The sequence below is a fragment of the Akebia trifoliata genome, chromosome 8, assembly GCF_017979445.1.
Source record: "Akebia trifoliata isolate Shusen 1 chromosome 8, ASM1797944v1, whole genome shotgun sequence".
NCBI lineage: Eukaryota > Viridiplantae > Streptophyta > Magnoliopsida > Ranunculales > Lardizabalaceae > Akebia > Akebia trifoliata.
Genome location: NC_141382.1, coordinates 42,163,338 through 42,235,426, shown reverse-complemented (window position 1 = coordinate 42,235,426; position 72,089 = coordinate 42,163,338). Strand labels below are relative to the sequence as shown.

The 72,089-nt window shown below is 33.5% G+C and overlaps 4 protein-coding genes, 1 long non-coding RNA gene and 1 pseudogene across 6 annotated transcripts; 1 reads left to right on the top strand and 5 right to left on the bottom strand.

The window, feature by feature from the left end:
• Positions 1 to 9,419: 9,419 nt before the first annotated feature.
• LOC147396919 (zeatin O-glucosyltransferase-like) lies at positions 9,420 to 11,393 on the top strand. Its single transcript, XM_086451133.1, has one exon. It carries the CDS (start codon positions 9,504 to 9,506, stop codon positions 10,914 to 10,916), a length of 1,413 nt encoding a protein of 470 aa, XP_086307259.1. The 5' UTR covers positions 9,420 to 9,503; the 3' UTR covers positions 10,917 to 11,393.
• An 8,677-nt stretch (positions 11,394 to 20,070) lies between these two features.
• On the bottom strand, positions 20,071 to 21,925 carry LOC147396918 (zeatin O-glucosyltransferase pseudogene; annotated as a pseudogene).
• A 9,834-nt stretch (positions 21,926 to 31,759) lies between these two features.
• On the bottom strand, positions 31,760 to 35,446 carry LOC147396917 (uncharacterized). The gene is made up of 3 exons (XR_015180275.1): positions 35,193 to 35,446; positions 34,325 to 35,023; positions 31,760 to 32,873 (listed from the first exon to the last, which is right to left on the bottom strand). It is a non-coding gene; the product is annotated as an uncharacterized LOC147396917 (long non-coding RNA).
• A 746-nt stretch (positions 35,447 to 36,192) lies between these two features.
• Positions 36,193 to 43,704, bottom strand: LOC147396916 (UDP-glycosyltransferase 87A1-like). Its single transcript, XM_086452220.1, has 5 exons — positions 43,693 to 43,704; positions 43,440 to 43,559; positions 40,565 to 40,698; positions 38,646 to 39,141; positions 36,193 to 37,369 (listed from the first exon to the last, which is right to left on the bottom strand). The coding sequence occupies exons 4-5, from the start codon at positions 39,136 to 39,138 to the stop codon at positions 36,477 to 36,479; spliced, it is 1,386 nt and encodes a 461-aa protein (XP_086308346.1). The 5' UTR covers positions 39,139 to 39,141; positions 40,565 to 40,698; positions 43,440 to 43,559; positions 43,693 to 43,704; the 3' UTR covers positions 36,193 to 36,476.
• A 4,009-nt stretch (positions 43,705 to 47,713) lies between these two features.
• LOC147396915 (uncharacterized) lies at positions 47,714 to 53,173 on the bottom strand. 2 transcript variants are annotated; one of them, XM_086452218.1, is made up of 10 exons: positions 52,225 to 53,173; positions 51,560 to 51,684; positions 51,410 to 51,472; positions 51,191 to 51,280; positions 50,890 to 51,055; positions 50,499 to 50,688; positions 49,278 to 50,116; positions 48,518 to 49,108; positions 48,372 to 48,437; positions 47,714 to 48,066 (listed from the first exon to the last, which is right to left on the bottom strand). In XM_086452218.1, exons 1-10 carry the CDS (start codon positions 52,825 to 52,827, stop codon positions 47,959 to 47,961), a joined length of 2,841 nt encoding a protein of 946 aa, XP_086308344.1. In that variant the 5' UTR covers positions 52,828 to 53,173; the 3' UTR covers positions 47,714 to 47,958. The 2 variants fall into 2 exon arrangements, with proteins under 2 accessions (XP_086308344.1, XP_086308345.1); XM_086452219.1 differs by having other exon boundaries at positions 51,410 to 51,485; positions 52,225 to 52,458.
• A 7,010-nt stretch (positions 53,174 to 60,183) lies between these two features.
• LOC147396914 (kinesin-like protein KIN-14L) lies at positions 60,184 to 68,316 on the bottom strand. Its single transcript, XM_086452217.1, is given in 20 exon segments — positions 60,184 to 60,569; positions 60,704 to 60,882; positions 60,987 to 61,393; positions 61,529 to 61,852; positions 62,044 to 62,207; positions 62,325 to 62,575; positions 62,674 to 62,927; positions 62,930 to 63,115; positions 63,198 to 63,304; positions 63,394 to 63,567; positions 63,802 to 63,897; positions 64,222 to 64,303; positions 65,303 to 65,377; positions 66,476 to 66,574; positions 66,957 to 67,028; positions 67,123 to 67,214; positions 67,307 to 67,565; positions 67,649 to 67,789; positions 67,872 to 68,029; positions 68,105 to 68,316. Coding segments are annotated over 20 exon segments (3,264 nt in total). The 5' UTR covers positions 68,172 to 68,316; the 3' UTR covers positions 60,184 to 60,492.
• Between the last annotated feature and the right edge of the window lie 3,773 nt (positions 68,317 to 72,089).

Genomic DNA, 72,089 nt, shown 5'->3' with positions numbered 1-72,089 from the left:
GGAAGGTGCCCATCACCCCCACACGAGTTGGTTGTTTCAATTCGATGGGCTATTAATCATTAATTGGACCTATTTGTACACTGCTGGGACGAAATAAGATTCATATGGTTGGCAAGTACTCCATTACTTAATTAGGACCAGACACTAATGATAATGATGATACACCCATCAAAGAAGCACATGTGCACTCTTAATAAATAAAAAAAGGTCAAAATTTATTTAAAAAAAGAAAAATCAGTTAGGCGAAACGAGATTCTTTATGGCGAGTCGGTTCTCAATGTTAGGGAGTCCAATCCTTATTGGATTGGTATTAAATCATACTTGATCCATTGACAACCCTACATATAGGAACACAATATCCAAGACCTGATTACCATCTAAAATAATCCAATGGCCGAGAAAGTCTAAAACTCATTTTCTTCTTCTTTTTTTCAAATAAATAATATTTTTGTACATTTGAAAATTAACCAAGGTATTATAGTAGTCTCAGATCGTAATTTTCTTTGTTTTTGATTAAAATGACCTTGATTGTAACAATTTAAATAAAAAATGTGGGGACATTCCCTTTTTTGTAATCAACCTGGGATTGCAATTTTTTAAGTTTTTGAACAAAATGACCCTTGTATTAAATTAAAATGTAAAGGTAGGGCCATTTGTGGGATCTATATTTTGGTGTCGAACCACTTCTACAATTTTGACATGTGCAAGCACATGTATCAAAGGGTTTGTTTGTAATTAAAAATATTAATTAAAAGATTTTTAAAAATATCGTAAAAATGATATTTTGTAATTTTAAAAATTAACTAACGTGATTTTATAGGGCTATGAGTTGGGTTGTCAATGAACGGGTTTGGGCTGAGCTCGGTTGAGGCTTAATATGACCCTATAGAGGCGGGCTTTACCTAAACCAGTCCTATATATTCCTGTTGGCTAAGGCTGGTAATGCGTTGGGTGTGGGTGGATGTAGCTATTTCCATATCCATATCCATATCCTTATCCAATTCTATATCCAGTTTTTCATATCTGACTTTTTACCCACTTATGCTAAGGATATCCACACCGATTATTTATCAACTTTTTTTAAAGGATATTCGTATCCAACTTGTACCCAAATTTTAAGCGAATATGTACATACCTCACTGTGAAGGTTATGAAAAAAACCCTTAATTTTGGGTCATCTCTCTCTCTCTCTCTTTCTATATATATATATATATATATATATATATATATAAATTATGAATTTACCATATTAAACTCATATAAAAATGGATATATAGGATGCATATCCATATTCAACCATAAAAATATTCAGATAAAAGTAATTGAGGATATATTTATCCGAATTCTTGATCAGATAAAAAATTTGTACCCATATATACCCAAATAACTTAGGTAAGTAGATATTATCTGACCTATTTCCAACCCTACTATCGGACCTAAGTTGTCTAAGCCATGGCCCTACACTAATGCGCTCAGGCTTGAGTCAGGTTAGGTCCAATCTGGTGAAATATATTGACAAGAATTCTAATTTTTTTTAATGAAAACACGTGTATTTTTCAAAATAATTTTGTGTGTTTGAAGATTATCCTATCGAATTTGGAATTAATTTCTTATAAACCTAAAATTATGATAAATGAGAGTTAATTAAATTATACAACATATTTTACTTTTATTAAAAAAATATTTATCAAATAAATATTTTATGAATATTTCTAAAGATATAATAGCTGGTTGGGGTCGGACTAAGCTGGGCATTTGCCCAATCCAGATTTGACGGGATGAAAGCTCTGCTCTCAAGGGCTCAATATAGACCCTAACCCTTGTTTTGTCGAGCGGGCTGGGTTGGGCCAGAGGGCTTAATTGATACTCCTAGTCGTGGGATCGCAATTTTCTTGGTTCTTAATTAAAATGACCTGATTATATTAAATTTAAGGGTTATGTTCACATTTACCTTAAGGGCACACATTAAGGTAGGGTTGGCCATGGATCAATTCGGTATTGGATTAGTACCAAACCGTTATCGATCCAAAATATTTGCTATATAATCCAGATCCCATCCGATCATTGAATCTTTGAACAAAATCCGATTCAATCAAGATTTTCTTCAATTTAAAATTGATCCAATTCGGTCCAGGCACTAGATCAACTAGGTGGTTGCAATTAAAAGGAATTCTAATACAATAAGTAATTAAAGAGATAAGGATGGAAGTATTTTTATTATAAAAGATAACAAATATTTACAAGATTTTCATAGAAAAAGTCACTAATTAAATCAAGACTTCTGAAATATATAAATAAGAGGTTTCCACTTAGGCAAATGATTTTTTGACTCAATCTCTCATTGAGTCATTCTTTATTCTTGCTAGCTTGTCGTCAGAGAGTCTTGATCTTGAAAATCCTCCCAGATGTTTGAGACTTTTTGTAGGAATCAAGAGGGTGATCTCCATCAAGGTACAAGTTTGGGGTGAGTTAATTCTTTTTACCTATAGTATTTATCTTTATTTTAACTCAGTTAATATGTTTTTAAATCTATGTATTTGTCGATGTTCTAAAACTTGTTAACTCAGACCCAGTCAACTCGACTCATGGACCTTCAATAGTGGAAGACCAACATATACCATTTTTTTTGTAACCCCTCTCTCTCTCTCGATCACCTATACTCCAAACTCCAAACTCGTCCCCCAACCAACATGCCAGCATGACCATAGATGCCATTGCCATTGCCACGGCTATGACCACCACCATCATGAGGTGTTCCAAACATGGATAAATGAACGACTTAAATACAAGACAAAGAAAATGAGTGAAAATTCCTCAACAATGATTGAATTTTAATGGGTGATTTAAACATGCCCCTCGCATTTTTCTGAATATTAGAGATGGGACCCCCTTATGTTTTGGCATTGATGACATGCATCCTCTGACCTCAATCTTCTACATAGATTAAGTAAAAAATACTCAAATGCCCTCATCTTCAACCTCTAGTAAAAAATCTAGATTTTTCGTCTCAAATCAGTCATCTTCAACCTCTTCGGATAAATTTTTTAATCTTGATCATCTATGTTAAGACTGTTTCGCCTTCAAGTTTCCAAACTTCAAATATGTCAAGGCAAGATACAATTTTTGGGGAAGCATAAAATGACGATATTTTGGGTAAAAGAATATAGGATTTTTTACAAAAGAGGAAATGTAGAAAATGAAGGATAAAGGTAAGGTTGAATAGATAAAAGTTACCTTATTGGTTGAAGAGTTTGAAGATGACTGATTTTGGAAAGAAAAAACAAATAAGATTTTTGAAAAAATTGAAAATGATGAGATTTTGTATAGAAAATCTAAGATTTTATATAAAGAGTTAGTTTTGGTTTGAAAAGGAAAAAATTAAAAATAATAAGATTTTGGGTAGAAAAATCTAAGATTTGAAGATAAAGTTGAGTAGATATACTATAGAGGTTGGAGAGCTTGAATTTTGAGAGAAAAAAAATCTGGGCTTTTGACTAGAGGTTGAATATGACGAGGGCATTTGAGTGTTTTCCTTTTAATGCATTTAAAAGATTGAGGTCAAGGGATGCATGTCATCAGTTTTAAATGAGTGAGGCCTTTTCACCAGAGTAGTTTCCACGAGTAAATGTAAGGAAAGGTAGTAGCTTCAGTTGCATTTGTTGAAAAAGAGCTTGTGATACGAATTTCTTCACTAATTAAGGAGCCATAGAGTTCTCTCATAGTAATTGGTATTTTTTGATGAGAAACAGAGGTGACAAATGGACCATATTCAGGTCCAAGTCTTTCCAAGACATATGTGACAAGATCAAACTCGTCAACTGGTTTGCCAATAATAGCTAGTTTATCAGTAGTAATCTTGAACTTGTGTAGGTAATCTACTGTAGAGGTATTACCCTATTTTAATGTCTATAATTGTCGGTGAAACTGCATCACTTAAGTTTGCGATTGAGATAAAAACATCGTCTCAAGAGTGACCCACACAAATCGTGAGTCACATAGTCCGATAACTTGGTCTAGAATACCTTTTGTCAGCATGACATTGATCCAGCTTAGAAGAAATTGATCTTGCTTTTGCCAAGCAAGATAAGCATCATTGACTTGATGAGATTGCAATCCGCTAACTGCAGTTGTTGAGGTAAATTTTAGAGGAAACGATGTTGTGACATTAATAAAGTCGACAAGATCATTTCTCTTCAAAATCGATAAAAATGGGATTTTCACAAAATATAGTTATTTTGATAAAGTTTTATGCTAATAAGATGAGAGATATTCAACATTTGGAAAAAAGATGAATGATTCTTAGTAGGAGGAGATGTAGTGATGGAAGAAGAGGCATCCATGTGTAGAGTTCTATGATGGATCAAGAAACGTATCAAACGTTTGTTACTCTGATACCACAAAAGGTCTCTATCACTACACTCAAAGTCATTAGAGATAAAACAAATATATAATGATACAAAATAAATTTGTTGCAGATCTGCTATTTATTTACATTGATTTGTCAACTTCTAAAATATTGGTATTCCTGAAATAAAGGAGGAGCAGATCCTTATCCTCTTGGATTGACATCAACTGAAGATTTTCTGTTAGGACTGAGATTTAGAGAACCAATGATCCTAGGATAGGATTCTGTAGTATCCTCAGATGAGACATAAATACAAAAGCGACGTAATTTTTCATTTCACCACAAGAGCGCATTTCTTATCTCAACTCCACACAACAAAAGGACATAATCAGCCCCTTTAGCCACAGAGATGCAGCCAAGCAACTAAGTTATTAATACTTACAATCCACATAAATTGGGAATCCCTCCAACAATGTACTTATCGTTGTTTATTTCCATCAATATCGTGTTTCTTTGTTGATGGAACCCACAAGTTGGTTGTGTCGGCTATTAATATCATTGGATCTATTTACACGGGTCTAAATGACAAAATAAGATTCATCATTCATGAGATTGTATACTCCATTACTTATGTAGACTAGATAATGATCATCCATAAATATTTATCAATAAAGTCCATTTTTCTTCAAAGATACGTACAGGCATAAATCTATAGGGCTGCAACTTGGGCGAGTTGAGCTGGTCAAAGGGTCAATCCAAGTTGTAGAACCCACAACCTGAGTTCAACTCAACTTGACCATTGGATTAGAGCTCATTAACTCAAGTTCAACTTGAGATTGAGCTTTTAAAATTGATTTGAACTTAGGTGAGCCCAAGTGAGATAATTTTGGGCTGGTTGGACTCATTGAATAAGCTTAATTTCATTTTCAAGTTAAGTAATTATGGACGGATTGAACTCAATTTTCTCTCTTCAAAATTTATGTAAAAACGACTCTTCATATTCAAATATCTATAAAATATATACTTAAACATATATAGAAATGAATTTAAATATAGAAACAAAATCAATAAAAATATTTTTTTTCCTTAGTTTTACAAATAAATTTAGGAAGTGAAAACTATTTTTATTTTTTTAAATAAATAAAAATATTTATATATAAATATATAGCATCAGGTTTATTCGGGTTGAGTTGGGTTGCTCGGAGTCTCAACCCGAATTCAATTCGGATTGAGATTTTCTAGTCCAGTCTCTACTCAATTTTCATATGATCCAGCCCGGGCTCGCCCATCAATTGGGTTAAGTTCGGGTTAGCCCGCTCAAGTCATAGTCCTATAAATATATAAATAAAGAAGATCACCATTATAGAAAAACCTTGAATCTGCAAGACAAATCTTAAATTAATTTGAGTAATAAAGAAAATGTCCCTTTACAATAGCATAATAGAAGATAAAATCTAGTTTCACTTCATCACCTTGTAAAACCTTGCTTACTCACAATAGCAAACCTTTCAAAAAGAGGAAAGATCAAGAAATTCGCCCATATAATATATACATGAATAATCCTAAAAATAAAGAAATCTAACAAAATAAAAGTTCCAAAACCATAAAATTTGTGAAAAACACAAATAAAATTAGTTAGTTATAACTTCGCACTGAAAATTGTTCTTCTCAAAACAACATATTTAGAAAATTTATAGAACTAATATCTTAGGCCTTATCATTGGCTCTCTGGATGAGGGGTGCCAATCTTAACACGACCCGTGAATGTGACTTGAAAACGACAAGAAATTAGTTGGTTTAAGTCAAGCTTAAATGGGCTTGGGTCACAATATTGTAAACCTGTCTAACATGATTATTAAATGGGTCGGGTACGAGTAAGGAGCGTCAACCTGCTGTTTTGACATTTTATTTCTTATGTCATTAATGTGTAATTTTAAATATATCAACTATTATTTAAGAATTGTTCAAACTACCCATATTTGATGAGAAAACTTAGTTTATGTTTTGTGAGAGTTTATGTTGATAGATATTGGTCTATGGCTGTGTGACTTTATTTTTAATAATGGTATTTTAGTTTTGGTGGTGGAAATGGAATCTATATTTTTCAAAAAAAGATTAGAATTTTATTAAACAGGTTATAAATAGGTCGGTCATGTATACCTATTTATAAATGAGTTGGGTTTGGATTTAAGTTTTTGACAGAATTATCAAGTGGGTGGATTTGGGTTTGTTAAAATTTCCCAATACCCTTACCCAAACATGATTTGACCCGACCAATTGCCACCCTTACTATGGATTGGATTATAATATCGAGTCTGATAAAAATTAGTAGCATTATGTTTGTCAAAAACTATACTATTGTCTTGCTCTTTCAACCTTGTTTTTGTTGATCATCTAACAAATTTGATTTAATAGTTGTAGTTATATCAATATGACATACAAGAAATTTAATTTAAGCTACATTTAATTAAATAGTTGTGTCATGGATACACACACACTCATAGAAAAAACAAATAAAAACTTTTTCTCTTTGACTTCACACTTGTAAGAACAAATTCTCTAAGCTTGTTAGAATATTGTGGGTGTACCAGTGATCGTGACCATGAGAATTCCGTAGATAATTTTAAAGTTGTTGTTGTAGAAATCTGATTTATTGAGAATTCTTGGATAAATATTACTTGAATCCTGATAGGATATTCATAGGGATTACATCAACCAAGATAAGGAAACTAACCTACATAAATATTTTAATTTATTATAACTTCCTAATGTAGAATATTCTAATTGATATTGCTACATGTATTATTCTCTAGCATTCCCTTCCTTTTGAGATGAGATATATTGATATGATATACTGTATCAAATGTACCATAATATGTTGCATTTGGTTCTCTAACATCTTTCCACAATTGCATTGTCCTTTGAAGAAGGATTATGCAATTGGTTTCTCCGAATAATTTCTTTTGATCTCATTAAGTGACGTGTTATTAGATTGCAAAAAATTTAATTATACTTTTTGGTAGTCGCTACTTGTCTGTGAAGTCCATTATTGTCGCATCTTGCTATTTTTTTTTTTTTTTTTTTGAGTTTGTTGGAACTGATGGTTTACAAAATTAGGTCTGTCATGATCTTTCCCAAGAGCAAAGAAATTATGATTGTGCTATTTAAATGAAAGAACTCTCGTTGGAGAGATTTTTTTTGTAAGGAAAAAAAAAAAGAAATCGTAAGAGATGAATGTATAGATGTCGGGAGATTTGTAGAGAAATAGAAGGAAATGTGATTTTATTGAAGAAAAGTATAATAATAATAAAGTTTAAAAAAAAAAAAAATAGATTTATGTCTGGCAATGGCACATGATGGTGGTGACACCATCACCGAAGAACGACACACTAGAATCGATGTGGTTAGTAGAATTTGAACTCTAATACCATGTAGAAAATTGATTTTATTGAGAATTCTTGAATGAATATTACATGAATCCTAATAAGATATTTATAGGGATTGCCTCAACTAAGATAAGGAAACTAACCTAACATGAATATTTTAATTTATTAAAACTTCCTAATGTAGAATATCCTAATTGATATTACTATATATATTATTTTTCAACATTCCAGTCCTTTTGAGATGAGATACATTAATATGATATAATGTATCTCATGTATCACAATATGTTGCATCTGGTTCTCTATCAGTTGTTTGGGTGAAATATTTCCAATGTTTTGAGATAATTTTCTTGGATGTCATATAAATATAATTACAAGGCAAATTAATTATTTTTACAAGTATTTTGATGATCAAACGGTCCTTAATTGAAGCAATTCGATCCGCTCGATTCTTATTCCTAAAATTAAATTTCCTCAACTTAGCTTCCACACTTGGTAGCCTCTACTCTCCAGAAGATTCTTCAATTACTTCTTTTATTGCAAAATACTAACTGAAAAGGTTGGACAAATAGATCATTTCTAGTAAGAAAAATAGGAGTATATGTAACTGCCTTTTAGCTGTCGCAAATGCCCCCCATCAAATGTACTTTTGTAACGTTGCTCCAAAACTAGTCGACTCAAAGCTAGTCAAAGTTAGGATTGATTTTCGAAGTATTGGTACTAAAATTATAATCTTTAAAACTTATATTTTATTATATTCTAAACACAACATTATATTTAAAACTAGCGATCGGGGTTTGCTCCCTTTGCTTTTGTTTTTGAAATTGGGTGGCTTCCCGACATTATTACATGTTGAGAACATTTTATGGGGTCAAGGCATGCGATCGTAGGGACTAGTCCTATTGCAAAGGGTGCGGGGGATACTTTGCAATATCTAATAAAATAAAATAAAAAATAAAAAAAGGTATGTGAAAGTTGACTCACATACAATATTCTGATCATCAAAACATGAAATCTACTGATCATGATAACATATGCATCCTAAGAATATGTTACATATCTCTACAATATTCCATTGATTAGGATTTATAATTTTACTATTAGGATTAGGTGTTTTTATGTGATTTTACGTTAATCAATAATCCCAACCAATGGGATGATGGAAGACTTAAATAAATATACTTAATTTATTAATTATTAATATTATAAATTAAATTTTATATCTAATTTTGTGTTCCAATGTTAGAGTATTAGGTTATAAAGCAATATGATAAGATACATTATGATAGACTCAATCATATTTAGGATGAGATCAAGTGGAATTGAAAAATCTTTTAATGTGAGTTGGATTTATATAGATAATAAAATTAGTTTAATCAATATCTTATCTTAATCTCTAATTATTTGAATTAATCCAAAGATATGATTATGATTTGAGCGTATCACAATGCACTTTATATATTAGATTGCTTCGTAATCTATTACTCTAAAATTTTATTGACATTTTGAGTTGACAGGATGAGTTAGTCCAAATTAACGAGTTCCAGATTAGGCAAGTCAAAAGTCAAAATCGATCAAATTGAGTGAATTGACTCAGTCAAGTTCTGAGTCCTAGACTATAGTGTTCTTGATAAAACTATATGGACCGGCTGAACAGGGAATGTTAAAATTATCTACATTGAGATAATCGCAGAACCTAAACCAAAACCTTACAAAAACCTAAAAATCCATAGCTTTTAGAAACCAATCAACTTTAACTTGTATCATCAAATATGGATCAATGTGATGGTTCAAGAGAGGTAGCACCAGAGGTGGCGGTGGTGATTGTTCCCCTACCAGCCCAAGGCCACCTTAACCAATTGTTACACTTCTCGAGACTTATAGCAGCACGCAGCATCCCCGTACACTATATCGGTTCAGCCGTGCACAACCGTCAAGCCAGGACCCGTGTGCATGGCTGGGACCCTTGCACTATCTCGAACATCAACTTCCATGACTTCCCAATTCCGCCTTTCGCCACCCCTCCCCCCAACCCTCATGCTTCGAACAAATTCCCCATGCACCTTCAACCCACTTTCAAAGCCTCCATTCACCTTCGTAAACCTCTCTCCACACTTCTTAAATCTCTTTCCTCAACTTCTCGGCGAGTAGCTGTCATCCATGACACAGTTATGGCGTTCGCCGCAGAAGAAGCCAACTCAATTCCTAATGCCAAGGCCTATGTCTTCCATAGTGTCTCTGCTTTTGCTGTCTTATTTTTCAACTGGGAAATACTAGGAAAACCCGAAGGAATTGGAATTCCAAGTCACTTACCTGAACTATCTATCGAAGGATGCTTCACCGAAGAATTCATGGAGTTCATTAATTCTCAGTATCAACCAATGGATTTCACCTCGGGCATTCTTTATAATACATGTAGGCCAATTGAAGGTACATTTATAGACTTATTGAGTCAAGAGGCATTACTTGGAAAGAAGAAGAATTGGGCTGTTGGGCCATTCAACCCAGTAGCAATCGAAAGCAATGAAAGCTCACATCAGCGTCACAAGTGCCTGGAATGGCTAGATACCCAACCATTGAATTCGGTGATATATGTCTCATTCGGAACCATGACATCGATAGATGATGAACAGATCAACAAGCTCGCGCTTGGATTAGAACGAAGCGAAACAAGGTTTATTTGGGTATTAAGAGAGGCTGATAGAGGTGATATATATGCAGGGGAGGAGGAAGTTAGGAGACTTATTCAACTTCCAGATGGTTATGAGGAGAGGATAGAGGGAGTAGGGATGGTTGTGAGGGATTGGGCTCCACAGCTTGAGATCTTGGCCCACCCATCAACTGGTGGGTTCTTGAGTCATTGTGGTTGGAACTCATGCATGGAGAGTTTGAGCATGGGTGTGCCTATCGCGGCTTGGCCCATGCATTCGGACCAGCCTAGGAATACCATGTTGGTGACTGAGGTATTGAAGGTCGGTGTGGTTGTTCGAGAGTGGGCACATAGGGAAGAGAAAGTGTGTTCAGCTGATATTGGAAGTGTTGTGAGGAAATTGATGGCATCAGAAGAAGGGAATGAAATGAGGAGACGAGCCGAGGAATTGGGTTCTTCTGTTCGTCAAGCGGTTTCAAAAGGAGGGACTTCTAGGGTAGAGTTGGATTCCTTCCTCACCCATATCTCTATGTAGGAAATTTCCCTTCCAATTCTTTAAATACTTTTATGGACTTTAAGGGTTTCTCTTTTTTGAAGATTCTATTTTTAGGTGGGTGCATATGTGAAGCATCTCTGTTTTTTTGTTTTGTCCAATATCCTTGATCTCCTTTGTTTTTGAGTTTATATGAATTTTATTGATGAAAGTGTCGTTAAAATTTAAGTTGAAATCTTCTTTCTTCACATCCTGCTGTCGCCAAACACCATCAGATGATTTTTCAATAAGAACAGTGTTTTATATGATTTTTATCACCAACTTCATCACATGAGCAAGCAAGCTGATATTCATCCATTTCTTCGATGGAAAAATTTGCAGTTCCCACTATCAAATTAGTTGCTTCATTCATAAGGTTGTAATAGCCAAACACTATAAACGCGAAGTTTTGCATTTTACGATATTTTACAGCGTACCAAGCTGGTCCTTATGGAAAATTCACTGTTTTGGAGCATTCAAAGTTTCAATTTAGTCTTACATGTTAGCATTTCCAATATATAAAATGTATTTTATCTATTTTCGCATGTTTTATCAGATTGGAGAATATTGCAGCTGATCCAGAACCAATCCAATAAGATATCCGATCAGGTCCTTATTGGATCATACATCTTTCATCGAGACCCTAAGTTATTGAATGTTTGGGATTCAAGTCTGATCAATCATACCCATGGCCATCCTTACTATTTGTATCACATGGGATGATAGCTAAAACTATTAAATTAAATTAGTTAGATGATGAGTAGCATATTCAAGCTCTTGATGATGATGATGCAACTACAACTATTAAATTTAATACAGCTTAAATTTGTTATATTGCTCTTTCAGCTCTTGATGATGAGTTGCATATTAAGGCATCCAACAACTATATTACATCATCCTTTCTATTTGTGTCATGGATGCAAGATAGCTACTTGTTGAGAAGTTGATGAAAGAGATTTAAGCAATGCAGCCAGAGATTTACGAAGGTGAATTGAGGCGTTGAAGGTGCACTGGGAACCAGCTCAAAGAATGAGGGTTGGGGGGAGGAGTGATAAAATTAGGTGGAATTGGGGAATCATGGAAGTTGATGTTCGAGATAGTGCAAGCGTCCCAACTGTGCACAGGGGTTCTAGCTTGACGGTTGTGCACAGCTGAGTTGATGTAGTATACAAGGATGCCGCGTGCTGATATAAGTCTAGAGAAGTGTAACAACTGGTTAAGGTGGCCTTGGGCTGGCAGGAGAACCATCACAACCACCACTGGTAGTACTACCTCTCTTGAACTATCACATTGATCCATATTTGATGATACAAGATAAAGTTGATTGATTTCTAAAAGCTATTGTTTTTCAAATTGATCTTCATCAATGAGTACATCCGATTTAGTGCTACTTGCCCAACCTAGTATTTTATCTTCTCCAAAAATCATGATCAATTACCACCTCCATTGCTAATGCTCCCAACAAAACCTACTCACAACCACCATCTGTCAGACAATTTCTACTGTCTTTCCGATAAAAGGGTTTGTGATTTTCAAGTACCTGTGCCTCACAATTAATCTACATTGTTGTAGTTCCAACTTTGGACAACTATTTAAGTTATAATGGAGGAAAAAACCTTGAAATCTCATCTTATTCATCAACAAGGAGAGACAAGTTTGATATCTTGGTACGACACTAACTCAATGAGAGAAATCACTCAACTTTCATCATTAATTATCATCATCACCATCAAAGCTTTACCACAAAGGTTTGGGATTTGGCTAAATGAATTTTATTCCTCCATTCAATTATGTCCAAATTACATTCTTTTGGATTTTCCTCTTGCTTAGAGCAATTCCAACAGATCTCTAAATCTCTAAATTTAAAGATAGAGATGTCCCAACCTAACTCCAATTGGTCTCTATTTTAAAGAAAGCCCCTCTAAAACACTGTTTACACTTCAAAATATAAAGATCCTAAACAAATTTAGAGTCTCTTTGAATCACTATTCACCTTTTTTAAATACCTATTTTGTCTTTAATTTTTCATAAATATCATTTTTATCCTTCTCTTTTCATGGAACATGATTTAAATTCTATTTTTGTTAACTATTTTCACTTTTCAACATTTTCAAATGATAAATAATGTTTTAAAGAAGGGATTGGTTGAAATTCAAATTGGTTTGGAGGTGAGCATTTTCTTTAAATTTAAAAAATATGTCACTTAAGAAGAAAAATTTAGAAATATGAGTAGGAGTTGCTCTTAAAACCTTCAATACAAACCTATATTATCTTGAATTTGACTTGTATCCAGGCAAATCAGGCCTATTAAAAATTATTGAAGGTCGAGCCTGGGCTAGCCCATTGACACTCTATACATATACTATTAAAGATTTACAATTAATTCTATCCTCTGTATATTGATGGATAGTATAGCAATTTCGTTTCAAGGTCAGGACGACTCGTCTCCACATTATATTGGTCGAGAGAGAGCCTGCCCTATGAGACATAAATACAAACGCCACGTAATCTTCATTTCCAAATACCATCAAAACTCATCACTTATCTCATCTCAACATGCCAAAAGGACAAAACCAGCCGCTTTTAGCAAAATAATAGAAAAACATATGCAGCCAAACAACTAAGTTTTTAACACTTAAAATCCACATAAATTGGGTATCCCACCAACAATGTACTTATCTTTGTTTAATTCAATCAATATATTGTGTTTCTGAATTGATGGAAGGAACCCCCATCAACCACAAGTTGGTTGTTTCGGCTACTAATCATTGGATCTATTTACACAGGACTAAATGACGAAATAAGATTCATAATTGATAATGACAAGACCTTGAATACATAAGATAAACACTCACATTAATTTGAGTAATAAAGAAAATCTCCCTTTACAATAGTCTAATAGAAGATAAGAATTTAATTTGACCATATACCTACTCAAAGCAGTAAATTTTCAAAAAATGCAAAAGATCAAGAAATTCACCCATAAATATGTAAATAATTAATCCTAAAATAATAAAAATTCCAAAACAATAAAATTGGTGAAATGCAGAAAAATAAAATTAATACAAATAATTACATTTTAAGTTTGGACTGATATTTATGAACATTCGTAACATTATGTTTGTTACGAATGTGAAAAAAAACCCCTCTTTGATGGCCGAAGGTCGTTGAATTTTTTATCGTCAAATATTTTTTTTCGACAGATCAAAACCATTATATTAATTAATGGAGGATGAGAGAAATTTGAATGGCTCTAAGCCATCAAATTGGAGAACATAAGAAATTTCAGCAGTCATGAACCGTTGAAATTCGATTTTTAAATTTGTGGGTTTTGGCCCGTTGAATTTTCTGTTTTCATGTAGTATAGGTACTGTTATTACTCTTTCAGCATTGTGTTTATCGATCTTGTTCTATGTTACATCATCATCAAGAACTTCAATATTTTACTTATCTAAAAAATTTAATCCAATAGTTTGTAGTTACATCGTCATAGCGTCCTAGAAAATTATCTCAACTTTTAAAAAGTTCCACCCTAACAACAACTCTAAAATTATTTGTTGATTTCACATAATCATATTCACTGGTACAGTCACATGATTTTATAGTCTAGGTTAGAGTTTTTTTTTTTTGTTGAGGGTGGGGGGTCAACTCATCTGATAAAAGATCCTAAGAAAATTGATTTACTTAGCAAAAATTTGCCTATGTTTGATTACAAATAGGGAAATGTCAAACAGAGAGCTGTTTTTAATTAGTTTTGGTCGTTGGAGTAATCGTACGAAAATAGCACTAAGGGCTTGTATGATACGATTGACAACTTTTACAACTGGATTCTACTACTTAAAATAATTGGATTATGATGTTGAAAAAACCTACGACTAAGAAAAAATTATTTGATACAATGGTGTAGAAGTACTATGTTGTTTATTAGAATCTAATAATTTTTATTTGATATAACTATTGGATTTTGTTGTATTTCTAATCAAATGACCACAACACCCTTAAATGTATAATATGGCACTAGATTACCCTAAAATGAATTTTAATTAAAAGAATCATCCTATAATTATAATAAAATATTAAATATTAATATTTTAAATATTTTTAAAAAATAAAAAATAATAAAATGGGGCATAAATAATATAAATCTATTAAAATTTTGGTGACAACTCTTCTAAAAGATTGACTTATGAAAATTTTACTTGATAAAGAAAATACCAGCATAATTCAAACCAAACATTCACATGCACAAATAACATCTTACACATCCCATAAACATCCACAACTATAAATAACATCGCATACATCCCATCTACATCAACAAATTTACAAAAATGTAAATCAAATCAACAAGAAAAATTCATTTAAACATAATAATCATAGCTAACATAGTAAGTAAAATTGAAATAAATGAAATATACGAGATGTTGCAGGTTTCATTAGGGTTTCGAAAGAATAAGATGGGTATATGAGTTTTGAAAATCAAAAAATTGATCATGGGGGTTTTGAAAACATGAATGGACTACAATGGGACTTCGAAAATCTGAAATATTGCAGGTTTCATTGGGGTTATGCACAAAATAGAGATGAGAATGGTGAGATCAGACTTACCTCAAGGTTTGTTAATGGTGAAAGCCTCTTGATTTTATTCCTTAGAACAACGACGAAAAATGGTGTATATGATTTCAGTTTTGATTGTAAAGGACAAAGCTATTGTGTCATTTCTCATAAAGATGAAGGGCATAAGAGTAAAAAAATCAGAATTTTACACAGTTAAAAAAGCCCCGCAAACATATTTATCGATCGTCAAAAGTGCAAATTTTTAATGAAAAAATCAGATGCATAATCGAAAACAAACAGGTTTATGAGCGCCAAAAGTGTTTTTTAACTACAAAAGTGCAAAAAGCACGTTCCGAGAACCCAATCATGCAACACCTAAGAATTTTCCCTCTTAACTAGAAAATCATTTTTCGCATAGAGTGAAAGAATATTTTCTTATCAAGATGTGAATAGATTTATTGGTAAAACAAATTTTCCCCAAAATTGTGCAATCACACTTATGCTGATCATCACATTTCCCAAGAAAATCATTGTCCGACTACTCAGTTAGCAAGCATGCATTCAAATTCAAGGTTTTTAAATGAGTTGATACATTCAAGGGGAAATTTCTTTAAAAAAAAAACCTAATTAAAATAATATTTCTTTAAAATTACAAAAAAGAACCTTGAATGGCCATTCAAGTGATATTTTTAATAAATTACAGAAAAGACCCTATAAAAAACGCTAGTCGCTAAGTAGTTTTCCAAAATGATTTCAAAAACTATAATTCAAGTGTAGTTTTTCAAAAAGAAAGGCCAAAAAGAAAAAATCCATTATATATTATAATTTTACAGAAACAACAAAACTTTCAAAATTGCTAAAAACAAATTAAGTGCCAAATGTGATAATCCATATTTTAGTATTTGATTTTCTTTATTTTGAATCTCAATTTGTCCATGGAATCTAGAAGAATGTGGTTTTGGATGTGATAATCCATTTGGGTCAATGCACTTGTAAGATATCAAATATTATTAGGTTAGTAAATCTATCTTGATTTCAAAATATATACAATTATAACAATAACAATATATAATATTAAATATTAAAATATAATACTTAAGTATTGTAATATATAATAGATGTTTTTTTTTTTTTTTCTTTCTGAAATTGCTCTGACTGTTTGCGAATTCTTTAAAATATCCTTACATACATTACAAGTGTTTATGATCTGTAATTTTTGGAGCTCTTTGAGTAATACCAATCCTCAGTTGATGATCTATAAAAACTTGTATGTTTTTAGGTATCTATTGAGGCTCATTCATGATTTCATGACTTTTATTAAATAATTCACATGGTTTAATTAAAGTAATGAGTGATTTTCAAATCCGCGACCAAATTTGCTCACAACCCAAAATAGCTTGACATGTGGTGCAAACGACGTGAGCATTAAGAGAGGAAATTTCTCTCTCCTGAATACAATGGAAAATAGAAAATTTCCTAATCGCATCATCTCGTGGAATTTTAAAATCATGATCAAATGGGCTGTGGAGGATGAATCCTATGAACTTTAACAAAAAAAGGATTAAAAAATTTATTTTTCTGCATTAAAATTTAATTTTAAATTTGAGTCGTTAGTAATTATATACATTTTCAACTCCTTAGATTAAGTTTGAAATATAATTTTTTTTTTCTTTTTCTTGAATATGAGGTTTTTTCATGAAATCTAGAAGCCTATGGTGTAAGATTGCTAATGTGATGACACATGTGGATCCAACGATACTTTTTAAGATTTAAAATCTTAAAATAAAAATTTGTGGGCAAAGAATGTGCGGTGCCTAGGAGAGATAAATTTTCTCCCCAGTTAATCCACTTTTTTTTTTTAGTGCTTTTTTTGCTGACAGTACATCAGTCGTTTGACATGTGGCACAAATGACATCAAAAAGAAGGGAGGGAAATTTTCTCTTATCCATGGTGGAAAATGGATATTTCCTGATTAGATCACATTGTGGCATTTAAAAACATGATCTGATGCCGCATGATTTTAAAGGAAGAAATTTTATGAATTTAAAAATAAAATTATTTTCATCATTGAATTTTAATTTTAAATTTTAGTGTTTGGTAGTCATTCATTTAAAATTCATTGCATGAAACCTAGAAATCTTTTTTTTTTTTTTTAGTAAGAGTTTTTTTTCATAAAATCTAAAAGACTGTGATGTTAGCAACTTTTATTTTTAAGATTTAAAATCGTAAAATGTGTCATTGATTGACCTCGCGTGGATTATAACATAGTAAATCTAATATCAGTCTTTTGGATTTTATGAAAAAATTCTTATTAAAAAAAAAAAGACTCGTACCAAACTTGAAATAGTCCAAAACCATGGATTTCCCCAAAAAAATTTAAAAGGTATTTTAGTAAATAAATAAATAAATAAAGCAAGGATTTTATATGCATTGGAAAATATTTTTTTTTTTATACAAAAATATCATTAGATTTGATAATAAATTCTTATTTTTTTTGTACTAAAAGACAAAATTTATTGAATATAAGTCTAACCAAATCATATTAGATAATCACATATGATTTGAATCTTATCCATTGACAAGTCTAATACACAGTTTACCCGTGATTAATGCTTGCCTTTTTAACTTGATATAGAATACACTACTGGGTTGGTTTGATACAAATTGAGGCCTAAGGTGAAATCTCAAAACGAGTGGGGGCGACCATGATTTGGACGCTCGTCATCAAAAAAGAAGAAGGGTAAATAGAAAAATTATGACATTATGTTGATAAAATTAACTGTCCAAAGGTTTGATTACAAAGATTAGACAAGATAGATATTTTGGGAGACCAACAGCTTAGTTGGTAATGTGTATATACACGTGTGGATTCATTTTCGTGCCATCACTAATTATTGATCTCATTAAAAATAGGTTTGTAGGAGGCTAATTCAATTAGAGGAATCAATCCATCTTCATCAAATCAAAGCCTTATACCAAAGCTATTTCCTTCCATGGTCACATTCAACTCCTTTTCAGCATGAGTTAGTACGATAGAAAGTCTCTCGTACGAGATAGAGAGATAGAGATGAAACGTTAATTAAAAATGAACACACTTATTTCAATTCCTACCAAGGACCCACTTTTTCACAAATGCAAGAAAACCATATGTTCTCAAAAACGTTTTTCGAACTAACAATTTGATTTGATATAAAAGGCATGTTGGGTATTCCTCCTCAATGTACTTATCTTTGGTTGATTCAATCAATGTTTTTCTCAAATTATTTGTTGATGCCATCAACCCACAAAATATGATTCATGTTGTTGATCCTAATACTTAGGATGAAACAGTCAAAGAAGAATGTGTGCCTCTTGATAACTCTAGCCATGTATGTGTCAGATTCTAAAACTTTTTGAGTTAATTAAAAAAATTTGGCCAGATCATAGTAGCAAAAATCGATGATTTTTAGAATAAGTCAGGTTTAAAATTATAAAAAAAAAAAAAAAATGCAACTTTTTCATTTGTAACAAAAATCATTGTTTTTTTCTTTCACATGGACAAAACTTTAAACATTTTTTTTTTTTTTTTTCTAAATGTGGGATTTGATACATAATAGAATTTGGTAATTCATTATTGTAAAAATATGGGATTTGCTGATAATAACTTGATTTTATGCATTTTCATTAGATATATATTTTTCATAACTCTTAGTTTATTTTTTTTATTTTCACCGTATTTTTTCACATTTTAAACATTTTTCCCAAGTTTTCCCTACTCAATTTAAGCATGTACTCCGACTTTGTGACTATGGGCCAGATCAATGCAACTCAAATGAGTTTTGGATTTTTAACTGGGCATATTGACTCAACAATTTTGTAAGCAACTCAGACCATAAAACCATCAACCCAACTCAACCCGAAATTTATAAAAATTGCATTTTGAAAGAGATTTGCACCATTTCAAATTACCAGAACTCCCTGCTTTTGTACACTCTGTTTGAAGCCTATTTCTGGATCATCTAAGAAACACATGATTTTGGAGTTTGTTACCGTGAAATTGAAGTAATTAATTAGCCTATATGTATATGTCCATATTTTATTTGTCTCATTAGTATTCATTTACTTTGTTTTTTTAAAGTGGTGGGGCTGGTTATGATTTATCGGGCTGTGAATGTGATATTAGTGATGGGATGTATGGTGTTTGAAAATGAAGATTACGTAACGTATTGAATCTTAGGATATGTATGATTACCCTTGGAAAAGGAGATTTTTTAAGTGTATGATTATTCGTATTTCCTTGAATTCAATTTTCCAAGCGAAATGATTTTCCACCTTTACGCGAAGGAAATTTTTGTTCTCATCCCTTTCCTGAAAAAATTATTTTTCCATTTCCAAATTATATTCTCTCCAATTAACTCCACTCAGAGAACTAAAAACCATAATTTTAAAACTCGAAACCTCAACTTCGACAGCTTATCTCGGATGTCTATCGAGTTGAATCAAGCCAACAACTCTTGTGTTGATTTAGATAAATCAAATAAAAATATGTTAAATATATTTTTAAACAAATAAAATATTTTTTTCTCCACAAAATATTATACATAGCCCAATTAACCGATCGAGTTTCTAACCTAACTTGATGCATTTTATTAAGACAAAGAAACAAAGGAGATCGACAACAATAGGACTAAACAATAAAACAGAGGTGCTCTACCTATGCACCCACTTAAACACAAAATCTAAAAAATAAAAAAGAAGGAAAATGTTGAAATGGCACAAGGTATTACTGAGATTCTCACAAGTCTGATGTGGGATGTGCAGATAACCATAGATGTGTTTTCTCGTGATATGAGTAAAAACCATCTATGGTTATGTAAACATTTTCACGTCAGAATTGTGAAAATCGCAGTAAATAATGTGTCACCCCAGCACGACTCAAAAAAAAAAAAAAACCATAGGGAAATTAATTTCCTAGGTAGAGATATGGGTGAGGAAGGAATCCAATTCTACCCTAGAAGTCCCTTGTTTTGACACCGCTCGACGAATAGAAGAACCCAATTCCTCGGCTCGTCTCCTCATATCTTTCCCTTCTTCCGATGCCATCAACTTCTTCACTGCACTTCCAATGTCGGTCGAAGACACTATCACATCCCTTTTTGCCCACTCTCGAACAACAAGACCGACCTTCAACAGCTGTGTCACCAACATAGTATTCCTAGGCTGGTCCGAATGCATGGGCCACGCTGCGATAGGCACACCCATACTCAAGCTCTCCATGCAAGAGTTCCAACCACAGTGACTCAAGAACCCACCAGTTGATGGGTGAGCCAAGATCTCCAGCTGTGGAGCCCAATCCCTCACTATCATTCCTACTCCCTCTATCCTCTGCTCATAGCCGTTTGGAAGTTGAATTCTCCTAATTTCCTCCTCCCCTGCAAATATATCACCTCTATCTGCCTCTCTTAATACCCAAATGAACTTTGTTTTGCTTCGTTCTAAGCCGAATGCGAGCTCTTTGATCTGTTCATCCTCCATCGATGTCATGGTCCCAAATGAGACATATAGGACTGAATTCGATGGTTGTGTATCGAGCCAATTCAGGCACTTGTGACGCCGATGTGACCCTTCATCATTGATGTCAATGAATACTGGATTGAATGGTCCAACAGACCAATGCTTCTTGTTTCCTTGCAATGCCTCTTGACCCAACATGTCTATAAATGTACCTTCAATTGGCCTACAAGTATTATAAAGATCGCCCGCAACGGAATCCATCTTTGAATATTGAGAATTGATTAACTCCCTGAATTCTTCGGTGAAGCATCCCTCGATGGATAGTTCTGGTAAGTGACGTGGAATTGAAATTCCTTCGGGTTTTCCGAGCATTTCCCATTTGTAAAATAAGGTGGCGAAAGCAGAGACGCTATGGAATGTATAGGCCTTAGCATTAGGAATTGAATTGGCTTCTTGTGCGGCAAACCCCATAACTGTGTCATGGATTATGGCTACTCGCCGATAAGTTGAGGAAAGAGAACGAAGGAGTGCAGATAGAGGTTTACGAAGGTGTACTGACGCGTTGAAGACCGGTTGAAGGTGCTCGGGAAACTTGTTTGAAGAGTAAGGGTTGGGGGGAGGGCTGACATAATGTGGAATTGGGAAATCGTGGAAATTGATGTTGGAGATGGCACAAGGATCCCAACCATGCACACGGGTCCTAGCTTGACGGTTGTGCACGGCTGAGCCGATGTAATGTACGGGGATGCCGCGTACTGCTATAAGCCTAGACAAGTGTAACAGCTGGTTAAGGTGGCCTTGGGCTGGTAGGGGAACCATCACCACCACCACTGGTTGTACTACCTCTCTATAACCATTATAGTGATCCATAGTTGATGATACAAAGGTAAGGTTGATTGATTTCTAAAAGCTATGGTTTTTATAAGGTTTTTGGTTCAGTTTTTGCGGTTTTATCTCAATGTGGATAATGTTGGAAATCTATGTTCTGCCGGCCGACACAATAGATTTACTACTTAGAACTCGGAACTCGGCTTAGTCAACTCACTCAATTGAACTATTTCGAGTTGTCTAATTTGGAACTCTGTTGACACAACTTATCAAGTCAACGAAAATACTCAACTAACCAACTAGAAAACAAAACTAAATATAATTTGTAACTTATAACTTTAATTTTAAATATATGTATACTTATTTAATTTATCCATCATCCATTGGTTGGGATCATTGATTAATATAAAATGACTTTTAAAAATAAGTAGTCATGGATTGGAATATTGTATAGATATGTCATATGTCCTTGGGATACATATTTTATCCTCATCATTAGATTTCATGATTTGATTGTCGACAACACATGTGAGTCATGTTTCACGTTTAACATTGTACTTTTATGATATTGCAAAATTTTCCCATACCATATAAAATGAGACTAGTCCATACGATTGCATGTGTTGATCTCACAAAAGATTTTAAAATGCAATTAATTAAGTCAGGAAGTCTTCTAACACATGTTTGAGAAGAACAACTATCATTAGCTTTATTTGTAATATTATAATTATAAAATATTATTAAAAAAAAAAAAATAGAGTTGTTATTGGCACTCCAACTTTTACTTGTTATACCACAATTTCTTAATTAACACACCCCAATAGCAGGTCTCTTAAAAATGAGTTTTGAGATTTTAATATTCGATATTTAAAATAAATAATTTTTTAAGATTTCAATTTTAGTGCCGACACTTTGAAAATCAATCCGAACTCAGGTGTAGCTCTGAGTTGACTCAACTACTTTTGGAGCGATGTTACAAAAGTATCTTACTGGAAAGAGTAATGATAACCTGACTCATCCTCGTGGCATACTCAATCCACTCTCTGACGTAAGGTGTGTCAGAACCACAAATTTCCTTTCATCGGGATACATAACAGCACAGATTAATGAGTATGCACGGTTGTGTGTACCGAGGCATAAAATCTATCTCTCTCTCTCCAGTTTGGATTTTTCAATAAAAGAAGAAATTTGTGGACCCCCACTTGGATCTGGTCAGGATAGGATTGGATCGTCCAATAAGAATAAGACCGGACTCAAAATTGATCCGATTGGCTTTAGATATTAGATTTGACTTTTTTCAAAATCCTCACAATTACCACCCCCCCAAAAAAAACAAAAGATAGGGTTTATGTATGATATAATTTTTCTTTTTATAAATATTAAATACTAAATATAATTTTATATTATAATTTATCATTTAATATATTATAAAATATTTTTATAATTTAAAATATTAATTAAGATAATTTATACATAACATAATACAAAAATATTTTTATAATTTTACAAAGCTAAAAATTAATTAACGGCAACACAGTAACATATGAAATGGGGGAATTTAATTTTTCTAATTTTAATGAAAACGACCATGATGATAGTAAGATAAAATGCATAAGTGGGGGGTAATATATTTTATTTTATTTTATAATTTTGAAGATCATAAACTTTTACTCAGACTTTTTTTTTCAATGATGGGAGTGTATGAATCTATAGGCCCGACTAGCCAAGGACGAAGCAACTACAATAATTTATAGTATAAAGACATACACTATAATTTATATAATTTTCTTACATTTATTTTTAATGACATAGGTATTCGACCAGTGGGATCGAAAGAGACTGGTTGGGCCAAGGTGTGTGGTTCGGAGGAATTAATGCTAATACTTAGTATCAAACTCACGATGTATGGACTTTAATTTTCTCACATTTTATCATATCGTAATCCTATTTTGGGTTGACGTGGATGATATTGTACGGGTACCTAACCCAAATCCGAATTCTCGAACCATATCAAACATTTTTGGATTAGAACAGGTCGGATTTTGGGTCTGGTCGAATCCATTGACAGCCCCACTCCCAATTATAGGTATAGGGAGATGGATCCACTGGGCCCACTACTGTCAGTCTAACACCTAAACGCGACGCAATCCTTGAATTTGGATTGCACCAGATTCATGGTATAAGGTATGATCTTTGTCATTCAACTGATTGATTTTGTCCTTTACAGAAGAATAATTGATTGAATCCCAATTTTTTAATAACTGTATAACCAATCAAAAGAAAAGGAATCTCCTACATCGGTTTAATCTTATCCGCTCAGTTCTGCTCTTGCATCCAATCATACGCCTTACAAGAAGAGAGAAAAGCCGTACAGTAGCTGTTCCCCTAAAGGTAATCTGACAGTACTTGAAACAGGTTTTGGGACCACCAAGTTGCTTGTAGTCCCAAAATGATGTCAAATGGCTGTCTTGATGTGCACTATTTGAGGTCTAATCTAAGACTTAATAACGAAGGATGAGGATGTTATTGTTTGTAAGAAAAACAAAATTGTGACAAAAGTTATTTGAGCAACAGCTTTTTATTTCTTGGAAAATTATTACAATAATAATTAATTAATTAGTAATTATATTAATTATAATATATATATATATATATAAATATATATATTTATTATATATATTATATCAATATATATATATATATGGGGGCGGTTCAAGGGCCATATGAGAAAACATATGAAAAAACTTTCGTTTTTCAAAATAAGGGTTAGAGGTTTTGGATTGAGCTGATTTTTTGCAATGATGGTCACTATGATGAAAAGATCATCCTCACAAAAAATCAGCTCAATCAGAAATTTCTAAATCCATCAAAAGTGATTTACAAATTAGTAATAAAAATTGATAAAAAAGCGACGGTCCACATTCTAAATCACTTTTAATGGGGTTAGAAGTTTCAGATTGGGCTGATTTTTTTTTTTTTTTTATGATCTTCCCATCATAGAGATCATCCTCACAAAAAATCAGCTCAATCTAAAATTTCTAACCCATATTTTAAAATTTTATTAAAAACGAAAGTTTTTACATATGTTTTCTCATATGACCCTTGAACCTGATATATATATATATATATATATATATATATATATATATATATATATATATATATATATATATATGTTGATTTTCAAATTGACCAAAATACCCTTATGAAAACTCGCGTCCAACCACAAGTTTTCATATCCCTTGATAAATTTGAAAAAATTATTATTATTTTAATAATTATAAATTAAGATATTATTTTTTAACAATTTATTATTACTATTTTTTGATAAATTATTATTATTATTCCTAAAAATTATTGTTATTAATTTTTTTGATAAATTCACAATATTATTCTTAATAATTTACTAAAAATTTACTATATTATTTTTTTAATAATTTTCCCCACTTATAAATATGTAATTATTTATTTTTGATTTGTTATATTCATTTGTAATGTAATCCTTAAAAACATATTTATTTGTAATCCTAAAAATTATTATTTTTAATAATTATAACTATTATATTAAAAAAAAATTGGGGCAGTTCATGGGGACATATGTTTTTCTTTTTTGCTAATCGAGTGTTCGGGCCAGCTTGCGCGCACCACAACTAATCTCGGGGAGGACTACCACAACAATCCACCGCCATGGTCGCCCAGTTAAATCATGAGAAAAAACCCATGAAGGAAATCAAACCCGTGGTATGCGCCTAACCCACACTTCACGTACTCGCACTTATCACTTAGGCAACCCATGGGTGGGTATAGGGACATATGTAAAAACAATGGTTTTTCAAAATATGGGTTAGAGGTTTTGGATTGAGCTGATTTTTTGTGAGGATGGTCACTATGATGAGAAGATCATCCTCGCAAAAAATCAGCTCAATTTGAAACTTCTAAATCCATCAAAAGTGATTTACATATTATTGGAAAAAAAAATACACAGTCCACATTCTAAATCACTTTTAATGGGGTTAGAAGTTTCAAATTGGACTGATTTTTTTTTTTTTGGATGATCTTCCCATCATAGAGATCATCCTCACAAAAAATCAGCTCAATCCGAAACTTCTGACTCATATTTTGAAAATTTATTAATGTTACATTGTTTTTACATATGTTTTTCATATGTCCCTTGTTACGTTCCCAAAAAAAAAATATATGTAACTAATACTTACAAATAATAGTAAAAAAATAAATAATATTAATAATTTAATATATTATTTATTTTGTTTTATTATTTGTAACTATTATATTAATAATATAATATTTAAAAAATAATATTAATAATTACATATATGTTATTTGCTATATTTATTATTTACAAATAAATATAAGAACTATTATTATTTTATATTTTGATTGTTTGTTATATTTTATTATTTGAAAATCTTGAAATAACTATCATTTGATATTTTTAATAATTATAATATTATATTAAAAAAATTAACTAATATATACAAATAATTAAAATTATTATTTTTAATAATTATAACTTTTATATTATTTTTCCATAATTTTTCTTTAAAATAAGGGAAAATTATTATAAAAATAATATAGTATTTTGCAATTATTAAATAATTAATAATTTAAATGAACTTATAATAATATAACAAAATAAAAAAAATTTAAAAACATAAAATTTCTTACCTGAATTTATCGAAATGAGAGTGAGAGTGGGACCTTTAGTTGAAATGAGAGTAATTGAGAGCAAGTTCGATTTTCGTTAAAAATAGGTGGTTGACAATTGAGGAGGATGTTGGCATGAAAACCGACGGTCATACCACCAGGTTTCATTATCAAAGGGTTAGTTCGCCCATTTTGAAAATTAAACACTAAAAACTGGTAGTCCAACCATCGAATTTTGAAAATTGACCATTAGACCGTTGATTTATTACTTTTTTGATAAATTTGAAAAAAACAAGTATTATTTTTTAATAATTATTAATTAATTTATTATTATTTTAATAATTTTTTTTTTTTTTTTTACTTTAAATGAGAATGTGTTCTCTATATTTGATTGAAAATCCAAAAATAAATTGGATTTTAATAGAAAGTTGGTTTGGAAGATTTACATCAAATTTTCTTGTCTAATGATAAAATTCTTTTTAATTTTTTATGGGAGGTTATAAGGATGGAGACAAAGGTCATATCGAGGCAATTAAGTAGGGAGAAAAATATTCAGTAACTATTTGAGAGAGGTTTATAACTTTATAGCATCACATTATTTTTAAGAAAATGGGTTCTCAATATTTATTTAGATAAATTTAGAAAAGTATGTGAAAATTTTGAGGATTAAATTAGCATTTTTTTCTTTTTAAGATTTTCACCATAACCCATTTGTAGAGACTATTTTCGTAAAGTATCGAGAACAACGCATGGCATATTGGGATCTGTAATTTTCGATAGCAGTATATTCAATCACGAGTGAATGAAATCTCTTGAACTATTCGAATATGACCCATCAACGAGCTTACACCATGGGTGGTCAAGGAAGATAAAATGAGAATTACTCATAGATAAAGTAGATGATCCAAATCCCTAAGAATCAGGGATTTGGGGAGATACAAATCTAATCAGGATTATGTGTGACAAGAAATGATTCCTATATGAGAAAATCCCTAAGAAGAAAGAGTGAATAAGGATAGAATCGTGATTATTAACATTTCGAATTAAGGTCTTCTTTCTTTCTAAATTAGATAAATACAAAATTGGGAAATATGATCTAAAGAGATCTTAAAAGATCTATTTCCTCGCGATATAGACCTGTAAATCCCCATAAAAGATATGTAGTTGTGTATCCCAAGAAAACACATATATGAGTCCATGTCTATGCCATGTCAGCATCGAATTTGAAGGTTTTCTAGTTGGAAAATCATTATTCTCATTATTCTTATTTATTATAATTTTGGACCCACAGTTTCATTTCTCTCCCCCATTAGCTGGAAAAAAAACATTTTTGAGATATATTAAAAAAAGAAAAAAAAAAAAATTTGCTATCATGTGACGTAAGGGCATACGTTAAACGTTTAGATGCATTAAATACATCTGAAAAGGAGTAAATTCTAAAATGACTACTAAAAACTGTTTTTCTAACAAACCACGACGTAAATATCACTGTAATTGATAATGAGAGCTGCTATTGGCACCCCAACTTTTGCTTATTACATCTCAATTTCTTAAATTATTTATCACACCCAAATTAAAGATTAAAACACATTCTGCTACAAACTTTACAAAGGTTTGGCTCAAATTATAATCTTAACATTATAACACTCCTCGGAACAATTCCAGGCTTTTTACAATTAAGATTGGGTTCATATAAAATTTTAAATCCAAAAAATCATAAATCTAGTAAAACAAGAAAAAGAAAAAGCTTCTATCGACCCCAAATCCGATATAAAAAAAATTCATCACAAAATTCTTTTTTTCCTATTATGTTAGACGATCTTAGAGCATCTCCAACTATGCTCTTTAAAATAAAGTGCATGTTTTATAAAAAAAATTGGGAAATGATATTTTAACTAGCCTAGAATTTGTTGAGTGATCCAAGAAACTCAAGAAATCTTTCATTTGTTGAAAATTGATTCAAATCTTTCTAAGAGTCATGAACCTCACATATTGGAATCCAAAAATATTATCCAATGCCACAGACTTCTAGAGAAGAAATTCTAAGAATTTTAAAAATAAAATAATATTTTTTTACTGTTGAATTTTGATTTTAAGTTTTGGGAGTTCGGTAGTTATCTATTTCCGTCACCTTGGATCAAATTCAAAAAATCCTTTTATTATTTTATTTGATTTTTTAATTTTTTTAATTTTTATGAATATGAGTTTTTTCATAAAATCTAGAAGGATGTTACGTTGAATTGTCAATGTGATAATTCATGTGGACTCAACGACCCTTAAATCTTACTAAGTTAGTAAAGAAATTATTTTTTATAAATTTATAATATATTTTTATTAATAACGAGCCAAAGCACCCTCACTACATGTGAAGAGTCTTGGTTTCGATTTCAGTGATTGCAACTTTAACATGGGGGCAATAAAGAGTTTGTTTGTGATTTGACTCTTTATAAAAAGGACCATCTTTGATTTAAAGAGTATGTTGGAGTTGCTCTCATCCTTTTAAGCTACTTGTTCTTACTTTTTCTCTCCATAATTCTTAACCTTGAGGAAGTTGAATTTGAAAAGTCTAGATTGTTGATATAACTAATTATTTTTGGTTAAATAACATCTAGGCTCTCATCTTAAATTTCGAAGCAAAAAAACCCTTGATTTTTTTTTCCCTCAAAATCAATCTATCTTCAAAATTTTCAAATGGTAGTTAGGATACTCCAAAAACGTTATAAGAACAGATGAGATTGAGGGGTCATTTAGATACAAAAAGTTTACTAAATAGACCATCAAGCTACCGCATGAAAGTTAGGGACTATTTAGAAAGAAACCCTCTCAGAGATAGGGGCGGAGCTATTAAGGAGCCTGTTGGGGCAATTGCCCCCACAAAACTTTGTGATAACCCTATATTTTCATCTATATACATGTCTCATTTGCCCCTCTCCTACCTCCCTCTTCAGTCTTAAACCTCCCTCCAATTTTTGCTCCTCCCGCTCTTCAGTTTTTTAAGACGACATTGCCATGTGGTTAGCTTTTTCTCATAGACTAATTGAAAAAGACCTAAATAACCTTTTCTTCAACTTCCAATGAAAAACAACTCAATTTCTCCACAAAATCATTCATCTTCAAGTTCTTCAATTGTACCATTAACTATAATTTGTCCCCACTACAATAAAATCCTGGCTCCACCCGCTCACAGGGTCTATTAAATAATTTTCCCTTAAATTGTTTTAAGCGTTCCATGTTAGTATTATGGATTTATAATGAGTTTCATTTAATGTAGTGCAAGGGTATTTTCATCATTTAAAAATTAACGCGGATTCAGCATTAATAATACCTATCCTTTTGTCAGTGGGAACATTTTAAAAATAAAAAATAAATAAAATAATTAATATGAATTTGGTGTCGAGTATACTTTACTTCGCATTCTCTCATTATCACATTAAATTTATACTATGTACACGTGTTCCTTGTCGGTGTCCATATCATCAATATTCTTATCTAATCAAATTCCAAAATAAAATACGTGTGGGGGGTGGGTTCCTTGATTGATATAGAAAGCATGACCCCATATAGATGTTAAATCGTTGTAATATTTGAAATTTCTTGTTGGGCTGCATTTGTTATTCTGTTTGAAAAGCGACTGGTTATGTCTTTTTGGCCTTTAAAGATGATAAAAATGGTGGGAGGTTCTATGTTTGGAAATGAAGATACCTAGCATTTTGTTTTTGGGTCTCTTCTGGCACTCTGATGTCGGCAAACACGTGGGGATGAAAAGTCATAAATGTCTTCTGAACGCCTAAACAGTCGATGACCTTGAAATGAAATTGCTATACTAATGAGGGGATAATACTCATTGTAAATTTGAAAATATATTGGATTTTGATATTTTTTTCAATGAGTCCGGCCAACAACCTCCATGAGCACACATTGACAACCCAAATCTATTTGTGAGTAACTTTACCAATCTTTTGGTAGACATTTAATTTGTCCTCCTTTATAAATTAGAGAGTCGTGATCTAGAAGGGTGTCCCATTCCTATAGCAACAAATGGTTTTTATGTGACACTTTTTTGGTTGGAAATTAAACACATTGGACTGTGTGATACATGGAAAACAGTTTGTTTAGGAGCCTAATATGTTTTAAAGCACTAACGTAAACGTGCAACGTAGACACCATTTGTTGCGATAGGAACAGGACACTGTTATGGTCCTGATTCTAAATTAAGAGGTCACTAGCTAGCAACCATAAATTGTCACACATATCAAAATTGGGTCCATCAACTACTAAGAAGTCTCATAATCAATGATCCAACCATGTCCAAATAATCCAAGCCAAACATTAAGTTCACGTGTCCAATAAAAGTCGAATGAAGTGATCACCAATAAGTTTTCAAATCATAAAAAATGGGATAAGATAAATTTGATCTTGCCAATTAACAGCCACATTGATGTCGATCAAGTATTATTCAATAGTAGTGATAATTTTAGAGGAAAAATAAATAAGATGAATTTACCAACTCATGGGCAAGAGATCTTGAAATTACTTGGACAATATACACCCAAAATATTTACCATATCACGATTTTTAAGTAGTGTGGTAGTTCTATCAACACATGTAAAAATTTCGGTCTTCATGAAATCTTTGGTAATTATTTGGGAAATTTCTTATATTTTTATATTAAATACTCTAAATACACCTATTGTGCATTGTAAGAGCAAAATTGGTATTTCACTAGTATTTAATTGTTCGAAAAAACAACTTATTTACCAAACACACCATTTTACCGACTTTGTAAATAGTTTGGAATGTGGATTGTCCGAGTAAAAAATATGATTTCATTGTATGATTTGGTAACTTTCCTTGTAAATAAAGTCAACCAAGCTAACGATACCAAATAAGGTTCGTTCATGAAGTGGTAAATTATAAACTGCAAACCTGAAGCCGAACAAAGTAAACCAAGGAATTGAATTAATTTCGACTAATTTCTGACTAACAATTAGTTTTAAAACATAGGTCTAAACTTATGTTTTCTAGGCTTAAGTATGTGGAATATTCAAGATTTATTTTGCAGAAAAGAAAAGAAAAGGAGAACAAACATAATGCTAATTAAAATATTACAAATTTTCTTTGAGATATTTAATCGATTCCCCCAAGTCGACTCCAAAGTTCTAAAGTATAGTTTTAAACTCTATTGGATGGTGTACCAACTAGGCGAACTCGAATGGGTTCATGACCATAATTTACTTCAGCTTTCCACTGGAATCATTTTAAAGAAACAACAAAAATAAAGATCTAGATTTAGAGAGAAGAAGTTGATCAGTTTCGAAGGTGATCGTCCTCCATAAACAACCAGTAATTCCAAAATTCCTCATACATGATATGTCTTCTCCATTTAAAATTCAAAAAAGAGCTACTCTAGGCTTATTGGATAGAAACAAATTAAAAAAGTGAACACTCTTGGAATGGTCAGTTGACAAGGATGATGTGTCAGAAGCCTACATGTGTAAGCCATGCCCGACGTGCGACACATTAGTGACTCACGAGATTACAATGACCTTGGACAACATCTCAAACAAAAGCATGAAGATCAGCTTCAGATGATCCACCTTTTTTAACTGCATTTTGACAAACCACCTGAAATTCTTTAGCTCGTCCCCTCAGCTCTTTACTTTCATTTCTATCCAAGTCCATGACCCTATGCACAATTCGAGTGATCTCATCTCTTCCAACTAGATTGTCCTCTCCACCGACAATCTTCACCTTCAACCCAACTTTCCAATCTTCTACAACTAACTTACTATTCAAGATTTGATCTAACAACAAAGGGAAAGTAAGCATCGGCACACCCATATATACATACACCTTCTAGGGTTGAATTCCACCCACAATGTGTCAAGAAGCCTCCAACAGAAGAATGGCACAGAACCTTAAATTGATCACACCATGACACTACTAGTCCCATATCACTACAAACTTCTTTTGTCTGCAAAGCCTCCTTACGTGCGATCCAAATGTATCGAACCCTACTAGCGCGCAAACCCATTGCAATTTCGTATGTCTGTTCACTTGAAACAGGCAAGTAACTACCTAGTGAGACGTAGAGGACGGAGCTTTCGGGTTGAGAGTCTAGCCAGTTGTAGTAATTCACGTCGTTGGCATTAATGGTCTTTGAGATTGACATGTACGGGAAAGATGAGCCAGTGGCGTAAATGGGTATTGGTAGCTTAGCACTTGGAGTGTCTGTTATATGGCGTTGAAGATCATAGAAGGAAGTGAAGAGGATGCATTGAGCCTTAAATACACAAGATAAGGCTTCAAGGACCCAGTTTAAAATACTTCCTGTCCCATCAATGAAAGTGGATGGGAGGTCTGCCATGCACGTAGAAGGGACTCCGGGGATGTAGTCTATAAGCTCTTCTCTCCTTTCTGCACACAATATGACATTGAACATTACAGGAAACAAATGATTGTTAGTTCCAAAATAAAATGTGCAGAACCAATGATCCTGATGTATTAATACATCGAAGTAAATGTGAATCATTCCCGACTTTAATGAATGCTTGGAAAAATGAATAATTCGCATTCCCATTCAAATCTTTGGTACAATTAGACCAAAAGTAGAGCATACAAAAAGGAGATCAAGGAGACCTACCTATAACAGAAAACTAAAAGAAGAAAGGAAAATAGATAGCATGAAAGCAAGCATATGGAGAAATATAAGACTAAGTAGACTCCTCAGTCACAAGATCCCATCTAAATATAAAATCTTCAAAGAAGAGAACCCAAAATCTTTTTGAAGATCTTACACCAAAAAAAATGAGGCCAAAGATGGTGGTAATTGCAATGGAAAGTGACTGCTCCTGGCTGTTACAAACCTTCATGTTTATTTGCAATGGAAAATGACGAATGGGATGATCCCCTGCACTAATCTGTTTTAGTTTTGAAAGCTATTGAATGCAAATAAGGAAAAGAGAAGAAATTGATCTAGTACAAATCTAGAAGATATCAAGGAGACGAAAAAAATGACCCAAATACCATTGACAAAACTACAATGAATAAGGTGGTAGTCAACAGATTTGTCACTAGATTTACTAAAGGGCAACAATCCAAAATGATAATTCCATCCAAAATAACATGGTCAACAGCCGGAATTTTTTCCCCAAACATCCAACCAAGAGAAAAAATAAAATAGAAGGGGGCACTAAATTAGACATATTCCTTTTGAGTCATTTCTGATAGGCGGCATGATAGATAGGACAAACCAAGGAAGACTTGTAAACGTGCATCCAAACAAGATCAAACCTTTCCTTCCTTGCTTTTGGAATTCATGGGGAAGCAACTATGTCCCTTATACGAACTCCAGAAGAATTGGGTTGCAACCTGGCTTTCCATCTCCTTTACACACCATGTGTTGTCTTTCAGTCCCATGAAGGGGGTGTGAAAAAACAAAACAGCAAAGAGAATAAAAATTGTACACAAACACAAGGATTTACGTGGTTCGGTGGTGTGCCTACATCCACGGATCAGAACAAGAACAATCACTATTTTCTTTCAAGTTTACAGCCCTAGAGATCTCTATTTATAAAACAAGGAGTAGAGTAAAACGTGCCAATCTCCCCAAAAAAACGTGACACTTTTAATTGTCTATTATTGGGTGCCAGGTTTCCATCCTATTCCTCAAAAAAAAAAAAAAAAAAAAATGAGATTGGTCAAAATTTTCAAAAAAATATTTTGAGTTCTGAAGATAGGAAATCTATATCTGTCCATAAGATATTATGTTTCATCTTTAACAAGTTTTCATCTATTTCAATCCTGTTAGACTTGTATTTGGAATCGAAAAAATAGGACCATTAATTGATAATGTTTCAATTACTTACCCTGCAATCTCTTAATTCAAACATCACTGAATCCTCAGAAAATGGAATTGGTCGTATCAATGCCACCAGCTGCACAAGACCAGGACCAAAGAACCCAGTATTAGTCTCACAATGCCGACAACTAGTAAAGAATACAGATTACTACTAACTTTTGCATCACAATTTCTATTGATCTCATCTAAGTTTTGTTCATTCTTCTCAAAACAATGCATGACGTCTTCCCCAACACATATTTTGTTGTTTATGTATTCTGCACCCATAGTTTCAACAGTAGGGAATCCATAGCTTTGCCATTTCCATGTCCTTTGACCATAATATCTAAGATAAACTATACCAGACTCGATACACCAACCAACGTAACACTTTTATTTGGGGTTCCATGTTCCACCCAATTCCATCCATCCAATGTATCCCATTGAAATTCAACTAGGCCACAGTCTTCCGCAACCATGAACATAGAACCCGTTAGTGATAATGATGACAACCTCATTGCAGTTCCGGGCAATCTCGATAGAATCAAATGTGGGGATTGATAGTGCTCATGCTGTAATTCGATCACTTTGTTGTACTGAAATAGTCTTCCATTTCTTCCGATAACAAACACTATATTTGCTCTGAATGTTTCTTGATCAACTATAGATGCAATTTTAGTGTTTGGTGGGTTTAGCAGTCTTTCCACTTCAACTTTCGGAACGAAACCTATAAGATAAGTGAGTGTAGGTATCAAGATTAATGAAAGATCACCTCACTAGAAATTCTTGTTGGGAACATGTACAAATGGAATGCAAAGTTTTTAAATAGAGAGGACACCCCACTATTTAAGTCATATTAGGCTTCCTTTTAATGGTAAGAGAAACAGGCAACTTACTGTAAACTAAAGTAATCTTCCATGTTTGCTCACAAAGAAGAGTGCGCCGTCCATTGTAACCCTTCGAGCTTTACCCAGAATTACATCCCAAGGAGGGCCTCCAATAACTTGCCTTCCCTTTCTCAAAGTTGTGCAGTTTATCCATGCTAGCCAGTCACCACTTCTTTCTCTAATAAGAAAATTTCTGAATGTGTCAACCAGAGATAAACTTCCATTGTAGTTTCCAACCACACCATTCATTGTTGTTGAGTGCTCATTTCTCAACCACAACCATAAAGTCTCAGCGTAAAGATATTCAAAAGTGAACCCACCATCTGTTAATGAGGAAAAGCGATTTGCCTGCTTGCATCACGCGCATATGGAAAGTATTATTAATCGCTTTTGCTATAAATTATTTTAGTCCCAAGATTTATCTGGGCAACTAGCCAATGTACTGGAACTAAGTAACTTTGATGTTCTAAGTGTTTTATGAAGCTATCAAATGGTATTGACACTTTGAGAATTTGTCAACACTATATGATAACTCTGTCAACACATGTAACAATTTTTGGTATTTATGAAATCTTTGGTAATTATTTGGGAAATTTCCCTTGTTTTTATACTAAAATACTCTAAATACTCCTACTGTGCATTTATGGTAGGAGCAAAATCGGTATTTTACTAGTCTCTAACGTTCTTAAAAAATAACTTATTTTCCAAATCCACCTTTTTACCAACCTTGTAAATAGTGTGGAATATGCAGTGTCCAAGTAAATAAGATGATTTCATTGTATGACATGGTCATTTTCCCTGTCAATGAAGTCAACCAAACTAACGATACCAAGAAACGAATTACCTCATTCTATCGATACAAATGAGGTTCGTTCTGAAGTGGTGAATTATAAACTTCAAACTCGGATACAAACAAAGTAAACCAACGAGTTGAATTGATTTCAACTAATTTTTGGCTTACTCAATTAGTTTTAAAACATATATCTAAGCTTATGTCATCTTGGCCTAATTATGTGGAATGTTCAAGGTTTTTTTTCCTGGAAAATAAAAGAAAAATAGAACAAATATTATGTTATTTAAAATATTACAAATACAAAGAGAGATTTGGAGAGATGAAGTTCATCTGTTAGAAGATGATCTTCTCAATTTAACATTCAAAAAAGAGCTACTCTAGACTTATTGGAAAGAAACAAAAAAAAAGAAAAGAAAAAAGGAACATTCTCCGAATGGTCAGTTGGCAAGGATGATGCGTCACAAGCCTACATGTGTAAGTCATGCCCAATGTGCAACACATCAACGACTGACGTGATTACAATGACCTTGGATAACATCTCTAACAAAAGCATGAAGATTTGTTTCAGACGATCCACCTTTTTTAACTGCATTCTGACAAACCTCTTGAAATTCTTTAGCTCTTCTCCTCAACTCTATACTTTCATTTCCATCCAAGTTCATGACCCTTTGCACAACTCGAGCGATCTCATCTCTTCCAACCAAACTGTCCTCTCCGACGACACTCTTCACGTTCAACCCAGCTTTCCAATCTTCTACAATAAACTTACTATTCAAGATTTGATCTAAGAACAAAGGGAAAGTAAGCATCGGCACACCTACAAATACACCTTCGAGGGTTGAATTCCACCCACAATGTGTCAAGAAGCCTCCAACAGAAGAATGGGAAAGAACCCTCAATTGATCACACCATGGCACTACTAACCCCATATCACTATAAGCTTCTTTCATGTGCAAACCCTCCCCACGTGTGATCCACATGTATCGAACCCTACTAGCACGCAAACCCATTGCAATTTCGTATGTCTGTTCACTTGAAACAGGCAAGTAACTTCCGAGTGAGACGTAAAGGACGGAGCTTTTAGGTTGAGAGTCTAGCCAATTATAGTAATCCACGTCGTTGGCATTAATGGTCTTTGAGAGTGACATGTAAGGGATGGATGGGCCTATGGGGTAAATGGGTATTGGTAGCTTGGTCCTTAGAGTGTCTGTTATGTGGGGTTGAAGCTCATAGAAGGAAGTGAAGAGGACGCATTGTGCCTTAACTACACAAGAAAAGGCTTCAAGGACCCAATTTAAAATACTTTCTGCCCCTTCGATGCAAAAGGATGGGAGATCTGCTACACGTATAGAAGGGACTCCAGGGATGTAGTCTATAAGCTCCTCTCTCCTTTCTGCACAAAATATAACATTGAACATTAGAGAGAAAACATATGATTTTTGGCTCCAAAATAAAATTTGTGGAACCAATGATCCTATACTTGTGAACATTATTAGCAGTTCATCGAACTAAACTCGAATTATTCCCGACTTTTATGAATTCTTGGAAAAATGAATAATTCACAGTCCCATTCAAGTCTTTTGTATGATTGATCTAACTTAGCACAAACGTTTTTTCGATGGGTGTAAAAAATTTGTGAGAACTAAAGAAGAGCATACAAACAGGAGGTCAAGGAGACCTACCTACAACATAAAAACTAAAAGAAAAAGAGAATTGAGAGCAAGAAAGCAAGCATATGGAGAAAGTTAAGAGTAAACTCCTCAGTCGAAAGATCTCATCTAAATTAAAAAATTTTAAAGAATAGACCCCAAAAATCTTCGAAGATCTTACACAAGAAAAAATAAATGACACCAAAAATGATGGTAATTGCAATGGAAAGTGACTGCTCCTGTCTGTTACAAACCCTCATGTTTATTTCCTCCCACAGACCCAACAAAATGGCTAATGGGGCGATCCTCTGCACTAATCTCTTATAGATTTGAAAGCCATAGAATGCAAATAAGGAAAAGAGAAGAAATTAATCTAGAAAAAATCTAGAAGATATCAAGGAGACGAAAAAAAAATGACACCAAATAGTGTTGCCAAAACTACAATGAATAAGGAGGTAGACAACAGATTTGCTACTAGCTTTACAGAGGGGGCAGCAAGCCAAAATGATAATTTCATGTGAAATAAGATGGTCAATAATTAGAATCTTTTCCTCAACATCCAAGCAAGAGAAAGAAAAAAAAAAGGGCTACTAAATTAGACAAAATACACCTGCAGTACTACACTATCTATCACTAGAGCGCTCCAGCTCCAGACACATTGAGACTCCTTCCTGTATGAGTAGTGAGAGCTAAAAGAGAGAGATGGTTGGTTGATGACCAACAGAAAGCATGGAAGAAAGAAAGATGCACAAACAAATAAGGGTGACTTGAGATGCATCACCGCAGCACTTTACGGTGCATATTCACGAGAGCAAGTTGGAAACCCCTTGCGTGGTTCTGCTCAGAGAGGACCTTGAGTCATTTTTGATAGGCAGCATGATGCATGGGACAAACCAAGGAAGACTTAATAAACGTGCATCCGAACAAGATCAGACCTTTCCTTGGTTTTGTAGACTAAGCAATCTCTCGAGTTCAGTAGCCACAAAGACAAAAGAAACTCAGAATTGCCCATTCACTCACCTTTGAAATTTTTAACAGGGAGATGCCCATGTTTAGCAAGGATTTCTGCGTGATAATACAGCGAAAAAACCAAGGGTGCCTGTGTCCAAAGCAATGCAACTGGTATATTCCATCGGTTCCCTACAAGGATTGCCCATGGCAAGCAAGTGTCAGCGATTATGCAGGTAACTGGTGGCTCAAGCTGATCAAGTAGCTGATCAAATGGACCTTCCATCTTAGTGGAAACCTCTTCAAGGAAACGGTTGTAGTCAGTCCCACGATTCACCTCTGAAGGGATGACATTGGGAATGGAATGTAGGCGGATATTTGAGCTGTTTGGAGATGAGCCAATCAAACCAAGCCACTCTTCTGTGACTACGAAGGAAATGGCTATGTCTTTCGCTGCGAGAAGCATGCATACGCTCATCATAGGTTGGATATGGCCTCGACCTGGATAAGGCATTGCCACCACATGGGAGCCAGAGATTCCATTGAGGTTGTCAAGATTCATCATGATCTGAAGAAGAAGCAACAGATTGAAAATTCTTGATATGAAAGCAGAAATTTAGTAGTTAATAGTAAATTATATTTATATTATGCACCCAAATGAATTTGAAGATAGAAGCATGGTTTGAAAGGGACCACTTATAGTGGCTGATAATGGTACACAACCATGACACAATAGTGTTTTAACAGTAAAAAATGGTAAATAAAGATAAATAATATGAGAGATATTTTTAATGTTGTTGCTCATCGATCACCAACCAGGGTAGTAATGAACACTTATCCCCAAATTTGTGGCCACAACCCCTACAATAGGAATCGAGTTCAATCCAGGTACTAACAAGATACAAAAAATAATTTTAAGATTTCAATTTTAGTGCCGACACTTTGAAAAATCAATCCGAACTCAGGCCTAACTCTGAGTCGACGCAACTACTTTTGGCGCAACAGCTAAATGGCTGTTATGTTTCCATATATATATATATATATATTCCTTTTTTTATCTTAATAGAAAGAGTAATGATAACCTGACTACTCCACGTGGCATACTCAATCGACTCCCTGACGTGGGGTGTGTCAGAACCATAGATTTCCTTTCATCAGGATACATAACTACACATATTAATGGGTATGTGCGGTTGTGTGTACTCAGTTTGGATTTTTCAATAAAAGAAGAAGCCCCCCACTTGGATCTGGTCCGGATAGGATTGGGATCGTCCAATAAGTATAAGACTGGACTCAAAATTGATCCAATTAGCATTAGATCATATTCATACTCATGTTAGATTTGATTTTTTTCAAATCTCAATGGTAGGATCCTCACATATTACCAAAAAAAAGATAGGGTTTATGTATGATATAATTTTTCTTTTTATAAATATTAAATCTAATTTTATATTATAATTTATCATTTAATATATTATAAAATATTAATTAAGATAATTTTATAGATAACATAATACAAAAATATTTATATAATTTTACAAAGCTAAAAACTAATTAACGGCAATACGGGTATTATATGAAATGGGGGACTGTAATTTTTCTCATTTTGATAAAAATGACATTGATGATAGTTAAGATAAAATGTAAAAGTACTGGTAATTATTTTTTATTTTATAATTTTGAAAATCATAAACATTTATTCGACTTTTTTTTTTTAATGATGGGAGTGTATAAATCTGTAGGTCTGACTAGCCAAGGACGAGGCAACTGCAATAATTTATAGTAATAAAGACATACACTATAATTTATATAATTTTCTCACATTTTTTTTAATGATGTAGGTATCTGAACTTGGCATTAATGGTCTTCGAGAGTGACATGTAAGGGATGGATGGGCCAATGGTGTAAATGGGTATTGGTAGCTTGGCCCTTAGAGTGTCTGTTATATGGGGTTGAAGCTCATAGAAGGAGGTGAAGAGGATGGATTGTGCCTTAACTACACAAGATAAGGCTTCAAGGACCCAATTTAAAATACTTTCTCCCCCGTCAATGCAAATGAATGGGAGATCTGCTACGTGTATAGAAGGGACTCCAGGGATGTAGTCTATAAGATCCTTTCTCCTTTCTGCACAAAAATATAACATTGAACATTAGAGAGAAAACATATGATGTTTCCAAAATAAAATTTGCGGAACCAATGATCCTGTACTAGTGAACATTATTAGCAATTCATCAAACTAAAAGCAAATTATTCCTGACTTAAACGAATTCTTGGAAAAATGAATAATTCGCAGTCACATTCAAGTCTTTTGTATGATTGATCTAACTTAGCACAAACATTTCTTTGACGGGTGTAAAAATTCAGGAGAACTAAAGAAGAGCATACAAACAGGAGGTCGAGGAGACCTACCGACAACATAAAAACTAAAAGAAAAAAAAGAAAATTGAGAGCGAGAAAGCAAGCATATGGAGAAAGTTAAGAGTGTAAGTAAACTCCTCAGTCACAAGGTCCCATCTAAATTCAAAAATTTTAAAGAGACCCCAAAAATCTTCGAAGATCTTATACAAGAAAAAATAAATGAGACAAACAATGATGGTAATTGCAATGGAAAGTGACTGTTCCTGGCTGTTACAAACCGTCATGTTTCTCTCCTCCCATAGACCCAACAAAATTGTAAATGGGGCGATCCTCTGCACTAATCTCTTATAGATTTGAAAGCCATAGAATGCAAATAAGGAAAAGAGAAGAAATTAATTTAGAAAAAATCTAGAAGATATCAAGGAGACTAAAAAAATGACACAAACTAGTGTTGCCAAAACTACAATGAATAAGGAGGTAGTCAACAGATTTGCTACTAGCTTTACAGAGGGGGCAATAATCCAAAATGATAATTTCATGCAAAATAAGATGGTCAATGTTAGAATCTTTTCCGCAACATCCAAGCAAGAGAAAGAAAAAAAAGGGCTAGTATATTAGACAAAAATACACCTATGGTACTACACTATCTATTAGTAGAGCACTCCTGCTCCAAACAGATAGAGAATCCTTCATGTATGAGTAGTGAAGTGATAGTTATATAAATTGATGATATTTACCCCTAATTTGTAGTGATTAATTAATGTTAATTTGGTTAGTATAACCTAATTAGTTGAATTTTTGTTCTTGCATATCTTGGAGGTTCAAAATGGGAGAAAAAGGCTAAAGATGGATTTTTAATAAATAAAACATGTAAAAGGGTAGAGGAGTAATTATGAGACAAGTTAAAAGAATGACTAAATAAATAGAGAAAGAAAAGTTTTTAAAAAGTGGAAATCTCTACACATTCTTTACGTAAAAGTAACAAATCCTCTTCTATTTTGTCTTGTTCTAAAAGATCTCATACATCTCTCCATATCTTTCTTATTTTTATTTCTCCCTCTCTTTCCTCCAAATGTTAAATTCTCTCTCCTCCCATATCTGTCACCTTCTATTTTAATTTGTTTCTCTTATTATTCTATTCCCCTACCATTATTTATTTTTCTAGACTTCTTATTATTTTCTTTTTCTTTTTTTCCAATCTTCCTCTCTAATCTCTCTTCCTCTTTAATTTCTTTTAGTTTATTTTTATAAGTTTTTTATTCAATAATTTTGATGGACTCATTTATGAAGATTGTTGGCTAAAATCCTAACTACGGCTAAGAGTGAAACTTGAAGATTGTAATTTTATTTTGATCAACAATGGTGGATTAATGTTTATATTTTTTTGGATTGATTTAAGGTGAGTTAATTATTTTTGTTTAATTCTATATCTATAAATTCTTTCTGAGTTTTTGCCTACGATCATCACATTGAACGCTAGGAAATTTTTCTTAATTCATTGTGGATGATTATTTCATTGATTGCTTAAGGAATCCCTGTGGTATGTGAATGCGCAACACGTGGCAACCTTATATTTTTCAAAATATTTTAGAAAATAATTTTAGGTTTAATTACTATATCATTCGGTTAGGGAGAATTTTTATTTGAACCTAACTGAGAAAAATGGTTAAATGAATAAAATTGTGATTTTTGAGTGGATCCCCGATGCCTTAGCATTTTTTAATGTTTGTTTTAAATGTTTTAATATTTTCTCCATACGAAAGTATGGAAAAGCATTTTTTTCATGGTTTAAATCACAACTTCTTTCACCTCATCCGTGTTTTATTTCAATATTTTACACAATCCCCGTGGATCGACCTCTGACTCTTGAGATTTTATTACTTCGTTACAACCCTACACTGGGGGTATTTAACCTACACTATTTCAATCGTAGCAAGCAAAATGAGATAGATGGTTGGTTGATGACCAACAGAAAGCATGGAAGAAAGAAAGATGCACAAACAAATAAGGGTGACTTGAGATGCATCACCATAGCACTTTACGGTGCATACTCACGAGAGCAAGTTGGAAACCCCATGCGTGGTTTTCCTCAGAGAAGACCTTGAGTCATTTTTGATAGGCAGCATGATGCATGGGACAAACCAAGGAAGACTTAATAAACGTGCATCCGAACAAGATCAGACCTTTCCTTCCTTGGTTTTGGAGTTCATTGAGCAGCAACTATGTCCCTTCTATGAACTCCAGATGAATTGGGTTACAACGGACTTGCCATCTCCTTTACACACCATGTGTTACACTCTTTCAGTCCCATGAAGGAGAAAAAAATAGAGCTCGAGTCCGATGAATAGAAATCAGCATTCAGGCCAAATTTCAATGCATAAGTTCCCCAAAGGCGAATAAATGTTGGGCACAAAAGTGTTACAATGCAGCAAAGATTGAAGACCAAACACTCTCTTGAGTTCAGTAGCCACAAAGGCAAAGGAACTAAGAATTGCTCATTTACTCACCTTTGACATTTTTAACAGGGAGATGCCCATGTTTAGCAAGGATTTCTGAGTGATAATACAGCGAAAAAAACAAGGGCACCCGTGTCCAAAGCGAAGCAACTGGTATATTCCGTCGGTTCCCTACAAGGATTGCCCATGGCAAGCAAGTATCAGCAATTATGCAGGTAACTGGTGGCTCTAGCTGATCAAATGGACCTTCCATCTTAGTGGAAACCTCTTAAAGGAAACGGTTGTAGTCATTCCCGTGATTCACCTCTGAAGGGATGACATTAGGAATGGAATGTAGGCGGATAGGATATTCGAGCTGTTTGGAGCTGAGCTAGCCGATCGAACCAAGCCACTCTTCTGTGACTACGAAGGTAATGGCTATGTCTTTTGCTGATAGAAACATGCATACGCTCATCATAGGGTGGATATGGCCTCAACCCGGATAAGGCATTGCCACCACATGGGAGCCGGAGATTCCCTCGAAGTTGTCAAGATTCATCATGATCTGAAGAAGCAACAGATTGCAAATTCTTGATACAAAAGCAGAAATTTAGTAGTTAATAGTAAATTATATTTATATTATGCATCCAAATGAATTTGAAGTTAGAAGCATGGTTTGAAAGGGACCATTTATAGTGGCCGATAATGGCACACAACCATGACCTCTATTTTACCAGACACAATAGTGTTTTCACAGTAACAATGGTAAATAAAGATAAATAAAGTGACAGAATTTTGAATGTTGTTACTCAGCGATCACCAGGGTAGTAATGAACACTTATCCCCAAATTTGGGGCAACAACCCCTACAATAGGAATTGAGTTCAATCCAGGTACTAACAAGATACAAAATCTCATTTTGATGAAATGTTTTGGCTAGGAGGAAAACAAAAATAGTCTCAATCAAAATATTTCGAAACAAAGCGAAACATTCCCAAAATATTCAGTGTTAAACCGGACTGTTCCTCCAAAACATTTCAAAAGTTTAATCATTTTCCTTTATCTAGGTTTGGGACAAGTAAAGAAATCTAGAAAGAAACATCACACACAAGGACAGAGCCAGGGGGCAAGAGGAGGCATGCCACTTTGACCTTGTTCTTCTTTTCTAGATTAACAAAAATAACCTAAATACCCTAATTTTCGACCAGTAATGAGAAACACTTAATTTTTCTTCCTAACACTAGTCATCTTCAAGTTCTTCAACCTCTATGGTAAATTAATGTTAATCTATTTAACCTCATCTTCAATCTATTGCTTTGAACCTCGTCTTAATCCCTTGTAGAAAACCCTTGAAATTTTTATCAAAAAATCTCATCATCGTCTACTTCAAAAATCCTCATCTTTTTATTTTTGATGAGTGTAATATATTGAATGAAAGAAAACAAAGTACAAAGAGGCCGAGGAAGCCTCTAAAAGAGCTACAAATCATAAAGAAATTAAAGCATCAAAGACTACATAAAGAGTTCCATCTAAAAACGAAGTCATCAAAAGTAATCCCCTTGAACTCAATGTTCTGCTTCGCCCAAAGATGTAATAAGCCCAAGATCTCCAAGAATATCCCGTAATAGCTTCTCATCTTATTGTTAAACACCTTATTATTTCTCTCATTCCACACCCCCCAAGCAATAGCCAAGGGAAGAATAGCCCACAGGAATCTTTTTCTGGAAGAGAAAACATTATTGGTCCACCCTTCTAACACCAAGGAGAACTTACAAGGAAGGACCCAATGAATACGGAAAAGACCAAGGAATATTGACCAAATTTGATGAGAGAATGTGCAATGAATAAAAAATCCTCATCTTGAACAACTCTACCCTTTTTTCTTAATCCCTTAAGTTTTTCTACTGTTAAACCAAACAAGATGGAAAGAAACTAGATTTCTTCTCTCTTCCTTTTCTTTTCTTTTAATGAATTTCTTTTATCTTCATCTCTCTCAATCCAAAAAAAGCGTAAGTTTTTATTTTTATTTTTAAATAACGTTATTATAGCACATCCTTTTTGGGATAGGACTAGTCCCTATGGTTGCATGCCAAGACCCCACAGAAGATTCCCAATGTGCAATAGGGTAAATTAGGAAGCCACTCTTGTCGCTAGTTTTATAACTTAGCCAACCCCCTAGGGGAAGAATAACTTAAGGTTGAAGAGCACGGCTTAAAAAATTTACCCAATAGACTTAAGATGACAGCTTTTTGGGAAGAGAAATCAAAGGGTTTTTCAGTGTGAGGCTGAATACTAATGTATTGAGGTCATTTTGCACCAGTCTATTAGAGAAGGCAAAAATCAAGGGGGCATATAAGCATTTTGGTGAATATTTGAGATATTAAACCGATGATATTACCTACTTGACTTAGGTCTTTTCTCATAGACTAATGAGAAATGACATAAATGTCCTTTTCTTCAACCTCTAACCAAAAACCATTGAATTTTCTCCCCTAAACCAGTCATCTTCATTCTCTTCAACTTTACCAGTTAACTAGAGTTTGTCCCCCGCCCCCTACAAGAAAATCCTGGCTCCGCTACTGATCACACATGATATGCCCAAACTACCTTTTTGGTAAGTTCTACTCTGGTCTCTATAATCCCAAAAGTTAGTAATCCTATTTTAATCTGTTCTAGGTCAAATCTCATCGTGGGTATCTCAAATTTCGGTTCTAGGCCAAACCTCATAGTGGGTATCTCAAATTTACACCAAAATCTGTATGCATGCTTCAAAATTACCCCTTTTTTCTAATCTAATCAGCTAATCTTGACATTTCTAACCTTAAGATATTTCTAATGTTATTATGTGGAGGGGAAAATTTTCACTAAAAATAAGCTTTTTTGGTTCCCACATTTCTAATCTTAATCAAGTTTAGATGTTTAAAAAAAAAAAAAAAAGAAGGTACAGAGATAAAAAAAAACAACCCATCCTAACAATTTTAATCATACCCAAACACTAAAAAAATCAGATAATTCAGACATTTTATAATATTCTCAAAGTTTGAGGATGTCTAGTTAGTTACCAAGCTCCGGTGATCCCATCTAAACAAAGCAGTGTTCGATGACAGTCTCATTCCCCCCCTCTACCAAACTCTTTCAACGAAGCTATTCTCACGAAACGTCTTTCTCTGGCATTGCATGAAGAGAGAGAGAGAGAGAGTCAACTACTGTGACATCCTTCTTTAGTCCAAGTGTGCTGATTTTCCAACTCCATCTGACAGAATTACTCAAAAACTCACTGACGAGTGACGCCATGTGTAAGAACCATAGATTTTTCCCCTCGGGATGCACAACTACACAGAGTAAAAATGCTTTCTTTTCTTGTTTTCTTCTCTCGATACCGTAATCCTCTAGTTTTCATTTTCAAAGATTATAATATAGCAGAGAATCTTTTTAAAGATTGAAAGTGGTGGGGTAAGAGGTTGAATGATATCCCTCCAACTTTATTATTACCTTTAGAAAGGATGTCCATGTTGTAGTCACCACCCAACTCGAGTTTTTTTATATGATTAGAATCTATTGTTCTTGTTATTATATTTTTATCTTCTATAAGGGAAAAGGAGATTTTATGATAAAATTGAAAATAAAAATAAGGTTTTGAAACAATTTTCTCAACTTTAACAGGGATTACGTGCTTATTACTTGGGGTTGGGATCTGCCCAATAAAGTACTCTAGGGTGAATTACTATTTTATGAGCTGAAAATGAGTTACTTATGATTTTGACTCATTGTTCATTTTAATTATCAAAACGTGAATAATCCCATTTTCATTAAAAAAAAAATTCAAAATGAAGTGACTATTTTGCAGGTTTACAAACCTGCAAAATAGTCACTTCAAAAACCTCCAACTTTTGTATCATTCATGTTTTGGTAATTAAAATGAACAGTGAGCCGGAATCGTAAATTCATCAAAAATTGATCACTTTTTCGTAGATATCTTAATACTCTAAGAGATAAGGCTTTGATGATGATGATGATGATTACGATTACTGTTAGTCATGGAAATTTGATTATGTCGATATATACTATACCATTGGGTTTCATTTCTTAAGAGATACAACTTGAATGTGTATTGGCTTTTGAATCAACAACGAGATTTCTACAAAATTCATTAGAAAACCCTAATCCCCTGTTACACCCATCTTTAAACTCTCTCTTACGGCTCTCCTTTCTCATGCATAAGAATGAACCCTTTATATACTTAGGGTTACAAAGAGGATAAACGGGTCGGATCATTACCCAAATCAAATGAGTCAAAAATTTTGGTCGAGTCAGGTCGTTAACGGGTCGCCAAGAATCTGAGTTGAATTCATGACAACTATCCAACAACAATATATGAGTACTATAGTTTATATCTTTGTAACTTTACATTGGATCTTATTCATAAACTGTACAAAGGGGTTGAGCCCAGAGCTCGATTGCTTAAAATTCCGTACCTCGACATATCTACAAAAAAAACTAAGTTTGTACAATGATGTATCATCCTAAGATATCGTACAATGTCGCTCTCTATATTCTTGTGTCAATTTTGAACATTCACTGATTTTGTGGTTTCATGCTGCCAAAGCAGTCCTATAATTTGCAATGCATAGACTTGTTGGAGTGGTGATGGTTCTTGACCATGCCCAATGTGTATCATCTACCCTTCGCAATTCTGCCAACTGCCATGAAGAATGGGAGTGAGTATTCTTTTAGTTTTTTTTTTTTTTTTTACTGTTTAGTTCAATATATATGTTCCAGTTTGCAAGATATATCCATAAAATTTATCCAAAATTTCATATATATTTCACCTCCACAGAAATGAAACTGTAACAAATCAAAAGTATGAAGGAACATAGGAAATTTATATCTATCGATAAGATATTATGTTCCATCATTAAAAGGATTCATCCATTTAAATCATTTTATACTTGTTTTTGGGATTTAAAAAACAGAGCCATTAATTAATAATGTTTCAAATACTTACCCTGCAATCTCTTAATTCAAACATCACTGTATCCTCGGAAAATGGAATTGGTCGAATTGATGCTACCTGCATAAGACCAGCACCCAACAACTCAGTATTCGTCTCACAAGACCTACCGCTAGTAAAGAATGCAGATTACTACTAACCTTTGCATCACAATTTCTATTGATCTCATCTAAGTTTTGTTCATTCTTCTCAAAACAATGCATGACGTCTTCCCCGACACAAATTTTGTTGTCTATGTATTCTGCCCCCATATTTTCCACAGAAGGGAACCCATAGCTTTGCCATTTCCATGTCCTTTGATCATAATATCTAAGATAAACTATACCATCCGAGCCGATCACAAACAATTGATTACCGTCAAGGCATGGACCCGGTGCACCAACTAACGTAACACCTTTATTCGGGGTTCCATGTTCCACCCAATTCCATCCATCCAATGTATCCCATTGATATTCAACTAGGCCACCGTCTTCCGCAACCATGAACATAGAACCCGTTAGTGATGACAATGACAACCTCATTGCAGTTCCGGGCAGTCTCGATAGAATCAAATGTGGGGATTGGTAGTGCTCATGCCATAATTCGGTCACTTTGTTGTACTGATATAGTCTTCCATTCCTTCCAATAACAAACACTATATTTTCTCTGAATGTTTCTTGATCAACTATCGACGCAATTTTAGTGTTCGGTGGGTTTAGGCAGTCTTTCCACTTGAACTTTCGGAACGAGACCTATAAGATAAGTGGGTGTAAGTACCAAGATTAAGGAAAGATTGCCTCACTAGAAATTCTTGTTCGAAACATGTACAAATGGAATGTGAATTCCTTCAATATAGCGGATACCCTACTATTTAAGTCATGTTAGGCTTTCTTTTTATGGCTTGAGAAAGCGGTAACTTACTGTAAACTGAAGTAATCTTCCATGCTTGCTCACAAAGAAGAGTGCATCGTCCATTGTAACCCTCCGAGCTTTACCCGGAATTCCATCCCAAGGAGGGCCTCCAATAATTTGTCTCCCCTTTCTCATAGCTGTGCAGTTTATCCATGCTAGCTCATCGCCACTTCTTTCTCTAATAAGCAAATTTCCAAGTGTGTCAACCAGAAATAAACTTCCGTTGTAGTTTCCCACCACTCCTTTCATTGTTGTCGAGTGCTCATGTCTCAACCACAACCATACATTCTCGGCATAAAGATATTCGAAAGTGAACCCACCGTCCGTTATGAGGAAAAGTGATTTGCCTGTTTGCATCACGCGCATATGGAAATTATTATTGATCACATGTGCTAGTAAATTACTTTGGTCCCAAGATTTATCTGGGCTACTAGCCAATGTACTTGGAACTAAGTAACTTTGATGTTCTTGCCCTCCCTTTCGTCTTCTTGTTGTTGGTCTCGTAGTGCCCAAGTCATTTGGTTCATCTCTCATGCCTGTGATGCAATTCAAGGGTCCACGTTCTTCGTTGCAATACCCTGTGTTCCACCCTTCGGTTTCTGGGGCATCTAATACTGACCATTCGTACTTAATTGATGTTTTTCTCCGCGCATTAATTGAATGAGTTGGGCCTGAACCTTCACCACCAATGCCTGGGAAATGGAGCTCCGCAAGTCTACCGTCATCGAGTGGGAACATTATTCGGCCAATTTGAAACTGTAGGCCAGGAATACCTTTTGCAGCAAATGCATGCAATGGGTGCATGTGATCCACCCATGTTTCTTGCATTTGGTTACCATGAGATGCACCTGTCTTAAATAAAAAATTGCATTCAGGACTAATTCTGTTTCACATTTAGTCGTGTACACCTAAATATCTTACAAAGAAAAGCCAATGTACCCATTCATTTCTTTGATTATTCTTCATTAACAAGCTCGAAAACTTGTTAAAATGACACAATTCGTTTAATACCCAATGAAGTTCTATTGTGGTACTTGATAGCAAAGTCCGTGTAAACTAAAAAATGTACCATTTCTTCTAGATTTAGTGAAAAACATTGGAAATAGGTAGAGGAGGAAAATGAGGGAGAGAACAGTAAGGATGCAATTAGAGTTATTAACTCATATCGAAAAGAGAATCTTTAAATTGCTAAAATCAGTTAGATTCATTTGGTTTAAAATGTAGCCTCACCTGAATGTTTAGGAACTCGATATTCAAATACGGATCCAGTAGCCGTAGTAAAGAACAACGATGAGATCTTATCATTCAATTCATCTTGTACAACTGGTGTAATAGAAGTCAGGTGATGGTCTTTTGGACCTCCATGGATGATCCATTTCCACTTCCTTTGATTCAGCCGCCTCTCAACCAAATAACCATCCTGAAAACTACAAAGTCTTTTAAGACAATTGTGAGCGTAAAAACCTATATCAAATCATGAGTATCTTTGTTTGTTTAACTAAATTGGTGATGCCCAATTCTGACCCAACTTACTATTTTCCATTATAATTAAGAGAACATTTTAATACAAGTAAGAACTTTACTAAATACTGTACTTTCTCTATGTAAATCAGTATGGTACCTTAGCTAGAACAAACAAGGATGAAGACATTGGTCCGGCTAAGCCATGCAAAGTACACCCTTTTGACGGCATCAACAAAATATCTTGCATTGATCCATCACTCCATATATGTTTCTTCCACGATGGTTTTGAGCTTCGGTCGAATTCATAAAGATCTCCAGTAGAACTGCACTCCACGATCTCACTTTTAGCAAGATTTCGATGACTTACTAAGATCGATATGATAAAATTCTGGTTTGAACATAAATAATGCAATAAATTTTCTTACTATTTTCTAGTACAAAAGTTGCTAATAGCTTACCTCATTGTAAATACCACATCTGGTCTAATACTTGCGGCATCGGCAATGGCCGCAACGTTTCCACCAGCGGGTCGACCATGATTTATCCATCTGTTCGACGAAATTCAGCTTAGCGTCAATTATAATAAAGAAATTCTCCAAAGATTGGAATCCAATTCACACTTATAAAAGAATCTATAAGAACTTGGTTTTATAAACATAGTATCATATTCGTCTTACCTTGGAGGTTCAACTTCACTGAGTTCCAGTAACGATCCATTTATTGTGGAGAAATACACTCTCCTGTTGAGCATTACTTAAGCAACATCAAAGAGTTTCTATCAGAGGGTTCAAGCTATAATATCAACCAAACGGGATCGATTTACTCACTCTCGATTATATGAGACAACACCAGTCTTGATTTGGATTGCTTCCATGTCCTTATTATTTGTGCTAGGCTCAAAGGTAGGTGTGAACTCAATCCAAACAGGTTGTGAGCTTTCACTAAGTTGCAACTGAAAATTTGGAACAAAATAGTCACAATTAATTAGATTTCACAGCTTGAATGTCACGATTAAAGAAGAACTACTATATGCCACCCTATGAATTCTAGCTAATTAATTCTGTTTTTCTTTTGTTTTGTTTTGTTTTTTTTTTTTTTTCAAACAATAAAGTCATTTTCAATACAACTTATGTGTTTGATCGCTCCCTCGATGAGAGAATTTTTTTTCTTTTCAAAAGATCGAACTTTATGTTTATCAGTTTATCTCTGAAATCAAGTACCCATATGAACATATATGAAATGAATCTGTTCTTCAAGAAATTATTCATCTCCAATTGAAAACATTACAACTTGACAGAACAGATACGGGGGAAAGGGTCTAAATTTATGCAAATTAAATTTATTTTCATGAAGACTTACTCTAACTTGAATTACACCAAACAATATTCTTTGTATCTGTAATGGGTTCTCTCTCTCTCTCTCTTGTTCTTCATTAATCTTTTTCGATAAATATTTTATTCTAACCGAAAGAGAAGTAGATGTAGAGTACTACCTGATAGAGATTCCCAGCTTCAGATAAAGCAAGAATCGTGTGATTAACGATAAAAACAGCAATCGCAGGACCCGCCGATGGTGGTAAGTCATGAGGTGCAATTACCCAATGCACCCCATTCCAGAACCTCTCATAAATCGATCCGCTTTCCCCCGTCACCCAAATAGATGTCTCGGACATTCGTGTTAAAGAAATTCTCTTTCTCCAACGCAGAAATTTTTGAAAATTCTCCTCTGTTACTGCTCTATTGCCATACTCGCTTTTCGAATTCTCCCCAAGTCCAAGAACAATGGATTCTTCTTCTGAGGAATCTTCTTTATTTTTCGTTGTCTTATCGATTGAACCCACTTTAGTACAATTCCCATTGACACAAGAAATTAGATCAAATGGTAAATTCACTTCAACCCAACTGTTTGATTGTTCTTCAAATTTCCAAAATCTATCTGTTTTCTTTTCAAATATCGGTTTAGTCTGTTGGATCATGTGATGTGGGCACCATGAAGAAGAATCAACAACAACAAAAAGACTAACTATTAAAAATACCCATTTATAGAATCTCAAATTGAACACAACCATGGTATCTGTTACTAATCCTTTATCCATCTATCTATCTATCTATCTAAGAATTTATGAAATTTGATGGGATTATAAACAAGTTTGGTTGGATTGTAATCAAGGTGGACCAAAGCAGAAAAGGTATCAATGAAAGTAAAAACATAATAGTACTCAAAGAAGGAGAAACTTGCCATTTTTGGAAAGCAAGAGCTCTGTTAATGGTCCTGACATGTGGCCTTGTGGGGGGTCCAAAGGAGTTGGAACAGATGAAGTAGTTACTGCAAGAGCTTTTACTTAACAAAATTACCTTTCTGGTTGAAGTTTCCAACTTGTTCAACTCTTTGTGATGATAAGTGTAGATCATTTATTGGGTTCTTGTAGATTTTCATTTGGCACACTTTATGTGTGTGGTTGGTTGTTAGTAGCCTTTTTTTCTAGCTTACCTAACATTAATGACCTTTTAGACTTTGTGTTAGTTTCTTAGATTTTTATGATGGAAAGAAAGAAAAAAATGTTGTTCTTTATCTCTTTTTTCAAAGTAAACCTTGATTTATGTCATTGGATTGTGACTTTTGCAACACCATATTAACTTAACCATACAATTCCATGGTCCAACCAATATGATTCTCACTATCACTTTCCTCATCATCAAAGTTGTGTTAAAAAATAATTTGGGATTGGTTGAATGAATCATGTCCTTTTATTTAATTCAGTCTACTCGTCGTGTCTGTGATTTTCAATGTCAAAATCTGATATGATGGGACGATCATGGAGGAATGATGATGATTGGTCTATAAGAAAGATTAATAGATGAGAGATTTATTGGGTAAACCTGATTGTTGCATTTTTATTACAAAAACTCTCTTAGAGTTGTTTACTCTATGAAGTTTGTTACCCACCAAACTTCACTTTATCAAGTTTGTTACTGAGCAAACTTTGGAGTGGTAATCCACGTCATAAAATTCAAATTTATGAGGTTAATTTGTGGCATTTAAAAATATAATCGGATGGCACAATGGTATAAAGAATAAAATTCTAAGAACTTTAAAAAAAAATAGTTTATTTTCACCGTGAATTTTAATTTCAAATTTAGGAGTTTGGTAGTCATCCATTTTCAACGCATATGCTCAAAAAGATTTCTTTTTAAAAAAAATTTCTTTTGAATGTGAGTTTTTTCATAAAATCTTGAAGGTTGTGTCATTGGATTTGCTAATTTGATAATCCATGTGGGCCCAATAACCCTTAATAAGATTTAAAATCTTACTAAGTTAATCATGGTAGGCAGATTCATAAAGTAAGGTTTGTTTAAGGAACAAACTTCATAAAGTAAGGGTTTTATTTACTAAAATTGCAACATATAGGTTTGCCCGATTAATCGCCCTTAATAGATTAGATAGTTAGTAATGGTTCGATTGTGTCGACTCATTCATTGAATCTCTTATGGACTACTTCGTGGATATATCCGATTCCCCTTCTTATTAAAACAAGACATTTATCGTGTTCGATACAAACAAATTAGTGACAATAAGGGTGATATATTGCAAGTTGAAGCCTCAAAAAGGACAAGAGAAGAAGCGAAAATAACATAGAAATATTAAAATATTTATTGTTGAAAAGAAAAATAGTACTCAATACTCCTTTTCCTAATCTTTAAAATAAGAGCTGTGATTTTCAATGACTAGGGTATTTTCACTCGGTTTGACATGGCAAGAGTACAGAACCATTGATTGGTTTTTTTGAGATACACAAAAAAATGATCAACGGTTCTATGCCCTTGTCACATTAGACCGATTGAAAAATACTTAAAAGTCAAAAAATCATTAGCCTTAAAATAAGATAGAGATGATGTCATTGATGTTAATACTTAATAACATACGACAATATCAACCCACAAAGTCGTTGGATGGGAAATCTAATTATTATTATTTAAATTTATGTTGTATTTTTATTGTATAATGTGAGATCATTGCCAAAAAATAAATTAGTATTTTATGGCTCTGGATTCTCTTTGGATTTCTTGTTTCAATATTAAGGGAAATTATAGTATCCACCCATGTCGGATGCATCCAATTCGTCTGCCTAAGGTTAATTAATGCCATTAGATGGATGTTGGGATGAATCTAGAGGACCATCAGTGGTTTGAAACTTGGGCTGACATCGATCCTTATTGGTCCACCATACTAACACTTCTAGCTAGGTTTGTGACCTTAGGGGTCTTACTGATTCAGCTGTGTTTCTAGGGGTTAGTGATTGAATTCCCTACAGAGATTTTATTGCCACACCTAATTTACATAGAGCAACCCAAATCATTTGATATATCAAAGGAGAAGAATTAAGGGATTTTTTACAAAATATGTGCAACTTATGTCAAAAATTCCGATTTGATTCCAGTATATTGTTCATTAATTTTAATTCCTAAAACATATTTTTACAATGAATTCATCACTTTTATGATCAACGAATTCACTGACAAATTACTAACAAGATCATTGATAAAACAAAATCATGGGTATTTCATCAGAGAATTTATTGATAATATAAGTGATGAGTTCAGATTATAAAAGTGACAAATTCACTCGAAAAACATGTTTTGAGAATTAAAATGAACAATGCACCAAACTCGAAATTTGTTCATATTCACCTCATGAAATGGAAATTCATTCACCTAAGAATTAACACACATATCTTGGGATGCTCAAAGTTAAAGCTGATGTGGCAATAGAAACAATTTTTTTTATACTACCATATTATCCAACATCCCAATAATATCTTGGACAAGATCCATCAAGTAGTTGCCCCCAACTTCCCCCATAAAATCATTGAAGGTGTGAAGGACTAGTTGGGTTGATGAGGGCATTGAAATGGATAGAAGGGGAAAAAGAAAAGAAAATAAATAGTAAATTAGTAATTAAAATAAGAAACTTAATAATCCAAATGTATTATTTAAAGTGTTATTAATATTATATGGTGGATATCAGGTCCACTCAATTATAATAAAGAACTTCTCCTGTTACGCTAGTAAACCCCCAACCTCCCTCCATGGAATCTCAATCATGTTGGACCCATTTGATGTTAAAATGGTGGAATCTTAGGGTCGGCCACGTTGAACGCCTGCAAGATTCTTCTTTTATTTGTGGCTCAGAAAGATTCTACAATTATACGTAGGGTCCTCCGGAGTAGTACTGTCGTCCTTTAGCATAAATCTAGAAACTATTGGGGTAGTCTTCAAAGACCATCCAACGGATGGTATCAATTATTGGGTTAAGTTCTACAGCCAACGTTTGGAGCTAACATCCGTCCAACATGGATCAAAAGTTTTGGATTGGGCTGTCTTCACAAAAAAAAAAAAAAAAAAATCAGCTTAATCTGAAATTTCTAAGTCCATAAAAAATAATTTATAAATTAATGATAAAAAATAGGTGATTCACAATTCTAAATCATTTTTAATAGGGTTAAAAGTTTTAAATTTGACTGATTTTTTTTTTAAAGATGATCTCCTCACCATAGATCAATTCAATTAAAAAATTTTAAATTATATAAGACAAATTTTGACTCCTAATGTTGATTGTCGAACGCTATCCTTAAATATTTGCATGAATAGGAGAGTTATTATCACACCAACTATGTTTATAATACTAAAGATTAATTGATAAAAATAAGTATATCTTTTCTTTTCTATTATAATGAGAAAAGACGGAGTATAGAAGTGGTTGGACATCAAATTTTAGATCCCACAAATATCCAATTTTGACATTAAAACGAATATAATCAAAGTCATTTTGGCCAAAATCCCAAGAAAATTACTGTCTCAACTTTGTTAGTTTTCAAAATTATCAAAATATCCCTTTTAATTATTTAATGTTCAAAAATCCTTTAATTAATATTTTAAATTATAGATAAGCCCTTTTAATACATGTACGTAGTTGGACTAAATAAAGATATAGAGAAATCAAAATGTTATAAATAAAACAAAACGTTTAGAGTTCATATATGTAGTAGAGCTTTTTCAAAGAAGAAATGGAAATGTGTCGATGGTTTTCATTTAAAAGGTAGAGTGGTTATCTATACCTCTAGACATAATAGATATGGAACATGTTCGGTGGACATTTAAAACTAACAACTATTTTTACACAACTATTAGGATGTTGTCCATTTTTTCAATGGTTTCTACAACACCGTTGGATCTTGTAAAATTGATGGCATCCAAGAGATTTAAAGATAGTTGTTAATTGTGGATGTCCCCCGAACGAGACCTAATAGATATAGGTTCACCATATTGAACCTAAATCAAAACTTATTAGAATCCTATCTTCGGTATCCATGAGGGAGCCACTACTTGAAAACAACAAAATTCTACAGGAAAATTTGATTGGGCAAAGCCCATGAATTTTAGAAACCAAAATTCGACGGCCTAGGGTTGTTCTAACTTGTGATGTTCCCTTATTTGACGGCTTAGAGCCGTCAAATTTCTCCCATCCTCCATTAATTTGATGGTTTCGACCTGTTAAAAGAAAAAAATTCAATAATAAAAAATTTGATGCCATGATCTATCAAATAAGAGCTTTTTTTTTACATTATGAGTGGACCAATCTTGTTCATGATGAAATATTGAAATGCTTAAAAAACATCCAAAGTTTGAGAATTAGATTAACTTTTAGGATTTATGCCCACCCATAGTCACAAAATTAACCCTTCTATCAGGGGAGTTACTACTTCTCAAATACCTCCTTATAAAATTATTTTTAGGAGCTGATTCTTCTTCAAACCTTGCTTCCAAAACATTCTAAAAAATGAATCCCACTCATTCCACTTTGTTAACTATATATTATTTTAACCTTGAGGGATTGGCTCAATGAAAATTTCGGATCAATAAGCAGTTAATGCCCGTAAGTCGTGAATTCGATACCCATTATGCTCATTAATTCCTCAGGGGCCATCTGCAAGGACATGCCCTCACTTATCTAGTGCGTGTGATGTGCCGGCATTGCACATGCCCTGAGATTAGTCTTTGGACAAAATCATGGTCTATGAACTGGACAAAGTCCATAAACAGGCCCGATCCGTTGTTTACAGGGATATCCGGTTATTAAAAAAAATTAAAAATAACATATTATTTTTGTAAAGAGACCTAAACTTTTTATGTACTCATAAATAAACCGTGACTGTAAATGAATATTGGAGGTTATTGCATTCATGAGAAAACAATGAAATTATTATATACTTTAGAAAATTTTGATTATCAATGAAATTTTAAATATTTATTACTAATAATTATAATATCAATTACTACTAATAACTTTATAATATCTATCAAGAATTGTTTCATGTGGTTGTGCCATCCAGAAGAGTAGAGCTATGGATCTCTTTTCCCAGGTACAATTTAGATAAGGAAATTGCTCAACGGACTTCATGATACACTGCGACATCAGCACATATATCAAGAGTAAGACTAACCTTACTAACTTAGTAAGATTTCAAATCTTACTAAGGGCCCTTGAGCACTTAAGCTCACGTTATGGCATCCAAAACATGATCTGATGACATGCCACAGGGGATGCAGATGACAAAATTCTATGAATTTCTTTTTTAAAATAAAATTAAAAAAAAAAAATTAAGATTATTTGTCAACATTAAATTTTAATTTTAAATTTGGGGATTCCGTAGGAGTTCAATAGCCCACCATTTTCAAAACCTAGGAAAATTGTTTTTTTGAATTTTATTTGATCTGAGTTTTCCATGAAATCCAGAAGACTATGTTGTTAGATTGCTAGGGAAAAACACTTTCCTAATTAATTTAGTAAGATTTTAACTCTTTACTAAGTGTCCTTAATTCAAATGAATTACCACGTTGGCAATCCAACACCAGTCCTCTAGATTTCATGGAAAAACATAGATCACTATAAAAATAAAAATAAAAATAAACCAATTTTTTTAGTTTGATCCAAGGTTTGAAAATGGATGGCTACCGAACTTCCACGGAATTCTCATATTTAAAATTAAATTCAGTGAAAAATAACAATTTTTTGAAATCTTATTTTCAAAGTTCATAGAATTTTGCCCTCTACAACCCTGTGGCTTGGGATCATATTTTTGGATGACACAAGGTGAACTCAACGCCCATAGTAAAAGTTGAAATCTTACTAAGTTAGTAAGGCTAGTTGGTCTCATTGACAATTTGGTAATCCATTTGAACTCAACGACCCTTAGTATGATTTGAAATTTACTAAGAAAAATGTTTCTCAGGTATTATTCACTTAAATTATAAATGAGATGATTTTATTGTTAAATCAAGTTGATATTTGTTAAAAGGATTTGAAAGTGTGAATTGTGGAGAGATAAAATTTGACTATCATCTAGACCGTTCATTCGCATCAATCAGCACAAATCTCGAGATCGACGCATGGAGTTATTTGGGTTGAGAGTTGAAGAAACAAAAGGGTAAAAAGGTTGGGGGCAAAGGAAGGTAAACATAGAGCTCAGGGTAAAGGAAGGACGAGAATAAGAAGACATAAGGTTGGGAGAATTTCAAGGTTAGCACCAGAAAACGTAAGGTCAGGGTTGACAAGAAAAAATGTAAGGTCAAAAAACTTTTATCTTGAATGACATGCCTTGACAGATCACGCCAAATCCCTTATTTTGCAGGATTTGAGCATGATTTTGGAAAGATTTAATTGTTAGAATGTTATTAAATCAAAAAGAGTTCTAATTAAACAAGATTTTTTAATTTGGATAAGAGGTAACTGTTCAATTGTAATCTAATTAAGATTAGGGTTTCTTTTTAGGGATTAAGATTTTTCAATTTAAAAGAGGGTTAAGACTATTGTAAAGGGGGAAGAAAAGGAGGGGAGAAGAAAGAAGCACGGATAGAAGAGGAAGAGAGGGAGACCAAGGAGAAAAGATCATGTAACAAATTCAAATTTATATTGAAATGGCTCCCCGAACCCGTAGATGTAGGTAGGCACAATGTGCCGAACCACGAAAAAATGTCGTATGTTCTCTCTTTTCTATGTTTTTCCACTATTCGTATGATTTATTTGGATGTGATCTCTATGGAATTACAGATTTCGAGATTTATCACAAAATCGACCTCTATAATCGGCGTCCATGGAAATGACTCAAGAACACTGCTGAAAACCAGTGGTAGGATCGAATGGGAGAACCATGATTGAGGGTTAAGATCTCAATCAAGAGTTGGGGGCTGCCCCGAAGATGTACCTTTGCATGATGAGAGTGCCGAAAGATTCTGGATTTTTCAAAGGACAGGAAGATCTTATGGAAATAGAATGGGGACACAATGTATCTTCCATACAATTAATTCTTTGGGGAGGGCTTTCCCCATTCAGTTATGCTTTTGTTCAACCAGCGACATAATCGAATTAACCAAGCTAAGGGACCAGTTATACATATTTGAATATGGATGATGATATAATGGATCGATGGCTTACCATTAAAAAAAATTTGATGAACATTAACGGGTTTCTGTGACGCCTAAATCAATTAGAATTACAATGTTTATCTGATTACAACCCGAATCAAATTGAGCTCTTCATTCTCTCTTGTACATTTTACAATACCTTCGTCGAACGTCTCAATTTTAGCAATCTTTCCTAGAAAAATTCTTGTCCGGCAACAGCTGGAACGTGTCCTAACCTAAAAGTTAGCACGTCAAGGATGCTTCGAGTCAAAGCATGGTCATGTTTAGTGTCAGAAGATCTAAAACCACCGCTTTGTCAATGTGGCTGATGGATGGACCGGAGGAGGTGTCCTCGCCTTGAGATTGTCATTTGTACCTGCAGAAGAAATGATGACAAATATGAGAAACTCTTATCATAGATAAACCAATCTCATTAAAGAAAATAAACATGATGAAAGTCTTGAAAAAAAATAAAATAAATTGCTCCCTCGAATTCCTCATGATACTTACAAGAGTCAGTTGGCGAACCCCCAAGAGAAGATCTTCGGGATAACCCTGAAGCCTGAACACTAGTTAGTGATTGCCTCCTCAATGTCTTGGTATTAGCTGTGACGGGTGATCCGTCATTAATATTGCTTTTGCCATTGATAGGGGACTTGGAATGTGTTACTATTGGATACTGGTGATTCCTGAAAGACAACATGATGCTTGAAAGTCAAATACAAAACCAATTTCCACTATCATAACAGAATGACTAGTTTTTATGCATGAAGATTGTAAAAGTATTACATACCTTTTATCGGGGGCATTAATCAGCTTCCCAATGGTCTGAAACGATTTTCTTATTTGAGATCCTTTCTTACTCGTACTACTAGCAGAACTGGGGATCCGAGATTTATTAGACAGATCAAACTCAGTTGGTGTGATGGTTTGAACCTCGTTTCTTGCAAGTATTGAGGTGTCAGGGGTCTTTGGTAGTTGGATAGGTCTAATTCTACTAGCCGTTCTTATTGTTCCACTTTGACTAGCAAAATTGGTAGGACTTCTCAGGGTAATGGCATCTCTGTAGTTTCTGTCACTGACACTTGCTTCTACATATTGAAATCTTTCACAATCAATGTTGCTATCCTTACAAATGTCTTGAGAAGGACTAGGAGAAATATCTTGAAGTACTACTCCGGAAATGCCACTCGCACAAACCTGCAACCAGTTAAAGATATATATTTGATCAATTAACAATCCAATGTTAAATGAAATAAAATTCATAGCTATTGTGGGTGCAAATTTCTCCAGCAATAAAGTTTGCACCCCACAATATAAGTCATACAGTCCTACATCTTCTGAATTTTTAATCTGCAGCAGATCCTTCTTCACATATTTTGGGCATTCCATGCTCAATCTTCTTGGACGACTTGGAGTACACTCCGGTCTAACTTTTGATTTTACAACAGGGGTTTTTGACGACTTCCTGTTATCTGAATTCAGTTCCTTCTCAATCTTTACTGCAGTAGAACTTTCAATGCTCAATAGTCGAAGGCGTGGGGGAGTTCTCTCTGTCGTTACATATTCCTTCTCCCGTGGAGTTCTTATTTCCTTTGCTCTATTTGATGGTACTGTCTGTGCTTCTTTGTTTGCCAATGCCTTCTTTAGGGTCTCAACCTGCAAGAATTTAGACATCAACACCCTGTCATCATCTTTGGAGTGGAAACAAAATAACACATTTTCATATATTCAGTTCTTACTAAATTGAACTGTAAATTCCATCAGATATAATCTCTAGTATTTATAAACCAGAGCAAAGAGAGAAAACTACATAAGCATGCCAAATAATGACCCAATGAATAGTTTACCTGTTCTCTAAGTTCTCTAACCTCACTGCTTCCCTTGTTCAGCCGAGCAACACCAAGTTCAACAGTCGATACCCGTTGAGCAAACTTCAGTGTACTAATTGTTTCCCCATAAGAATCTGCCTCCGGGCTCACATGAGCAAACATTAATGTTTTTGCATGCCCTCCTACAATAATATATTTCAGGTAAGGAAATTGAGTTAGAATATTTAAACTTATTAGTGTCCGGTTTAAACACCATTTATAGGTTGAGAAAAAGAAAGAAAGGGACTTGAAGTTACAACCTAAGGAATCTTGTAAAAGTTGTGTAAGTTTGCTGTTTCTGTAGGGGATGTGGGAGTTCTTTTGAGCCAATGCTGAAATCACATCTCCCAAACAAGAAAGTGACTTGTTGATACATTGTGCCTCCTTTAGCCTATCTCCTATAACTTCTGACTTATCAACCCTCTCACTCCCTGCAAGGTCCACCAAATGTAGGCGACTATGTAGGATGTTTCCAGAATTATCTTTACCACGAACATGCACTGTCAATACACTACAAGCAATCGTGGCAAAACCACCACCATCATAACCAAGAAATATCACTTACGTAAGATAATCTAGAAGAAAAACCTCAAGTTATAAAGAACAAACCTGTGGGAACGACTGCTCCGGTCATTGATTGCAGTGGAGCAAACAACACGATGCATTTCACCAAGTTTCATTAGATTTAGAACATCCATGGTGGACTTCACAGGGAGCATTGTTGCATCAGGAAGACTCAACCCACCATTGCTTGTACAGTTCCGTATCTCTAATTTGTTAATCATTAAGAAATACAGAATAATGTTGTAATGCTCAACTATTATATCATTAAAAAAAATGACTCAAATCTCAAAGAAGAAAAGAAAGGATATTTTGCGGTTGACAAGTCTTCTGTGAGAAGGTCCCGTACTTGTTCATTATAAATTTCGACCATCTGAACATGAACCTCATAGTTCATAACATCCTTCCTGATAGAAGATATCTGGAAAAGATCATTCAGTGCCAAATAATTGATTCCCATATCCTTACCAAAACTCCCCGATGGACCGCACTGACATCACAGATGCAAAATATTAGGGTGGTGAACTTCACGCAAGAAATCCAGACAGAACATATAATTGCTAAACTCTTACCATAGTATGAGTTTTTCCGGACCCAGTCTGGCCATAAGCAAAAATGCACACATTGTAACCATCCATTACAGATCTAATTAATGGTTGAGTGGCCTCAAATACCTCCTCTAGCAAAATTTAATAATCATAGATGAGAACAGTAATCAAGTTTGATGTATAAAAGAATGCAAAGAAATATAATCTGATGTAGATATACCTTGGGTGGCAGTTGGACCAAAGACCCGATTGAAGTGAAATAGTTTTTGTGCATCTTTATGCAGCTTCAATGGGTCTACCACTACCAGAGACCCATAATCTCCAATGAAATCAATGGCATTTCTTGTTCCAATGCCAAAGGCTGGCCTGATTCTGCAGTATACTCGAATATTTCCTAAAAAATATACTTAATTAGGAATAACTTCAAACATTACAATTATCAAAACTTTATCCTTGAACACCCAATAGGTAGCTTGGATGATTAGTGTGCATCCACCAATGAAAGAGGCCCAACAGTTGGCCCAGTCAGGTACTGTGGTTGCTGCCCTGAACAAGCAGCCAGAACAGCAGACCAACCACCTTAGCTATCAAATAAAAGAATAAAATTATATCCCAGAAATCAACCAACCTTTCAGATCCTGAACCGTATTATAGAGTTCCCAGTTTTCTTTTAGCACTCGGTGATATCCAAGAGCATCAGAGGAAAGCTCCTGAACCTTCCTTCCTGCACTAATAGAAAAACAAGCATCAGTACAGTTCAAGAGGATCTTTAAAGATTCTCACCAAAAAGTAAGTTCTGTAGGTTTCTGTGAAGTTCATTGTATTGGGGTGGGGGGGTGGATTTTGTCTTTAATTGAACTCCAGATTTAGTTAACAGGGTTAGAATTCAGATCAACCTTAAAAACGGGCCCACAATGTGGCTTGAATATTAACATATGGGGTTCGATGCACAAGATGTCAGTGCTACATGATTGGAGTTTCCATACAAAAGTTAGAGAATGACCATCATTGATGTATTATACTTCATTTCGGCAATAAAAAAACATACCAACTAGTTTTAAGTCACTCTGAAATTGGGACTGTAAAATTGTAAACTCCCCCTTTGCCTGTGATAACAATGCCTTGAGATCCTGCAAATTTTAACAGCTTCATAAAATTTCTACCTACTTTAAATTTGAAAGATAACTTAATTCAATATTGTAAGATATCCTCTGATTTACAAAAAGAGCAGAGTAAACAAAATCTAACAAACTGTAACTACATTTTAAATTGAAATGCTAGAGAAAAATGGCCGACACTTGTTAGGTTTTCATTTTTTTTCTGCTGTGTAGACCATTTCCTTCCTCTTTTGGAATAAATCACGAGGATTGGGTGACCCACTCAATAACCTTGGGAAGGTGTGTCTTCACTGTTTATTAGTAAACATAAAGAAATAAAAAATATAAAAGATGATCAAAAACTATTTTTTCCTTACTATGGTTATTTATCAAAAAATGCTAATTGCGAGGCCAATCCTAACTATTGGATTTCCAAATTAAATTCTAACAATGATTTATTAAAATAAATATAAATATAAATTATTAACACAAAAATACTCCAAACCTTGAACCCAAAGACAAGTTCAGGATATATCAAATCTGCAGCAGGATCTATTGAGTGGTCATGTATACCAATCAATCAATTATATTACTAGAAAAAAACTATCTCAATTTGGTGAATGAGGATATAATGAAATTCCATGTGTTATTCAAACTTCTTTAACTCTTTGAATTTGATAAATTAACTTAAGATTTTGGTATCCTAGGTAATTATGGGTGTGGCATATAGAATACCCTTTTTTGCTTTCTTATCGCTTGGCACCATTGATAAAACGTGACAAGTTTTTGTGTATAACTATTGAATTGAAAATTGATATTGACCAATTATTTAGTGGTTGATAATATACTTATTATTTGTACAAAAAAGCATATTATTCATCCTCAATTGTTGAGAAAAAATTCAATCCTTTATATTCATCCATGATCAAATTCATATTAACAATGTGATCTATAAGCTTCATTATTTCCATTCTTCAATAACTATGTACAAGTCAAAACCAAGGGGTAGTAGGAAAAAGAAAGCAAGCTCACCGAAAGGTCTTTTTCTTGTACTTCCAATAGACGACAGTGATTGCAGTTACCCTTTTTTAAGCAGCATTTGCAATGCTGCAAACAAAATGGCATATCCTTTGTTCATATCATGGTTCGATAGCTAATTAGATGCAATGTTAAAAAATATGCAATCTAATAGCAACTATATCAAAAAATTTATACAATCCATGATGTATCAAAACTATTTATTGCATGTAATCCTCAAGATACTATTATGAATTACTTTGTGTTATTTTGCTTTTTTCACCTGTCAAGTTAGGATGTTAAAGATGAAATTATACTTCTTGTAATTATACCCGTTTCCTATCATTGTTTCATCCAAATGAAGGGAATGTCTAGAAAAACGAACGTGAGTTAAATGTACTTAACGACCAAACCACTTTATTGCAGGATAAGTATAAATATCCAGTTTTTGAAATTATAGATATAACAATATAATTATACTTTTTTTTTATTATAAATAACAATATATACTAGGGAAGGAAATCATTGTTTTGCTTACAATTCTCATGTAAATATGCTAAAATTATAGAAATAACAATATACACTAGATAACAAGAAGAAAAAAAAGTTCTATTTAGTTCTATAACTGAAATACAGCAAGCATGAATGCAACAAAAAACCGTTGGATCTCTTAGAGAAGTTTTCCAATTTCTAAATCCAGAACACTAATTAGCTTGTCATTCTGTGATTGTCAATAAGCAAAGCATGAATGCAACTCAATAATGCATGTCATACCTAATGCATATGAGCATATATAATAAGAATTAGCCAATTCTTAAGAGCACAAGGGACATGATGTTAAAAGTTTTAAAATAGTGCAGTAGATGAATTCAAAAGGCCAATTTACTAGCAGATCATTACTACCAAAATACTAAACTATCACATACAAAAAACAAACAAAACGCAACACAATATATTGTTCACCAAAAGAAAACATTTACAGGTCTCATGCAAGAGCATAACAAAATCGGTTAGACTGTTTAATTATGGTGAATTAACCCACCGTATTTCTTAGATAATTTGCAAAATAAATATATGAATTCTCAAGTTGTGTTTAATAACCTTTGAGTCAAATATACTTGTCAAGAAATTAATCTATAGCTTCATTCATCCAAGTAAATCATCAAAGAAGCTTGATAAGAAAAATACCACATCATTTCCAATTGTAGACAAGTCGGTAGGTGTGGATGTTGACTGTGGAAATGAGTTTGTCACTTCTTGCAAAGAATTCTCAAGGATTGATTTTAACTGTAATCAGATGGAATATATAATCAGAATTTGTTGAGTTCTTAGCAACTAAGTAAGCAGAACCAATAAAGACAATATAAACACCTAGTGAGATCCATGCACATTTTTCCTAGCAGAATAATCAAGAAATATAAAAAACCCTAATTGTTGGAAAGAAATCTATCTGAGGCCCTCATTGTTAGTAGTTAGACATACATAAAGCACTTAAAAGAATTTTTATTTATTTTTTACTTTCCAGCAATGTGGGACAAAACAACATGAATTCCTTTTAATGTGTGCGGTGGAACAACATACACCATTCGAATATAGAAAGGGAAAGCATACATAACAGATTATTTTCTACTAAAAAACTATGGGAGTAAGTAAATTCAAACTAAGTCACCTCGGGTAATTGGTTTAGTTTTTGTTCCTGCAAACAATTTGACATGATCTTACTAAAAAACTTGACCGATTCCTGCATCAACAAGAATTTTCTAAACCTTCAGCTCTTAGACTTCTATCCATTGATATAAAAATTTAGCTAATGTATCATATTCACTAATAATCACCTTATTTCCTTGACGAAATGAAGCCAGAAGGTTATTATCAATGTTCTCCTTTGTGTCAAGCAGACACTCAACAAGTGCTCCAACAATTGAATCTACAGACCACAAAAACAAGTCATAGTACACAAATCTTACCCAACATTTGTAGATAAAAATATGATCTTTCTTAAAAAGAGAAAAATTAAACCTTCAAGTTTCCCATTTTCAGGTTCGACAAATGGTATCTTGTCAGTGGCAACTGACATGTCCAAATGCCTACATGGACCCGAAGAATTTGTAGGGGCGACTCGGGTATGGGTCCTACCGGCCGAACGTGGAATCATTGGGGATCTTGAGTTCTTATAAGATCCATTTGCCCCATCCCTCCATTGTTTCCATTCGTGGTATGACTTAAGTGCAAGTATACAATCAACAATTTTAGCCGTGGATCCATCCTCCACAGTATCCTAAAAAAAAAAATAGAACTACTAATTAAAAGGAAAAGGTGAGTATTGAGCAGATGTCACCGTAGTTTGGGGTCAAGCTTTACCCTTTCAAGATCCGATGCTTCGAAAGCAGGGAGGTTCAGTTCCTCCACAGCCAATAGAAAGTTTCGGATATTTTCGAAGTACTGATAAGCATTCAGTGGCTTAATTTCTGAAGAAAGTCCTGATGAGTGGCTCCCTATAACCTAAGAATGGTTTCAAATTGAAAAATTAGGCGAAAATGGAAACACTATAAAGGGTAAAATTATGTATTTGAGCTATTAGTACCTTCGGCACGGCTCCAGGTTGGATCTTGTTAATGGAACTACAAAGAACTAATCCATTTCTCAAGCAAGAAATGAATTCTCGCTCTGATGGCTGATCTGATAGGCCGAGAGGTCCCACGAAGCATTCGAGCCATACCGCAGCTTGGAATCGTCTCAAAGCTGTGAAATTTTGATAGAAGCAAAATCAAGAAAAGAATCAAACAAACAAACAGAGAGAGAGAGAGAGAGAGAGACCTGTTTCTTCGGCTTTTCTTGAAGCCAAATGGAAATCATGGAGAGTAGTTCTTGAAGGATCCTCCATTAAAACACAAATTTGAGTGATCAATTACAGAAAGAACTCTAAAAAGACCAGAAAGAACCCTAAAACCCCTAAACTCAGAGAGCCAAATGAGGGGAGATCGAAAGAGAGAATCAGTTCCGAGCCTTTCCTTGCTTTTAGTTTAACAGTTCTCTTTTGTTATTTTAGGTTCGGTTTTAGGTTCGGAGTGGAATCGTAACGTTACTTCTGTGTGTTTTTGAATTCAAATTGGTAGGCCACGCTCGGTTTCTGTGTTATTGGATCTCCACCGTCCATCTCGTTGTTATTGAAATAAAGAGAATCCACGCCGAATCTCTCCCACTCTGTGGACCTATGCTTCTCTTGAATTTGGGCATGAGGGTAGTATATGGGCCGCATCTGGATTGAATTAGGGCTGATTTGAAAAAAATCAGATCAAATTCTTATCGGATCGGGCTTTTCGGATCTCAAGATTATGATTCAAATCTGTCTCGATAATAATTTGATTAGATCTGGATAGGAGCATAGGGCCAATCCGGATTAGATGTACAAAATCTAAATAAAACATTAGGGAACAAACATTGGGAGCCAAAATTTGTCTTATATGGGTTAGAAGTTTTGAAATTATCTGATTTTTTGTGTAGATGATTTGTATGGTGACAATATCATCCTCACATAAAATAACTCATTCTTAAACTTCTAACCTTGTCGAAAGTGATTTACAAATTAATGAGAAAAAATAACGGGTTGGATTTACAAATTGGATTAGATCTAGGGTTTGAAACTGTATATATCTTATTTTATGGTTTTTTGTGTTTAAAGTGTTGGGATCATGTTTATTTCGTTTTTCATGTGTCATTCTTGGTTAGGGGTGTCAATGGATAGTCGAAAATTTGAATTAAAAAAATCGGATATTATCCGAAAATTTTGGATATCGGATTCAAATTCAGATAGTTTTGTATATTCGAATCCTTATCGAATATGAATTCAAATATTAACATTTCGAATCTGATAATATCTAATTCAAAATAATATATAATATATTTGATATGATTTGATTTATTTATTTTTTTTATATCAATAATATATTAATTTATTTATTATATACATAGTATAATATATAATAAGTTTTTTTTTTTAGTAATGAAAAATCAATTGGATAAAGAAAAATTGTGTTTTTTTTTAAATATACAAATTATTCGAATTCTAATCAAATATTATCCAATATCCAATAGGATAATCAGATTCGAATTTGGATAGAGTTTTAGAACATTCGTCGAATTCGAATTTGAATTCGGATATCAGATAAAAAATTTGGATTTAGATTTGGATATTGTTGTATCTGAACCGCTAAGCTCCTATTCTTCATGAGTCAATGGGACCCTTTTTTTGTATGATTTATTTATAGAGAGACTCCATTGCCACACCAACTTTTGCTAGAAGCACACCAATTCACATGATATTAAAAAAAAAAACAGGATGGATCTTGTTGTGCTCATAGTAAAAGTTGGTGTGCGTTTATAGATTACTAAATATTTTATATTATTAAATATTATGGAAACAGAAATCAATTGCCATTACATTATGTCATCCAAGAGAGGAAAAAAATTTATACCAATTGATATGAAAGCCAATGATTCTGGAATTTATAAAAGTCAAGTCAAAAATCAAAGACGTAAGACATCAAAAAAGGTGTGGTCCACCTCATTGCCAATGTGGCAAACTACATGGAACCCGCAAATTTCGTGGGGAATATGCAAAGTTGAGAAAAGGGTTAGATTCAATGAACCTATAAACACAAATGCACTCAAAGTGTTGGAAGACATCCCATGTTTATGAAAAGATGGAAAGTCTGATTGAGACTTGGATCAAGACTTGGGAAAGGTTAAAAATTGGTTAAGCTTCTTTTGGATGGGATTTGGAGATCCCAAGAAATCTCACAATCCTAGTGGTCCACATGATGTCCGAAAAAAAAAATGATCAGATGCCACAGTGATGTAGATCTCAATCCAACACTACAACTCTCGTGGATTAGATATAAAAGAAAAAGAAAATTTGGCTTACAATTCAAAAAAATTAGATCTCGGTTCGTTGAAACTAGATGGCCACCAAACTACAAAATCTAAAATTAAAATTCAACAGCGAAAATGACTTCTTTTAAGGGCTTATTTGATTGCACGGAAAACTTTAAGAAAAACAATTTTCCATAGAAAATTCAAGTTTTAACGGTGGTGTTTGAGTGCAAAACAAATAGGAAAGGTGGGGAAAATGGTTCTCCAAAATTGCACTTAGTATTTTTTTAGTTTAGTTATCTTAGAAAATGGTAAATTCCCATGTAATTTTCAATAGTAAAAAATGTAATAGGTTTAGTAAGGCTGAATTAATGAGATTTTGTCGATGGATGATCTAACCCTTTTGGGAAATTGATCATAACTACCGATTAGTCCAAGTAATGATTATTTGAAATATAAATTCAAATAAAATAAAAAATTAACAAGATGATTTCAAAGAATCAAACAATCTCAATGGGTGTGGAAATGAAACGAGAACCCAGATTTGAAAACCATGATCTCGAGATTGATACTCTGAACTAATGTCTCGCCAACCTCCATCCTTCATCTTCTAAATTGAGTATTTTTAAAATGGTTTTTTACTTCTTAATTGAACAAGTTAAGAACACACTATTAAAATTGGATTATAAAACTAAGTGTGCATCTTTTTAGCCTTCCTGGTTCTACCCTTACCATTAGCCAGGGCAGAGCCAGGATTTTGTTTACATGGGGGCAATTAAGGTACTTAGAAATTTTAAAAATTCTTATGTGGGCAATAGTGGCAGATTTTTTTTCTTTCGATCGCTATTATCAACCCCAATAGCATATAAATCCTTCTAATTTTTGAAAAATTCTTGTGGGGACAAGTGCCATCATTGCCTCCAATGTAAATCTGTCCCTACCTCTAGCTTGTTCCTATTATTTAAGGTCTAATTCATTATGCATGGACAATAGGAGGGAATTTGAGTTCCATGAAAAATCACATTTTTACCCTTTTGATTGCATGTTATACGAAAAAACGTTTTTTTTTTCCACGATGGGAATTTGTTGTCTCATCTAGCTCTTTGGGAAAGTGGTTTTCTCTTGTTTCAAAAGTAAAATGTTGTTTTTTTTATCAAGACTTACTCCAATCGATAATCTTCTTTCCCTTAGAATCTTCTTGATGTCTTCAATACAAGAATAAGTCACAAAATATTTTTACCTTCTTCAAATTAATTACAAGCCAAGTAAGTTCTTCTTCTTCTCCATTCACCTATATTTTTTTTTCCATTTTCTTTTCTTTTGCTTTTGAAATTCCTATTGAAAGGGAGGAAAATTGGTCTCTCTTTTTTTTTCTTCGAAAAACATAAAAAGAGCTATTGTTTCAATTGAGACTCAATCAAAATGATTTTGATTTGTGTTGAAAGAGAGATGAAAAAAAAAATACAAAGAGATAGGAGAGAATCTTGTCATTTTCCAAATTGCAATCAAACATATATACACAATTTTTTGGGAAAATTACATAAAACACCCTGGCCTGGATCTTTTTCTAAATAGTCCATAAGTTTTGGGCTGTAGGTTGATAGTCCATTTAATAAATTTTTTATTTTTTAATGGTCCTTCATTATTGGTGAGCTCACCACTTTTTATTTATTGTTGAGATCAACATTTATAATGTCAAACTCAACATCTTTATTGTCGAATTCACCACTTTTTAATTTATTGTCGTGCTCACCACTTATATTTATTTTTGAGCTCACCACTTTTTAGTGTCGAATTCAACATTTTTTATTGTTAAATTTGATAATTTTTAAAAATATCAAACTCGAAAATAAAAAAGTGACGAACTCGATGCTTATAAAACCCACCCATCTTCACTTTTCAAGTTTTTCCAATTAAAATACATAGAAAA

Coding starts and splice junctions, on each gene's coding strand:
- LOC147396916 (XM_086452220.1), bottom strand. CDS start 39,138: ATGATGAATCTTGACAACCTCAATGGAATCTCTGGCTCCCATGTGGTG. Junction 37,370..38,645: donor CCCTGTTAAAAATTTCAAAG/GTGAGTGAATGG, acceptor TATTTTGTGCAG/AAAGGAGAGAGGAGCTTATA.
- LOC147396919 (XM_086451133.1), top strand. CDS start 9,504: ATGGATCAATGTGATGGTTCAAGAGAGGTAGCACCAGAGGTGGCGGTG.
- LOC147396915 (XM_086452218.1), bottom strand. CDS start 52,827: ATGGATAAAGGATTAGTAACAGATACCATGGTTGTGTTCAATTTGAGA. Junction 51,685..52,224: donor AAGCTGGGAATCTCTATCAG/GTAGTACTCTAC, acceptor CCAAATTTTCAG/TTGCAACTTAGTGAAAGCTC. Junction 49,109..49,277: donor GAAGATTACTTCAGTTTACA/GTAAGTTACCGC, acceptor CTTATCTTATAG/GTCTCGTTCCGAAAGTTCAA.